General features: G+C 34.1%; 2 protein-coding genes across 2 annotated transcripts; one reads left to right on the forward strand and one right to left on the reverse strand.

Moving 5' to 3' along the window:
• Positions 1 to 15,332: 15,332 nt before the first annotated feature.
• Positions 15,333 to 39,794, reverse strand: LOC133179741 (receptor-type tyrosine-protein phosphatase kappa-like). Its single transcript, XM_061314436.1, has 18 exons — positions 39,704 to 39,794; positions 39,402 to 39,574; positions 36,556 to 36,643; positions 33,781 to 33,857; positions 33,656 to 33,692; positions 22,277 to 22,374; positions 22,062 to 22,190; positions 21,393 to 21,535; positions 20,929 to 21,064; positions 18,411 to 18,560; positions 17,952 to 18,051; positions 17,794 to 17,867; positions 17,513 to 17,638; positions 17,171 to 17,293; positions 16,914 to 17,038; positions 16,017 to 16,152; positions 15,420 to 15,479; positions 15,333 to 15,338 (listed from the first exon to the last, which is right to left on the reverse strand). The coding sequence occupies exons 1-18, from the start codon at positions 39,792 to 39,794 to the stop codon at positions 15,333 to 15,335; spliced, it is 1,872 nt and encodes a 623-aa protein (XP_061170420.1).
• Positions 39,795 to 49,348: 9,554 nt separating this feature from the next.
• On the forward strand, positions 49,349 to 55,137 carry LOC133179742 (uncharacterized). The gene is made up of 2 exons (XM_061314437.1): positions 49,349 to 53,184; positions 53,280 to 55,137. The coding sequence occupies exons 1-2, from the start codon at positions 49,349 to 49,351 to the stop codon at positions 55,135 to 55,137; spliced, it is 5,694 nt and encodes a 1,897-aa protein (XP_061170421.1).
• The last annotated feature ends 16,952 nt before the right edge of the window (positions 55,138 to 72,089 follow it).

Here is a 72,089-nt window from a genome sequence, read left to right on the forward strand (position 1 = left end):
AAAATTCATGTATTATCGTCATTAAATCAAATAAAAGAGAAAGAGGGATAATCAAACTAGGCTTTAGAAAACTTGTAATTAAAAACAATCTTATATACATAAATGTATACTTAAACATTGTTTGAATAATGGCAGTAAGAGATAGTTCTATATCGTCCATTCAATTAATCTCATAAACATACAGTACCAACCAGACCCAACCTGACAAATTGTATAGAAAGAAAAAATAATTATTGAACGAAGAAGACATTCACACCTACTAAAAACATGAATATTTAAACACAATTATGTGGTATTTTAATTTTTCACCAAAATAAATCAATTTTTTTCTGTTATTGATATTGGTTTCCATATTTATTTTTTTTAATAGAAAATTAACCTTGAATTGTTTATTTTCTACCAGAGTTAGCTTTAAATAGCTCTTATAATTATAGAGCAAGGTCGATCCCCATACTTTACTCTGAACGCATATTTCTTAAGTTTTGGAGCCTTCCAAAATTCTTTGTTAAATTTTGCCTAATATTATTTTTCAGTCATGGTTATTTTCACTAACTTCCCAATTTAATTCTCGTTAGATTCTCTATGTAACAGAAAACAATAACACTCAGTTTTAAGTGTTTTATTAAGTCACCTGAGTCACTCAGGTGACCTATTGCTATCAGTTTTTGTCTGTCGTCGTGCATCGTCCGTCGTGCGTTAACTTTTGAACATTTTCAGCTTCTTCTCTAAAACCGCTCAACCAATTTCAACCAAATTTGGCGTATAGCATCTATGGGTGAAGGGGAACAAAAATTGAGAATTTCATGGTCCCTGCCCCCCTGGGGCCTGAGGGGTGGGGCTAAAACCACCAAAATTAATACAATCTTTAAAAATCTTCTTCTTTATTCCTGGACATCAAGCAGTCAAACTGTTGGCATCATTGTAATAAGCATTGAGCCCTCTACCAAAATTGTGAAATTCTTGGCCCCAGGATCAGGGGTTCTGGTGCTAGGGTGGGGCTATATAGATCACATAGTGAAAGTGCATTATTTCTTTGAAAATCTTCTTCTCTACTCCTGGGTATCAAATAAACTAACTAAGTACATAGTTATGAAGAGCAAGAATGCCTCTTCCAAAATTGTGAATTTCATGGCCCCGGGGTCAGGGGTTCTGGTGTTAGGGCGGGGCTCTATTGATTATATAGTGAAAATGCATTAATTCTTTGAAAATCTTCTTCTCTGTTCCTGGGTATTAAAAAAACAAACCAAGTATAAAGTTATGATGAGCAAGAGTGCCTCTTCCAAAATTGTGAATTTCATGGCCCCAGGGTCAGGGGTTCTGATGTTAGGGCGGGGCTCTATTGATTATATAGTGAAAATGCATTAATTCTTTTAAAATCTTCTTCTCTGCTTCTGGGTATTAAATAAAGTAACAAAGTACATAGTTATGATGAGCAAGAGTGCCTCTTCCAAAATTGTGAATTTCATGGCCCCAGGGTCAGGGGTTCTGGTGTTGGGGGGGGGGGGTGTGGCTCTATTGACTATATAGTGAAAATGCATTAATTCTTTGAAAATCTTCTTCTCTGCTCCTTGGTATTAAATAAAGTAACTAAGTACATAGTTATGATGAGCAAGAGTGCCTCTTCCGAAATTGTGAATTTCATGGCCCCAGGGTCAGGGGTTCTGGTGTAAGGGGGGGGGGGGTGTGGCTCTTTTGACTATATAGTGAAAATGCATTAATTCTTCGAAAATCTTCTTCTCTGCTCCTGGATATTAAATAAACTAACTAAGAACATAGATATGATGAGCATGGCTGCCTTTTCAGAAATTGTGAATTTCATGGCCTCTGGGTCAGGGGTTCAGGTGTTGGGGGGGGGGGGGGGCTCTATTGATTATATGCATTAATTTTTTGAAAATCTTCTCTACTCCTGGGTATTATATAAACTAACTAAGAACATAGTTATGATGAGCATTGCTGCCTTTCTTCTCTGCTCCTTGGTATTGTTCAAACAAAGGAAGTGCATGGTTATGATAAGGAAGAATGCCTCTTCCAAAATTGTGCAATTCATGGCCCCTGGGTCAGGGGTTCTTCGGGGGGGGGGGGGCTCTTTTGATTTTATATTGAAAATGCATAATTTCTTTCAAACTATTTTTTCTACTACTGGTAATAAAGCAAAGAAACAAGTGTATAGTTATGATGAGCAAAGTGCTTCTTCCAGAATTATTAGTTCATGGCCCCTGGGTAAGATTTTCTGGTGTAAAGGGGGAGGGGGGCTTTATTTATTTAATAACATAGTGAACATGCATTTCTTTGAAAATCTTGTATTCTTCTGGGCATATTCGAGGCAAACAGAGTAAAAGTTTTAATATGCAAGGGTATTTTTACCAGAATTTTGAACACCTGGATTATTTAGTCAAGTATTCTGGTCCTGGCCAGGGCTCTACGAACTTGTATTCTGCTGAGCAAAGTTATTCCCCTTTGCCATTCACCTTTGATAATTAATTACTGTAAATAATGTATTTGAAAGGTTAATAGAATAAGAGAATTATGCAAGAATATTTATTGTATAATACAAAAAGTACTTTCATAGTTTTAATGATCAGGTAGACTTGGAAATAATAGATGAATAAAAGTGGGGCAAAAATAACTTATTTTTTTAAAGCTTCAAAGGCCAAGAGAGACCAATGTGAGAAGTCATAATATGGGGTTAAAAATAGACATTTTGTTAATAGTCTGCATGGTAAATGGGGGACAGATAGATTCTTTACCAATTATTTTGTTGATGCTCATCATACTATTTTTCTTGCTATTGGGCAACAAAGCTTCATTAATCAGTGTATGGATCCTCTAAATTGTTGTATTGTACTCAGGTGACCGTTAAGGCCCTTGGGCCTCTTGTTATATAAATGTTCAAGTGTACATCTGTAAATCACGAGAAAAGAACCCTCAGATTATGTACAAAATTAATTAATCCCGAAATTTTTTTATACATATTTATTGAAACAAAGATTTTTTGCAGTACATAAATTAATTAGTGTCATTATTGACTAGCATGTTCAGTGTTGTGTAACACTGATACCCAAATAACATGCATTGACTTTCTGCTAATCATGCCCAAAGGCGATTGAAATCTTAGGTGTTGACACCATTTTATACAATTGTATTGCTTTTTGTTAATCGGCCAGATAAACACAGACAAAACAAATAAGAAATAAGTCACAATTCCCGATATTTTCAAATGTTTATTTTTCAAATAAATGTACTCTTTTAATAACTTGTTTATAAATTAAAAACTAATCCATAAATAAATTTCCCAGTAATTATTCACATTGTTTATGTGAGTAAGAATGGTAGAATAAATTTATTTCATGATCATTTAATAAATTACAAGGTTTTGTTTGAGAGCTGTAAAAAATAGCATGGAATACTCTTTTTTCTAACATGGTATTAGCTTTTTCAATTAAGAAAAAAAAATCCTTTACAGTGCATCCCTCTGAATATCTTACTGAAATGACAAATTTGTTTGATTTTTATTTGTTTTTTTGTTTTTTTTTAAATATTGCTAATGCAAACTTTGAGTACATAATTTGACAGCATTAATTAATTATTAGGCCTAGATAATTTTTTTTTTCAAACACTTGTATTAAAGTTTAACCTAAGGGATAAAAATCATCTCCTGACATTTTAGATTAAAATTGTTTAAATAAACAGCCCCTGAAGACATTTAGTAATTACATGTAAAACTATCTCTACTTATTAAAATTCTGTAAGAAATCCTTGTTTGTTTTTTTTAAATTTTTAACTTTAACACCTCTCTGTTGAAAGTAAACAAAACAACAACAGGGACCCTGCAAATTCAGAATACACAAGGGGCGGAGCTATCATGTCACACGGAACCTTTTTCACGCATGAGTGAACAAAGCAGTCCCAGGGAGTGCTGGGACTGCTGGGTCTGCTTTCTAGAGCAGTCCCACAGCAGTCTCATAGCGGTCCCAAAGCAGTCCCAGGGTCTGCTATCTGGAACTGCTTATTTGTCAGGTTGGGTCTGGTTGGTACTGTACTATCCTGTTTATACATGATCATTTTTAGCTCTTCTGAGCCAAAGGCTCAAAGAGCTAATATGGACATTTGTGCAGTTTACATAAACTTTTTAGAATATGGGCCATGACTCAAGACCCCCTTGGCCAATTATTGTCAAATTTGCCACAGGGTATCCTTGGCCCAAGGGCGCCCGTTTATACTAAAACAAGGGTTGTGACCCTTAAACAAGGGGAGATAATTAGGAAAATAGAAACAAAAATACTGGTTGCTAAAAAATCTTCTTCTCAAAAACCACTGCGCAGATTATCACCAAACTTACACAAAAAGATGAGGATATGTTGAAGATTAAAAATTGTTCAAGGCATTACACTGGGGCAAAGGGCGTGGTCTCAAGGTCACTTCAAAGTTGACCAAAATTACATTTTATTAAAATGTCGATATTTTGCTTGCTATAAAAACTAAGATCATCAAATCTCGTCAATTGATGCATCTAAGGACTTCATATCATGTTGACTCAAAAGTAGGTCACGATGACCTACTCTTTTGCATTTTGCGGCAATTCTTTTTCAAAATGATTTAAAGGCATATTTTGAAGAATTTAAGGCATCATCAAACTTTGTCAGTTGATGTATCTTGGGTCCTCGGAGTACGTCGACTAAAAAGTAGGTCGCATTGGCCTACGTTTTAAATTTTATGGCTTATCTTTTCAAAACAATTAAGGTCATTAATTCGTATACTGAGAGATTTAGAATCATTTAATGTTGTAAGATGATGCATCTTGGGGCCATAAAACTTTTTTTTTTTAAAGTAGGTCACCGTGACCTTCTTTTTGAACTTCGATTTCAAAGCCTTTTAGAGACAGAATTTGGACATTTTAAGGCCTATGGTCATAAAACTTAATAAGTTGATGCATCTTAAGTTATCAAAAAACGTCAACTAAAAAGTAGGTCACAGTGACCTACTTTTCAATTTATATGACTGAAATTAAATATTTCGGGTACTAATTGGCATAGAATCATCAAACTTTGTCAGTTGATGCATTTTGGGTCTTCGGAGTAGGCCGACTGAAATGTAGGTCACCGTGACCTACTTTTGAAAATTTATGGCTTTAATTAAATATTTTGGGTACTAATTGGCTTAGAATCATCAAACTTTGTCAGTTGATGCATCTTGGGTCTTCGGAGTACAACAACTGAAAAGTATGTCACCTCGACCTACTTTTGAAAATTTATGGCTTTAATTAACTATTTCAGACACTAATTTGCTTACAATCATCAAACTTTGTCAGTTGATTCATCTTGGGTTCCTCGGAGTAAAACAACTGAAAAGTAGGTCACCCTGACCTACTTTCGAAATTTTATTGCTTTATTTAATATTTTCATGTACTATTTGGCTTAGAATCATCAAATTTTGACAGTTGATACATATTGGGTTCTCGGAGTAGGCCGACTGAAAAGTAGGTCACTGTGACCTACTTTTCAATTTATATGACTATAATTAAATATTTTGGGTACTAATTGGTTTAGACTCATCAAACTTTGTCAGTCGATGCATCTTAGGTCTTCGGAGTAAGTCGACTGAAAAGTAGGTCAGCATGACCTAGTTTTGAAAAATTATGACTTTAATTAAATATTTTGGGTACTAATTGTCTTAGAATCATCATAATTTGTCAGTTTATATATCTTGGGTCCTCGGAGTAGGTCGACTGAAAAGTAGGTCACCGTGACCTACTTTTCAATTTATTTGACTGTAATTGAATATTTCGGTTACTAATTGGCTTAGAATCATCAAACTTTGTCAGTTGATGCATCTTTGGTCCGCAGAGAAATAGTCGACTGATATGGAGGTCACTGTGATCTCTTTTTGAAATTTTATGGCTTTATTTAAATAAATCAGGTACTTATTGGCTTAGAATCATCAAACTTTGTCAGTTGATGCATCTTGGGTCCTCATAGTATGTCATCTGAAAAGTAGGTCACTGTGACCTACTTTGAAATTTTATGGTTATAATTTTAAAAATATTTTAGGTATGAATTGGCTTAAAATCATCAAACTTAGTTAATGCATCTTGGGTCCTAAGAGAATGACAAGTGATAAGTAGGTAAACATGTCCTACTCTTAATTGGCTTAGTGTTTTATCTAAAATGTAGGTCATGATGACCAACGTTTGGAATTTCAAGGCTTTATCTAAATATACAAGATACTAAGAGGCTTCAAATAGAAGTGATAGGTTGTACAGTTTATCAGAAGAGCGATTCAAGGCCCTTGGGTCTCTTGTATCATGCTTGAAGTCAAATTGTATCTCTGCATCTAAAGTTTTTAATTGTGCATGTCGTATTACTCCTGACATTCTAAGCCAAAGTATGAAACAAAACCTGTAAAAATTGCGAGGCGTTTCATTTGCATGAAGTCTTTTAAACCATACCTTTGTTAATTAAAATGAAGAATGATTTAAAGAAAATGAGATTTAACTGCATCAATTTACATTATTTTATCAGATCCGGATAAAAAACTTACAGCAATCTGATGACCTCATAAAGGTATTGTTACACCCATAAATACAGGAACCATTAAATGCGTCACATTGTTGATCATGGCATCTCAGATTGCAAGGAGCACATGTTTGCCCGTAATGTTGCGAGGGACAACCTGAAATCAAACGACACAAACGAAAGAACCATTGAACATCACGCTCACATGAGTAATACCGACCATTCTGATTTTTATCAGAGGTTTCATAAAGACCTGTCTCCTATTTGTCTCCTATTTAGTCTCATCCTATCTGAAAATTGGACACAATATTCTGGCCCAACCATGACTCCAAGAGATCTTAACTTAACCAGCTTGCAGAAACTTGAATAGACACATAATGGGGATTCTACAATATCAATTTGTCAAATAGTGTCGTGTTCTTGAGAATATTTTTTTTGATGCAGGATGTAAAACTTGATCCAAGATTTTAGCCCCACCTCAACCGAAAATACCATTATTTTAAAAAGGATCTGAATCCACATAAATTCGGAGTGTTTTCATATTTATATAATTTAACGAGTTCTTTTTTTTTTCAATTTCATGCGTATTCCCATACAACATATTGAATCCCTATCTGTGCTTCACACCATATTTCAACAAGTTTGAAGCTGCACTACATGGTGTTGTTTAAATGTTAATAGAACTGATCATAGGCTGTTCTTAAGAAAAAAAAATACTTGTAAAAAGATGTTCCTTATAAATATTCTTGTAAAATTTTGATCCTTTATTAAGACTCCTCCATGTCCGAAAAGGGCCATGATTTGAACAAGTTTGAATCTACCCTACCTCAGATTGCTTGCATGGATTCTTATTTATCTAAGCTGATAATTTTAGGAAGAAGATATTTTACTTAATACTCTTTTTAAATCTTTGATTCTCTTTTGTGGCCACACCCTACTTCCGGAGTCAATTTTGAACAGTTTTTTTTATATACATTTAGTTAAGGAAGATTAGTTTTTTTTCAGATACTGTGGTTCTTAAGAAGGGGCATATAGAAAAAAAAACATTATACCACAAAACTTTCATTATTACTAAGTCATTCCCCATTAATTTTAGGAGATGTAATGTCCATTTATTTGAAGAAATAGTGTTTGCCTTTGTTCGTCGAAGCTTTGTGACAAGTTTGATTGAAAACTGGCCCAGTGGTTCTGGAGATAGTTGAAAATGTAAAGATTTACAAAGGGACTGAGTGAGGCTGTGGTTAAAGAGTTTGGTCTAGAGTCGCGGAGTAGGGAGATTACATCATGGGTTCGAAATCACACTGCGTAATGTGGAATCCTTCATATAAGACCGTATAATCCGAGTTCCCGCATTTCACAGTAGGTGCTGGCACGAAAAAGATCTCTCACTGCTCAAAGGCCGTAGGTGCCGAGTACAGGTCTTAAGTTGCAGCCCTCCACCGGCAAGTGGTGGCATTTCAATATAAATGAAAAATTCATGAAGAGATGTTAAAGAAAAAAACAAACAAAACATAGGAACTGACGTATAGTCAAAGGGACGCTAGATAAAGGCTGATAAATAAAATTAATTTAAGTTTTAAGGAAGATATATCAATAATTGACTTTGATACTTCTTGAAGTAACATTTTTTCTTAATTTAGCTATTAAAACAGGATCTAAGTAGACAGAAGGTGACCGTTTTTCTTTATTGATTAGCAACAACTAGTTTTCATTAAAAATAAATGAAATATTCAGTGAATGTAATTCATCATCATTCATGTGTTACGTATAATTTAAAAAGAAAATAAAAAAAACATATTCATCAATACATAAAAGCTTCATACCCATAACCAATACTTCGCATATTTCAATTGTAGCAAATGTTGGTTCATATCCTGTGCAGTTCGTGTCTAGAGGAGGATCCTTTGAATTATACAAAGCTATTCCCTGGGTCAATTTATTGACTTTTATTATCATCTCGTCCATAGGGCAGATAGAAGGGTCGTTAGTGTAGACCGTTTCTCCAGAACTGGACGGCGGGATAAAGGATGAATCATTGAACACAAATACAGAAAATCCTGTATGACGATTAACAGCTGGAATAAAGATATTTGTGTCTCTTTCGTATATACAAATAAAACATTTGGAAGAGTCTAAAGAAGTAGAAAAATATTTTTTACTATGATAAAATTTAGATCTAGATATAAATGCACGTTTTTGCATTATTGATCATGTTCTGCGAACAATCTGAAACATGCGACCACGTTTGCAAATTGAACCTATCTTTGGCTTGAAAATTTACTGAGGTTTTTATTGATATATCATAGCCATTATTTTAATATCTGTGATTTTTTTAATTTTTCGATCATTGCAAATGTGCTGGACACTTAATAACACCTTCGGTGTACCAATTTCTCCATATCTGCTTAGCTCCCTTGATAGTGGCACTTGATAATTGTTCCTTATTTTCACATTTATATTTTTTTTTATCGAAATAACGAAAACTCTTACTTGTATTTCTAAAGAAGATTTTCAAATATGCTACATTGGCCATGCGTTTCAACGGAAATTTCCACCAAGCCGTGTGAATAAGCGGATTAGCAAGGGTAATGCTACACGTGTCTTCACCATGATCTTCCTGAAGATATCCATCAACTGCTTTGTCTGCTAAATATAAGTCTGGATACCTATAAGATTCACTCTGTGTGGGTTGGCCTGAATAATCTGAGAGAAGACTGAGTTTTTCTACAAATGATTAAAAAATTGGTTGATGGTAAGTGTTACATATTCTGCGAATCCTCTTTTCATTCACTAATTTGTCAAAAGGATTAAGATACATTTGCAACTTAATTGTTTTGAATCTCACCGACAGAGAAAAATATGTTTTTGTTAGTACTATTTTGCTCCTAACTGAAAAAGAAAAATTACTACAAATGTATTACATTTGGCTATGTATTTTATTCAGCCCCTTTCGTGAAAAACAGCTTTCGCTAAATCAAGTGCATCGTTAATTGTCTCGCGTATACATATTCATACATTTTTGATCTTTCACTTATCAATTACAACAGAGAAGGTGTTTAAAATGTAAAAGCGAGCAGCGCGAAGCGCCGCTCGACACTGCGAGCTCTTAAAGCAACTCCTGGGCGAAGAGAAAATTCGGACTTTGCACATTGATCCAAAAGAATTTTTTCCGCAGTAGCCTGTGGTCCCATAATGCTTTGCGAATTGCATCTAGCCGCAATCTACGTTCCGCGGTAGCAACAAAAAATATAATCAGATTTTTATGGATATTGCAGACAAAAATAGTAGATTAAACATTCTTCATTAAAACTAGCACTGTTCAGGCTTCGATTTGGTAATGCAACTTACATACGACGTCATGTGACGTCAGAGTCAAGACCTACCAAATGTCACGTGCGGTTTGAAGAGACAATGTAAATTATATAGGATCTGCGCTCGTCCCAACGGTTGCACCGTCTACATATTATTTTAGAAAGAAGTTGGAAACTGTGAAAGGTATGCACGAGAAAGTTCACATGTGTTATTTGAATAATTTCCTATTTTCATTAGAGTTTTAAAAAAAAAGATTACCTAAGCATTCTGTTGGAACAACGAAGAGCACTGCAAGATACACGGACTTGAGAAATTCATCCATCATCTTGTTAAATTGAACTCATCCTTACATACACAGTAGATCTCGTTAAAAGTTGGGTTAAATGGCATAGAAAGATACATATAAACAAAGAAAACTATCTTATATCCGTACCAATATTTTGTGATATAAACACACACACACACAAAACTTAAAATCTACACCGGATGTGAAATCAAAAAAGCTTTGGAAAAAAAAATCTTCCCGGTTTTTTACTTGTTTGCTCGTTTGAAATGTTTTAGTGTTCAACATACAAAACGGAATGTTAACACGTTCATTAATTTGTAAAGAACTGAGATCAAGGGACTCAAGATGATCTCTCACTTAGAGAAATGGTTCCTTGTATCTTATTATAATATATGAAAATTATATTTCGTTTTATTTTTTGTTTTGAAAATCTTGTTGACCTCTTGAGGAAAAAATTACACGTATCTTCTTACTACAATGGAAATTAAAATATTACACAATCGATTAAAAATTATTACGATGATTGTAATAATAAACCCCTTAAACAATTTCCCTGTTTTGCGTTTTTTTGAATGAATTTAATATTTATTTTAGTAGTGGGAAAAAGGCGTTTTTTTTTAATTTGCAAGAAAGGAAATAAAAGTATATTTATACACCGTTTTACTAATACATTTCTTTTACAAGTGTGGTCAATTTTTTAAACGTACTAATCATTAGAAAAATATATTCTTAGTGATGACTAACACGATAAACGCTATAGAGTTAATTAGGCTTTTGGAAATTACTTTTTTTCATGCTGTAAGATTCTACGTATACGATACACCGATAACCTTACATGCTCCAAATCAAATAGTGATTTTTTTTAATAGATGACTCTCATTTTGAAAAGTAAAGGAATGTATGAATTTTAAATTTCTTACACAGGCTTATTTCATGAATTTGTGAAATATATAATTTAAGAAATGACTGTCATGGATTTGAAAAATAGATGAATGTTTCAACTAATAAGTCTGATTTAAGAATCTACTCAAGTGATAGTGTTTTGAAAAATAAGTCTGCAATGAAAATTAAAGTAAATATCCGTCAAATATGTACTTGAAGATGAAAGAAAATACTCTGTACTTATATTTTGAAATATTTTTTTCAAATACATATCAACTGAAAATTTGTCAAACGATATATTTCCCAGCAAAGCTTGGATAAAAAAATCATCTTTTTTATCATGTCGTAAATAACGTCTTAGTTGTTTCTCTGTATGTGTAGAGTAATGTTCGGGTGATTGTGATTTAAAAAATGAGAAACTCTGAAGGGAAATTTAAACACCTGCTTGCTGATTGTACCACGTGAAATTAAATTAACTTTTAAATCATTACAACGAAATGTAAATTTTAGTTTTGCATGCTTGTTTTGAAATGAAAACAGATCGAATTTAATTATTCGGTTTTTTTTTCGAAAGCGAAATAAAATGAAAAAGGCGAAGCTAACAAATAGTGATCGATCTCAAAAAAATATATAAACAATACAAAATTGTGAACAGGACATGAAACAAGATCCCCAAGAAATTCCAGAGATGGGATTGGGTGCCTAGGAGAAGTGATATTCCCCTGCTGACCGGCCACATCCGTAATGAATCCTATGTATTGATCAGGTAAATGGAACATTTCGTCGTCAAAATTAGTATGAAAACAAAGGCCTTATAATTGGTATGAAATACTTCAACCAAAATAATCCCCGATGATAGGTTACATTTCTTAACAAGGTCATTATAACGAAAGTAGAATTTACGGAGTGCTGACTTTTAAGGATGATGTTGAAATTTCTGTAACTAATCATTCAGTAGCCTACCTCGGTTTAAAAACTGAGAGCATGTTCTTGGTTATCGAATAAGTTTGGATAAGCATACACCATGTGCAGGTAATAGCGGAATGTTACTACATCAAAAAAGAAAAGTTGACGAAGGAAAAACTGAAGTCATCTCGTTCGTTTTAAAAATTTTTTTATTAGTTGGTCCTTATTGTGTAAAGTTAGTAAACATCCATATATTAAACAGATGTGGCAAACTCTTGGTGCCATTATTTCAAGTTCCCTAAGACATATGAATGGAATTACATCTATGTAGTTTTAATTGATAAAACGTCATATATCTGAAGTAGAGTTGAAGGCCGCGGCAATTTTTTCTTCTTCTCATGTAGAAGCTTTTAAATAAAGTCTTCTTTAAAGGAATATAAATGTAGGTCGGCAAATAAAGGTGCACAATTAGTACCCATTCAAATTCAAACAGTTTGTTGGAAGACCTGGTCTCCGAAGAATACGTAAATGTTGTGAATGAGGAACTCCAGTATCTTTTGAATATCAACTTTGGAGTACTTGTTGCGTAGAATCAGAGTGATTTTTAACAAAGTAATTTTATCGATGGCCAATCAGAATTTCCCAGTTCCAGTTTTATTGAAGAAACAGTTGTCTATAATATCAAAAAGCTTAGCTTTTGATTTATCGTGAGAAATGGTTGCAAAAAGTGTAGAAAACTCATACGTTTTGATATTATTAACTTTAGAAATAAAAAATGGTAATTTTAATTTTTCTTTATTTTTTTTTTTTTTTTTTTTTTTTTTTTTTTTTTTTTATGGAGTTTTTGAGAATCCGCATCTGATTTACACCACTTCTAAAATATCCTGTAGCAGAGTGCGTATGAACTTTTAACTTTTTAGCAGTTAATAGTTCTATAAGGAGTAAATATAGGGGCTTGATAAAGCATTTACTGGACCTGGGAATGTATCCTTCAGTTGTTTGTAAGGATTTGTATAAAGTTAAGGAATCCAGAAAAGGTAGGATAGATCCAACTCACCTTGCTTGACTGGAATGATAAAAATATTAAACATTGAAATGTGATTTTGAAGAAAATAAACCTTAAAAAGTAAACTATTAGTATAGGTTGGATTCCTGCCAGACGTAGAATGAAAGTCAAGTTCTTCTACGCGGGTATGTTAAGGAAATATATGGAGAAAACGAACAGTATTCAAGCTCAAAAGTCCATTAAACAATACAAAATAGGAGCAGAGCAAACACGGACCTCTAAACATCAGAGGTGGGATCAGGTGCCATGGAGGAGTGAGCATCCCCTGCCGACCGGTCACACCCGCCGTGTGCTCCTTGTCATGATCGGGAAATAACGGAAAATCCGTCGACAATTCAGTGTGTAAATAATGGCATAAAAGCCGAGGCGTTAGCCGAGGCTCTTATGTTTCAAACATCATTTCGAGACCGAGGAGGTTATACTGCATCATTCATGACAACAAAGACTTTATTTCTATTCTACTAACGGCTCTAAAATACAGTTGATCGATTTCTCTATAGAGAAACGAATTAGGTCACCATGTTGCAATTTCGCTGTTCCATTTAACACCAGAGGGTCAATCGATTGCATAAAATGCAGACGATTTCAGCTTTTGTTGGATTAAAAATATCCTTTAATTATTTATAAATTTGCTTGTAACATATATTGATTAATTTTTATGAATGAAAAATAACAAAACCAGTTGTCTATTTCATTGATTTATCAGTAAAATCACGGGAGTGTAAATGTTGTGGGGAGGTCCGTAGAACAGCCCCACTTGGTTATAAAACGGATATTTATCAGCTGTTTCAGGCAATACACACGTTTAGACTGCGGAAGACGACACATCGATGTGGTCTAAATAAGTATTAGCTTATACAGTGAAATATTAATTTCAACTGTACAGATTTGACATGTGTTTCTGATCTGATAATTTTTTGATGACGTTCGTGATTTATTGGAGAATAATGTCCGCGGCATTTCTTTGATCTCGGCAATAATCGTAGTAGAATTGTATATATTCATACCGTAGACGGTTTTGCTGAAACTACACCCCACCAGAGCAGAGATAAGTTTTGTTATGTGATTTTTTTTGTATTCATAACACATTCTCAAAACAAGAAGAAAACAATAAAAACAATTAAAATAGACACAGAGTAAATGGTTACTGTAGAAAAAAAATCAAATATTTGTGCGTAAAAATTTACAGATAGATTAAAGATAAAGCAGCTCTGTTTATTTTGGAGAGAGTCTCTTCCGTCAATGATACGTACAATGAAGTACACACCAATAATACAATATATTTAAGATACTTCATCTTACTTCAGATGATTATTTGAACACAATCAAATGTCTTTCTCTGGTTGTTAGTACTGGAATTAACGTTAATTAGTGGATTACTTTAAAGCAACCGCGGTGAGTGCAGGTTCCTAGTAGGTGAAAACAGAGAGTACGCAAATTTAATTATGTTTCTTTTTTAGGTGGCTTCATTTGAATATGTATCTTCGCTGGTCAAGGGTGACGGTCTGAGCGGATCGTCGTGCAATCTTGGCCAGCGAAGATGTTGGAAATGTTTCTTGAGCTATGAGGTCAGAGAGGCTTTCGTATTAAGACTTTTCACCAGGAGATTTGTCAACTTTCATAAAAAGCTTATTTACAGATGTTTTAGGATCACATTTTCGAATCATCAATGTGGACAAAAAATGAAATACTAACACGAAAAATGTTAAACCAAGTGAAATATTATTTTTCTTTTCGAAACCATTCAGATATTCTTTGCTAAGCCAAGATTATTGACATTGAAGCCTTGAGAATGTAATTTTTAAGTGATATTTTTCTTTCGTCAATGTCATACCAAGTGCTCCACTGAACAAACAAATTATACACTATGTATAGTTTTTTGGTATTATCTGTGATAAATTCTTATTGGTAACTATACATGTTATATAACAACAACAACAGAAATCATTTGATACTACGAACTATTCTAATGATTTGTCAATTTATTGAAATTTCCATAATATAGAAATGAAAATTAAACAAATAAATTCCATTTAGATAAAAGCCTTGATGTCTTGTTCCAAACGTACCAGACACTCAGGAAACATAAAACAAGTATCTCTCCATTTGTTGCTGTTTGTATCTCTTTGGTTGTTGATCAAATCTTTCTTCATCTTGTGAACATCCTCAATAACACAGATTAAGTGCAGATTCACTTAGGTGCACCATACACATTAAATTCTGAGCATACATACATTTAAAACAATGAATTATGACTATGTAAACATTAATATGATGAATAAAGCCTCACGTAATCCCCCTCCCCCCCCCCCCCCCAAAAAAAAAAAGATGTACATTGTAATCAAAATCCTAACAAAGTCTTTTGAATTTACTCCTATAAAAAAGAAAAACTTCAAACACAAAAATAATTATGTGAGTATATAAATGTGTCTCAGAGATGGTTTCAGAAATTTACATATATTTCTTCTGAGGAAATAGAGCGGGAAACCAAATGGTAACACTTCCAGTATTCTTCCTGAAAAAGACATGAATATCACAGCTTACGGAAAAGAAGAATTTTTGACGAAGTAGAAAAGTAGCTGCAAGTACACATTATATCAATTTCATTTAGAATTTGCAATCTTTATAACTTCATAAATCAAACAAGAGTTTGGATATTAATCGTTGTTAAATTAGTATTAATAATAAGAAATCAATTGATTTGGTTGAATGATTGTTTGTTGTTTAACGTCCCTCTCGAGAATTTTCCTCTCATATGGAGACGCCACCAGTTGCCGGTGGAGGGCTACAAATTTTAACCTATACTCGGCACTTAGGGTCATTGAGCAGTGAGGGATCTTTCTCGTGCCTGCACCTACTGCGACACGGGAACTCGGTTTATACGGTCTCATCCGAATGACCGGTCTCCACGTCCCGCAGTGGGATTCGAACCCGCGACGTAAGGATCAACTCCTTACTCCGAGACTCTAGAGCAGACGCTCTAACTACTGCGCCACGCGGGCGACGAAATCAATTGAAAACATGAACATCTATTTCCTCTTTCTACACTCACAAGCGTTGTGATGACTTCTGGTCTCCTAGTCTGCATCTGGCGGACTCTTGTAAATATATCCACCTCTTTATCAATACGGAGCTGTTGAATGGCGTTATGTAAAACACAGAATATACCGGCTGGACCAGCCCCGTTCCTTTGTAAAAATAAAATAATTATTTGGGAAAGAAACATCATATTTCTCAAATCATGGCATTAAAAAAAACACAATAAAAACAACAACAAAAAATTGCTCTGCAATGTATGTTAGGGCATCATTAAAAGTATGCCCCCCCCCCCGAACTTTTGCTATTCATGTCAAATGATATATTAATAATTTTGTATTGGAAACAAGAGCCATATTTTGCGAATGAAGATCTACTTCGATTAAGACAAAATTATTTCTAGCAGGTCCAATCTTATACGTATACCAAAGTCCTAGTCTTGTTAGTATGCATTCGTTAGCCTTATTTAAATTTGCCAGACACTTTTTGTACGTATCTCTGACCTTGTATCGAAACGTTTTTAATTGAAGAAATGGATGTTGCACATTCATTTCTTACGTAATACCCATAATATTCAGTGTTCCATTTTGTTTCAAATTAATCAAAAGAAAATTAAAAAAGGTCTCACGTTACCGTAAAGACACTTATATGTTGGTTTCCTATTCATGGAAATACTATCTTGTTTAAGTTTTTTTTTAAAATGTGTAACGAGAAAGGAAATAAATTTTCTTATGAAGAACAAAGTTATTTACAAGATACTCCATGTTTTTGATTAGATATGATTTTTTTTTCAAGCGTGCTGTGTGTTTTATATTCCCGACGTTTTAGCACATAACAGAAATAATAGAATTCAACTCAAGAGAAATTTTATGTTTTTTTAAATATGGATTTTTATTGTTGTATATCTTCTTACTTGCTAACGACAAGAGAAGTTGAAGTTGATGCATTTTCTTTCTCAAGTAGCATTTTTGCACATTTTACAAGAGCCTCGTCATTGCCAGATGATGTTTGGTAGATGTCAACATGCGCTTTTTGACCCTTATTAGTTTATGAAAAATAAAAAAAATAAAAATGTATTCTAAATGCAGTGTATGTCAAAGGTTGTATTCATTCGTTTTCATTAGAAACTCGGAAATCTTGCCATTACAAAGATACGAGCTACCGTCTTACGCTGATTGTAATCAGCAATCTATCTTGTAGAACGCCATTGATGTCACTTCCGGTATCTTTTGCCGTTATGGTAAAGGGCTGAGAGTGTCGTGTTTCTCCTCTGTTAGGCAACCAGTTGTTTCCCTTTGAATTAAGGAAATATATAATAATAGACTTTAGGAACAGGATTGGAAAAAAGAGTTCAGTAAAGATTACTATATTAGAATTATTTCATTAATATTTGTAAAACTAAATAAAAACATATACTAAGGATGTAAACTGAGGTAGGACTTTCTATAAAAAAAGAAAATGTTCAATGATAAAAATGGTAATGACATCCCAAATAAGGCGAAATTAACATACTTCGTCAGTGTCATTTAGAACAACTATTGCTGTTACTCCGTGGTCCATACACAATCGCCACAGATCGACCTCTGTATCCAGTAAAGGTTTTTGTGTCATAATAAATCCATTTTGGTTTGTAAATGTCTGAAATATATTTAAAAAATTACAGAATAAACCTCTCTCCTTTACTGTTCTTTTTACTTAACATGTTTACGGGAATAGACGAACACCACAGCCCCGCTCACGAAACAGACACACAAACCCTGCTTTTGAACAAAAAAATTATAAAGGGTACATACCGGAGCTATGACTGCATTTATATAGTCATTTCTTCCCTTAACATATGTTGTAAGGTAGGGTCGGTATTTTGTTACTGAAGAAAAGAATATGCATGGATCATTACATAGAGACATATTACAAAACAAACAAATACACTAAACAAAGAAACAGTGGGTACCTGGTAAAATGTCCATATCCACATTTTTAGCCATATTCTCAAGTTTCTTTGCATCTTCCTTAGATCCATTATCGTCAACGGTTTTGAAAACAGATACAAACTAGAAAAAAATGCATTCTTTAATAAATATGGCTTTCTTTACAAAAAAAGTTACACGAAAGCCATTATTCATGACTTCATGACTTTAATCAGGATATTTTCTGTGTGTAATGTCTTGATGCATTTTTAAACTATTGCAATTGTAGGTAAGGACTAATTAATGCAGTCATAGATTTGCTTTGTTGATGCTTTCATTCATAACATACAGGTAAATTAATTTTGTACTATTTTGAATAAGTGCAGGAAAAGTACCGCGGAATCAGATAAGGCAAGCCATATTAAACACTGAAATATGTACTTGTATACATGTATATACTCGTACAGAGTACTTGTTCTGCTGGTCGGTATATTTTCACTTACCTGAAACTCATTTGCTAAAGTTTGTTGATTAAAAGGTGAAGTATCATTCAGCAAAGTGAGTACTTTTGTTTGAAAGTCACGTTCAGACAGTTTGACTCCTTTTTCTTGAAATCCACAGAGTAGCGCCTTATGTAGGAACACGTACTGCTCCTGAAATTTATGAAGATTAACCAAAAAAAAAAAAAAAAGAAAGAAAGAAAATAGAACTTTCTTATTGTTTTAAGGTGATAAGGTTGGGATATGTTTAAAGACAAATATATATTACTGATTTTTAGGTCACCTGAGTCACTCAGGTGACCTATTGCTATTTGTTTTCGTCCGTCGTCGTCCGTCGTGTGTTAACATTTGAATATTTTCGGCTTCTCTGAAACCACTGAACCAATTTCAGCCAATTTTAGCATATGGCATCTATGTGTGAAGGGGAACAAAATTTGTGAATTTCATGGTCCCTGCCCCCCTGGGGGCTGAGAGGTGGGGCTAAAACCACCAAAATTAATGCAATCTTTAAAATTCTTCTTCTTTACTCCTAGACATCAAGCAGTCAAACTGTTGGCATGATTGTAATAAGCATTGAGCCCTCTACTAAAATCGTGAAATTCATGGCCTCAGGGTCAGTGGTTCTGGTGCTAGGGCGGGGCTATATAGATCATATAGTGAAAGTGCATTATTTCTTTGAAAATCTTCTTCTCTACTCCTGAGTATTATTGAAACAAATTGAATACATAGTTATGATAAGCAAGGGTGAATGTACCAAAATTGTGAAATTCATGGCCCCAGGGTCAGGGGTTCTGGTGCTAGGGCGGGGGTATATAGATCATATAGTGAAAGTGCATTTTTTCTTTGAAAGTCTTCTTCTCTACTCCTGGGTATTATTGGAACAGATTGAATACATAGTTATGATAAGCAAGGGTGACTCTACCAAAATTGTGAATTTCATGGCCCCAGGGTCAAGGGTTCTGGTGAAAAGGGGGGGGGGGCTCTATAGATCATATAGTGAAAGTGCATTATTTCTTTGAAAATCTTCTTCTCTACTCCTGGGTATTATTAAAACAAATTAAATACATAGTTATGATGAGCAAGGATGCCTCTTCCGAAATTGCAAATTTCATGGCCCCTGGATCAGGGGTTCTGATATTAGGGCCGGGCTTTATTTTATTATATAGTGAAAATGCATTAAAGCTTTAAAAGTCTTCTTCTCTGCTCCTGGGTATAATTTAAACAAACTAAGTACATTGTTATGATAAGCAAGGATGCCTCTTTCAAAATTGTGAAATTCATGGCCCCAGGGACAGGGGTTCTGGTGCTAGGATGGGGCTATATAGATCCTATAGTGAAGGTGAATTATTTCTTTGAAAATCTTCTTCACTGCCCCTGGGTATTATTTAAACAAACTAAGTACATTGTTATGATACGCATGGATGCCTCTTCCAAATTTGTGAATTTCATGGCCCTAGGGTCAAGGGTTCTGGTGAAAAGGGGGGGGGGGGCTCTATTGATTATATAGTGAAAAAGCTAAATTTCTTTGAAAATATTCTGGTTAAAAAGCAAAGAAGCTAAGTGTATAGTTATTATGAGCAAGAGTGCTTCTTTCAGAGTAGTGAATTGCATGACCCCTGGGTCAGATGTCCTGGTGTATGGGTGGGGCTCTTGATAATATAGTGAAAATGCATTAATTCTCTTAAATAATACTGTATGCTTCTTAGTGTTAAGCAGATAAACAAAGTAATTACTTATGATGAGCAAGCTTCTGGTCCCAGGGTGAGAGGGTCTGGTTTTTCTTGGTGGGGAGGGGGGGGGGGAGCTCTATTAATAATATAGTAAATATAGTGAATCTGTAGTATTAAAATGCAAATCGTCTCTGCACCTGGGCATATCAGAGGCAAAAAGAGTAAAAGTTTTAATAAGGAAGGGTATTTTTTACCAGATCTTTGAACATCTGGACCATTTGGTAAAGTGTTCTGGTCCTTGTCAGGGCTCTATTAATTTGTATTCTACTGAAAGGAGTTATTCCCCTTTGCCATTTACTTTTGATAATTAATCACTGTAAATAATGTACTTGAAAGGTTAATAGCATAGGAGAATTCTGCAAGAATTTTTATTGTTTAATACAGAAAGTACTTTCATAGTTTTAATGATCAGGTAGACTTGTAAGTAAAAGATAAATAAAAATGAGACAAAAATAACTTGTCTTATTAAATGTTCATCAAAGACCAAGACAGGCCAATGTAAGAGATATCAACAAGGAATTAAAATAGTACAAAAGCACTGATAGTTTGTTAATATACTGTATGGTGAGAGTGATAAATGGGGAAGAGAAAAGAACCTAATTTATGAACTGTTAATGAATACTTCACTAATTATTTTGTTATCTTTCTTTTGGGCAACAAAGGTTCACATTTCAGTTCATTTTATACTCTGTGGATTCTCTAAATTGTTGTATTATACTCAGGTGAGCGTTAAGGCCCTTGGGCCTCTCGTTTTAATATAATATACTCATAAGAAAATCAGATAATCTTACAACTGTTTGAACCATGGTCATACGATCCTCTCTCATTTGCTTCACAAACTCAAAAACGTTGATCCACCCCGTTTCTCTACCTTGTTGAAGTAATACATTCAGACCAATATATGTCCCCGTTCTCCCCACTCCGGCACTGCGAAATTTTCAAAAAGAATCAAAATTTGTCAAAAATTGTCAAAACGTGAAATTAAAAGTATATTTTAAAAATACCGCACTATCTGGAACTTACTTAAGAGACTAATAACATTAATTTTGACAATTTCCATATTAGAAAGCAATTCAAAAGCTTTTGGAATTATAGTATTATTCAGTTTTTACATATTTTACAAAAGGGATGTTGTGTGAAATTTTTTTTCCACTTACCTACTATATCCATTAACTTACCCACATCAATTAATAACTGAGGATCCTGGTTGATATCATTTGGTCACAGATCTGTGGAACAGACCAAATTCACTTACCTACAGTGAACTAATAACGGTGGACCTGGTTGATATCTCTTTGTCACAGTTCTGTGGAATTGGTTCAGTTCAATTTCACCAGGAGTGCCATGGTCTGGCCAAACTGTGTAATGAAACTGATTGATTGTTCTTACTTCCTCCGACTATAAATACAACAGAGACAAATAATTATCAACTCGCAACAAAGTTAAATAGGATAAAGTAAGATAGTAACGAGTGTGTGGGGAGTGAGTGTGTGTGTTGGTTACGAAATTAATCATTTACATCAAGGTGTACGTGCTATTTTGCGAAAGGATATTCCGCTTTGAGGTAACCTTGTTTTAAATAATTGAATGATCTAAAAGCAATAAAAAAGTTTTCATTGCTATAGGCAAAATATCTAAATACACACAGTCCGGATTAGACACGTTTAACTGTACATTAAAAATACATGAAAAAAAATAGGGAAAATACGTTTAACTGTATATTGAAATTACATGAAAAACTAGAAAAATTACGAAGAACAGATTTGATTTGTGTGATGTTCAATATCATATAAGTATAAATTTATTCAGATCCTGTTTTAATGAATATTTACCAAATTATTATTAACCAAATGTATTTTTGTTTACTTAAAGCAATTCATTGTCAAATTTGTAGAAATGATGTAGCTTTTATGTAAAGACTTACTTTTTTTCTCTGGATTGAGAATTGTCGAATCGTATAGAAAGCATACGTAGTTTCTTCCAAAAGACACACTTTACATGGACCAGACACCATTGGTTGATTTCTATCTGGCCAATATTTCGCGCACTTATTCTGAAACATAACATATTTAAGGCAAATGCTAAGTGTTTGACAAAGAAGAAAGTGATTGCAAAAATAGCAAAATAATCACAGTATACCTTTCCATTCTCAACAAGATTTGTCAACATGATAATGCAACCAATATTCTCTTGCCAAATCATTCTCCAAAAATCTTTCAATGTATTTTTTTGTGGACCTGCATGAAAAACAAACTAGAATAATTTCACAACATTCAATAAATTTCATAGAATATTTCTTTTATTAGAAAAATTGAACTCAAGCATTTTACGACAAAAGTGCAGTTTAAAACAGTTTATGTCCTAACAAAGAATTACTATAGTTAACTATAGTAAACTAAAGTTCACTATAGTTAGCAATAGTAAAACAAAGTATAAAAATTTCCCCATAATTAATCAAAGTTTCAAACTGTTTACTATAGAAAATAAAGTTTCCAAGTTAATACTACAAATAATTGTAAATCAAAGTATCAAAATTTCCAATATAGTGAATCAGAATTTCAAACTCTGCATTATATTTTATCAAGTTTTCACTATAATTTTTTTTATCATAGTATCAAAGTTTACACGACAGTGAATCTAAGAATCAAAGTTTGCACTTGATTAAAGCAAAGTTTCAAATTTTTCACTTGTTTATATATATATATATATATATATATATATATATATATATATATATATATATATATATATATATATATATATATATATATATATATCATCATCATTTTAAAAGTAGTTAGTTCCATAGACTGGGGCATCACAACAAAGCAGTGTATATTCTTTTTTTATGGGGGGAGTGTATCTCCAAATTTTAATTTACAACATTTTTTTACTGCAAATGCAATATTGTTATTTCTGATTTACTTGAAGAAAATTCTTATGAAAAATAAGAAAAATGTGAGGGAAAAAATCCGAAAAATGTTAAGTGAAGTTGATGGAGCAGGTAGTTTGCTAAATCACACGAGTTTTATTCTATATTTTCTTTCTCCATGAAAATAAAACTTTAATTGAATCGGAATTATATTTAATTATTTTTTAATTAATGTTGCTAATAGTCAGTCTTTCGAATGGCAAGATAATGTCATATTAAACCTCATATTAAAAATAATAGCATCTATTTGTGTATACAGAATAGATGCCTTTATTTTACGAGAAAAGTATATTTGCAGGGACCTATATACTAGTATATAGGTCTCTTGTACGTTGGCTTTTAAGAGTCGGGCTTGGATGATACAGCAAGTGGTGTCTTTATAAAGGGTGGGGTTTGTTCTTCACAATCCTTTCTGCTGAACCTTTCAAAGGTAAGGACACATAACAAATGCTGGCAAAGAATACATCTAATTTTTGCTTTGTAATTTTAAAAAATCGTATAATTGTTCCATTTATGAATTGTTTTTCAACCATTTTAAAGCTTTTATTACTGTTGATGTTAATTAAATAAGGCGGATGATGTTGGATTCAAAATGTTTACGAAGCAGACGCGGTTATGCCAAAAAATAATTAATTTACCCTTGTATTGTTATTAAATAATCAAATATTGATTATCAACATTAATTATTGTCCCGTTTCATACTGCGTCGAAATCGGAAAATGCAAACCCAGAATAGGGGAACAATAATATGGAAACTCGGTCGGACCTTTTTTGTGGACACAGTGAGGATTGGCCTAAATATAATTCAAAGAAAAGAATAGCAAATAATCTGTGAACCAGTTGGAAAACCAGGCATTAAATATATGTATCATCACAATCCAATATATCAGGTACATCCACAACCTTTGAAATACATAAATCAGTTGAATGTGTTAAATAGATTAATCTTTGCCATTGTAGAATGAGACCAAAATATAAGCAATAGTCTGCTAATACAGTGTATAGATATTGCTTCTAAAAATCATTGCTTAAAGTGGTTCTTTTCAAACTTAGAGTGTAGAATTTATTTATTTATTTATTTTCTAAAGAAAAGGAGGGGTTTACTAAGGAAAAAACTATTAAGTTTCAAACAAAAGTACCAAAAAGTCAAGCTGAGAACAAAATATATTTAAATATAACTACCAGTAAATCCTACAAAATTATGTTACAATAAATAATCTTTCAAAAAATACATTCAAATCATCTTATAATTTTACCATAGAATTCTCTCAAAATAAGGACAAAAGACTTGCATTTGCCTGGAATTGTTCAAAACTAGGGTCAAAATAATTCAATAGATTGTGCATAGATGCTATTGTTAGGTCACATTGTACAGCAGCCTTAACTTTGCCATATGTCCGGTTATATTAGTAGAATGTTCTGGACCTATTATACATTTATATTAGGTTTCTATTTGTGAGAGGATTAAATTTAGTTTTTGCATAAATTCAGGTACTATGTAATATAACAGATACAATGTTCTGTGTAATTGTAAAAGTAGAACTTGGTGAATATTTCGAATCCAACTATTAGGCACTACTTACAACAGGGCTCAGACTAAACAATGATTTGTTTGGAGAAACAATTAATTTATGAAAGCATCAGAACCAAAGAAAGCCCTTAAATTCTTGTTTCATGAAAGAATTTGTAATTAAAGTTAGAGCACTAGATTATAAAAAAAATCTCTAGTATGTGATGAATTTAAATAAAAGGGGAAAATGAAACCACCTATCTTGCCCAGAGAAGAGTATTGTTATATTTATTTAAATGCTCCAGAGCTTTCCTAGCGTTCAGTGCTTTGTATTCATGACATTTTAGACTAATGTTGTGAAAAGGAGGCTCTGATATATAGGTAAGTCATAAGATCAGTTGCATATCATAAGTTATTACAGATCTACACAGCTTCCAACTCAATATATATATGACTTGAAACAGGGGGATCATAATTGTGTAGGGTGTGGGAGCAGTAAACCTCTAGAAAGGGCCTTTCTCAAGTCTCGTATCTTTAGGTGCTCTCATTTAGGATTCTATTTGCTAGCTATTAAAATTGGAAATGAAATGATCTTATAATACAAAAAGGGGGGATTTATCATTGGTTAACCACGTAATTTATCAATCTCATATTAATTAAGTCTGAATAAAAAGGAAAATGCAAAATATTTTTATATAAACATCCAATTTCTATTACTGGAATTAGGATATCTATGTTATGATCCTGTAAACTCCAAATCAAAGGTTGGAAATTGCAACATCTTGTACAAGAATGTTTTTGTGATCACTTATTAATGAATACTTGTATATCTTAATGACCAATTATTAAATCAAAAAAGTCAACACAGTCAAATCTCATTGTCTTGAACTTATGGGACAAGAAATAACTTTCAATGAGATGTCGGATATTTGAGATGTTAAGGGTAGAATGCTTGAGGAGTAGTTGTCAAGCTGAAGTAACCATGTAATTTAAGATATCAGTATTCCAAATACCAAAGTTAAAATTACAATTACTACTGTAAAGCAATTAAAACTTGTAGAACATTCATCAGATTGTATGTTGCAAAATGAATATATGGTCTTATTTTAACTATATTTAGTTGTCTTTAGACATCAGAAGTGACCAAAAGAAAGACCTTGTCAAGTACATGTAACTTATATTCTTAATAATGTAGCAATTGTTTCTCAGAAGAGCCCTAGAAGGATGCTTAAATTTTGTAATTTTACACAGATAATGCTGATTGTTTGACTTCGGGCATTGGGCTTACATTTTAAGGTGTTTGGATCTGAAAACTCCTAGTAGGGTGCTTATATTTAGTAATTTTGTACATGTATATAATGCTGATTCTAAGACTTCAGGATGTGCATTTGGTTTACATTTTAATGAGTTTGGTTTTGTTTTTAATCAGAAGCCCAGAAAAGTATAATTTCTTTTTGGATCAAGTCCATATTGATAGCAGTACTAGTTATATTCAGGCTCATTGCATATGAAAATATATCTCCAATTGGTGTCATTAATAATCAAATATCTATACCTAAAAGAATTTCATACTTAGGTATGCATTTTGTACTACACTGGAACAATATGGTCATGCAGAGCTGTATAGAGTTCTGATCGACGCACATACATGTGTCACAGGCATTAATAATGTTAATGAAAGACTCTTTATCAGAGATAAAGGAATTAGAACATAAATAAGATTAGTTAAGTATACTAGTATTGCAAACATTTGTAATAAAATTGCAGCCAAAAATCACAGGTTCAAATAGGCACCGTCAAAGTGCCAGATATCTTCATTGCAGCTAAACTGGTTATTGGTAAGTATAAATTTGAATAAACTTGTTACATGTATCAGGTAATGTATCTTTTTCTAGGAATATCATTATAAGACCAGTATATGTTTTCAAAATATCATTATAATTGACAGTTCTACAACAATTGGTAACCATCACTAAGTTGTGTGATATATTCTTATAATTGCACGTGTAATCCACATTCGGGTTGGGAATCTCCCAAGAAACTAAATATTTGAGTATATATAGGAATATAGTAAGATTCAACCTTGAAACTGGAGTTTTTGAAATGTGATTAAGGATTTCAAATAGCTCTGATTAAATTTGCTAATTAGAGAGTGAATGTGTCACCTTCGGTGACATGAAACTTGGTTCAACAAATAGCAGCATATGCATTGGCTTTCCTAGCAATTTTCATGGATTGAGAATTATGCTATATGTAATGATAATTAATGAAACTCCCCCTATTTGGTTATAAATCTCCAGATATTTGTTTTGATGAATTACAACCATGTATATAAAACTTGCCTTGGCTAATAGACAATTCAAAACAAAATTAACAAGCAATGGTAAACTTTATGTAAATGCATTGCGAGGTGGCATATATATTTGTAAATCAGGATAGTAGGGAAGTTTCTTTCTACAAGACCAAAGCTTTATTAGGCATTGATATATATATATATATATATATATATATATATATATATATATATATATATATATTATATTATATTATATCACAATATCAAGTCTCGTTTAAAGTCATCATTTCGTAAGTTCCAAGCTCGATACAAAGACCTTGTCAGCAAATAAAATCTGTCACTAAGTCAAATGCTGACTGATGTTTTTCATACTTCCTGGTAGTTGTTAGAGCATTATTTACACACTGAATTATCGATGGATTTTTCCGTTATTTCCCAGTTATGACAAGAAGCACACGGCGGGTGTGACCGGTCGGCAGAGGATGCTCACTCCTCCATGGCACCTGATCCCACCTCCATGTTTTAGAGGTCTGTGCACGTTTGCTCTGCTCCACATATTTCATTGGCAAGTTTTTATTACTTTATGTGTTATAGCACCTTTCTTAATAGAGGGAAATAAAAAATTATTCCAAGTCTGCTGAAGGATTAACATATCCATACATCAAGATGTGTGTAAGTACCCAGCGGGGAGTGGGGTCTTGGGCAGTATTGGTCGTGGAACAGTTGACTTGTTTTGCTTCCCCCAATATGTGGAGTGACTGCAATCTGTGCCAGCTTGCAGCCATGTGGCGTCTGCGCACACCAAGTCAACTGATAACTGAATATTTGTGTGAAACCTGTACTGAACTGTCACCTTGTTGATATGCTAATGCTAGTGTAAACTAAGCTAATAAGCTTACTCTTGGTGACAGTGATATATACTTTAGAGCTGTAATATATATTTGATATTTGAAGTTTGAGATATGACTTTGATTTTGAACAGTTTGTGTGTTGCTTTTGAACAGTTTGTATGTGTGCTGACCCTCCGCGGTAAACCCAGGACGGTTAGACTTTGAAACACACATGAAGTTTGAATTTGATGGGATTGCCCAGTTGAAATGGCATTCCACTATGTTTGTATTTCCTTGTGCCACGGCCAATACATTCTATACTGAGTTTTGTGACATTTTCTCTGTATAAATAATAGCATCTATTTGTGTATACAAAATAGATGCCTTTATTTTACGAGAAAGGTATATTTGCAGGGACCTATATACTAGTATATAGGTCCCTTGTACGTTGGCTTTTAAGAGTCGGGCTTGGATGATTCAGCAAGTGTTGTCTATATAAAGGGTCGGGTTTGTTCTTCACATTCCTTTCTGCTGAATCTTTCAAAGGTATAGACGCATAACAAATGCTGGCAAAGAATACATCTAATTTTTGCTTTGTAATTTTAAAAACCCTCCCTCCCACCATCTTTATTAGAATTTTCTGTTTTCTTATAGTAAGTTAGGATTATCTGCTGCTTGGTTTTTGCTTTATTTTGCAGTGAAACAGCTGTGATCTTGACGCCCGAGATGAATACCTTATAGCTATACAGAAAATCATCCTGGTGCTTTCTAAATGAAAAGTTAAAGTGAAGAATTTGCCGCATCAAGATCGTTGCCAGCTAAAACGTTTGTGCGGAACGTGCATTCAACTGTGTCTGTGCAGTATGCTAACATAATAGTGTTGCAAACTCAGACCAAATTTACCATCGTTAATAAACTGAATCAGTAGCAAACAATCGATTAATGGATTAATAGTTTGAACTTTAAAGGAAATTGTCGTGGCACTCCTAAGTCAACTGATAACTGAATATTTGTGTGAAACTTGTACTGAACTGTCACCTTGTTGATATGCTAATGCTAGTGTAAACTAAGCTAATAAGCTTACTCTTGGTGACAGTGATATATACTTTAGAGCTGTAATATATGGTGGCATAGTTATGCCATCCACATAATTTTTTGTCAACATAGCATATAATGTCAAGTCAAGATAACTATCTCGCCAAGTTATGATAACTTTCTGGTTTGTCGACAAATACCAACTTTATATCTTGTCCAGTCAAGATAAGCTATCACATTTGTTGCGATAGCTATCTTGACATGACGAGACAACTTATCTTGCATCATGAATAAAATAGCTATCGCAAAAATACGATAGCTTATCTTGACTGGACAAGATGAAAAGTAGGTATTTGTCGACAAACCAGAAAGTTATCATGACTTGGCGAGATAGTTATCTTGACTTGACATGATATGCTATGTTGACAAAAAATTATGTGGATGGCATAAATATGCCACCATAGTAATATATAGTACAAGTCCGAAATATGAAAAAGTTTGATATTTGAAGTTTGAGATGTTTGATCTATGAAGTTTGAGATATTTGATATATTATGTACAAGATTTGATATATGAAGTTGATATGCTTGATATTTGAAGTTTGAGATATGACTTTGAATTTGAACAGTTTGTGTGTTGCTTTTGAACAGTTTGTATGTGTGCTGACCCTCCGCGGTAAACCGGGAAGGTTAGACTTTGAAACACACATGAAGTTTGAATTTGGTGGGATTGCCCAGTTAAAATGGCATCCCACAATGTTTGTATTTTCTTGTGCCACGGCCAATACTCGCCACAAAAAATAAATATACATTCTATACTGAGTTTTGTGACATGTTCTCTGTATAAATAATTTGAATGTTATTATCTATAATTTCAAAGATTAATTTTATTATTAGCACTCATTTTGTCCAACACCCGAGAGATCTGAGTATCCATCCTACTGTTGAATTAATTGGTGACCAAGAAAAGATGACAGAGAGGGGAATCAAATATGGATGCCATCGTGATCAAGAATATATACACTGACTAGAAAATATGAATATTTATAGATGAACATTCAAGCATTTATAAAAATGAAAGTTATTTAGCGAGAGAGTTTTTGCACAAGTTTAATTATACCCCACGCAACAAGTTGCGGGGGGTATAATGTTTTTGACCCGTCCGTCAGTCAGTCAGTGTGTCAGTCTTGTTTTTTTTTGTCAGCGCAACTCCTCATAAACCGCTGCGCAGAATTTGGTCAAACTTTGCACATATTTAGGACACAATGCGTAGATCTGCATATTCCCAGGAAATTCCTATTCCATTCTTTTTCTGGGAATTTCAGCACTTTTCAACTTAGATTTTTGGCCATATCTTGAATATAGAGATGAACAGATTGTCAGTGCAACTCCTTATAAACCGCTGCACAGAATTTGGTCAAACTTTGCAGATATTTAGGACACAATGTGTAGATGTGCATATTCCCAGGAAATTCCGATTCCATTCTTTTTCTGGGAATTTCAGCACTTTTCAACTTAGATTTTTGGCCATATCTTGAATATAGAGATGAACAGTTTGTCAGCGCAACTCCTCTTAAACACCTGCACAGAATTTGGTCAAACTTTGCAGATATTCAGGACAAATTGTGTAGATGTGCATATTACCAGGAAATTCCGATTCCATCATTTTTCTGGGAATTTCAGCACTTTTCAACGTAGATTTTTGGCCATATCTTGAATATAGAGATGAAAAGTTTGTCAGTGTAACTCCTCTTAAACCGCTGCTCAGAATTAGGTCAAACTTTGCAGATATTTAGGACACAGTGTGTAGATATGCATATTACCAGGAAATTTCCGATTCAATTATTTTTGCCCTAAGAGTTTTGCCTATTATTGAAGAAACTTTCCAGCTAGGTAATAAGAAAATCCACTGGAATCAGCTTTTTTATTGAAATTTTATGTGAAATATTTTATGACCTTAAAAGACACCTATTAATTTTGAGATCAAAATATTAATGATTTAACACACACACACACAATATATATATATATATATATATATAAATATATATATATATATATATATATATATATATATATAAACTTGAATGCAGCATTAAAGGTGAAAGGTTAAATTAAATTACCTTTTCATGTAAGTAAAGGTTACCTTTTCACCTTTACTTTTTGTAAAGTTAATACAAAGATGACTTTGCTTTTTGTAGCACCTTTAATGAGATTTACTTTGCAAGTAAAGTTTTGTAAAGGTGTTGTTTCAAGCAGTATGAGTACTTTGACATTATAGTTAATTAATAGTAAATTATAGTTTACTATAGTAATGTTTGAAAGGGCGAATAAAGCACAATGCATATTTTGTTTTTTTGCAGTAGTACAACCTTTTCTTATAGTAAACATTGAAAGAATAAGAGTCACACAGCTTTCGCCCAGTATATCAAAAAAGGTTAAACAGGTGATAAGTAATGGATATATGCCGAATACACTTCTGCATGGAAAAATATCAGATAGTGTTAGGCCCGTTAGGGCCGAGAACTGTCTGATATTTTTTTTCATACAAAATTGCATTGATTTACCTAAGACAGTACGATATACCAACAAAAGACAAAAGTGTTATTGACCATTGAAGCTATTCTTTCAAGAATACATGCTTGAATGAAAAGTACTTTGTATTTTTTAATCAGCTACACAGTTATGGGTATTTGAAGTAATATAAATGATTGGAATGGAGAGGGCTGAAATATCCGTATGAATATGAATTGGATTATGATACAGACAGTTTAGTGAATGATGTTTTAGGGAACGGAAAGGAAAATGAAGATTTGAAATTCGATTTGAACTGAACAATCACAGAAGATAATGCAGATGCTAAAGGTACATGTATTTCTAAATAACGATATTGAGAATTAATTTATGAGGGATTGCATGTGAATTGGATGTAACCAGAAGTAGAACTCTTCTGTAATTAAAATGACAGATTTACCAGCCAACCCTGCTTTATAAAAAAACAGAATAACAGAATATCTGAATTTTTAACAGTAAATGAAGGCATCCTTTAAAGTATAGCAAGTTTATTTTATGTTATTTAGTATACCAGGGTTGTTCTAAAAGTCCGCAGACAATGTCCATCTTCGTTACATTACTTTCATGAAATTTAAAATAAGCACTTTATTATATGTAAACATATTTATTTTGTTGGTGTGTGAAGTTTTATATCATTCGATTAATAGAAATCAGTATATTTCATTTTAAAATCAACGTGTTTGATAACCACGGAGCACACTTAACAACATTATATAACCCCAAAAACATAGCGTCATGAGGTTCTCAAAATATTCTTCCTATACATTTTACACAGCACAGTCTGTCCAATATCTGCTCATTAAAAACGTGTCTCTATCAATTGAAATTCATTTTTTTTTTAAATTTTCCAGTAGCATAGTTTTGTTTGTCAATGATTTCTTTTTTTACCACTTAACTATGTTTTCACAAGATCGGCAATCGTAAAGCGGCTTTCTCTTTCCAAGACCTTACTAAATGAACGTTATTGGTTAGATTTTTTTTTTTTTACAGAAAATCCATTTTCCCACAGATTGTTCTCGTCTGATACAAAGTCCATGGCATTCAAATACCGCCTGGGGCATTTGCACTAAAACACATATGCATGCCTCATTTTGAGATACTTCATGTTTCCTACATTTTTAGATTTTATTCTGACGTTTTCCTGAGTACAACAGTAAATTGTATCGTAAACTGCTGCTCCGTGATGATTTACGCCGTCATCTTTTTGCTTTTTTCATTGAGAACTACCAATCTTCAAAAATTGATTTCTTTTCCATGAAGGAAACTTATAATTCATAATTTGGAATATGAAACGATGTAACATGCAGTTCTTAATTTGATCGTCTAGAATTTTTTTGGTTTGAGCCATTTTACAGAGGCAATGACTACAGGCATCAATTAGTGTATATTGTTTTTAAATTAATAAATTTTGACTTGCTCAGCGAACCAATTTTCGCAGTTTTTAATTCTTAATAAGTTTGAAATAAATCAAGATATTTAAAAGATTTTAATACAAATCATTTAAATTTATTGTTAAATTATTTCTAACAAATTTGGATATAATATGACGTTAAATAAAAAACAAGATATGACAGAAGTCCACGAACTTTCCGAACAACCCTCGTACAAGAGGCTCGCGTTTGAATTAATTTATCCCATCCTACTTCAGTATATTCTTTTCATTGGAGGTCATTTTTTTAATTTTCTAATTCTGTTTGATCAGTAAATAATAATTCTATTCTAAAATAACTATGTACACATAAGATCAAACATTTAGCTATTTGCTTAAAAATAAGATTTTTTGGTCCGATTTTGAAGGATATCAGTACTGAGACAGTCTGATATTTCACTTAAGGACATACGCAATGAAGTTTGAACTTTATTGTCTTTTTCCCTGGAGTTAAAGAGTTCCAATACTTAAAGGAACTATGTGCTACATTTTAATGTCTATATATGGTGCTGTACACTTCCTCTAAAACACGTTTGGATAGACAAAACGTCTAGAATATATGTTTAGTAATTTTTGTATATTTCTCTCTGAATTATACAAGAATTTTCATCAATGATATCTTGTCAAAACCCCTGGTAATGCCTGCTGATTTTTTGTCTACGAACATTTTATGGCGCTACAATCTTATATTAAGAATATCTTGAAAAATTATCAGTAGGTAAGGTACGTTGCGTATGTCCTTAATATCAACTGCAGACTGCTCTCTAATATCGGACTGCCACAGGTAAACTTTTAGACTGCAATGTTATAAGAATTGCTATCTTTTTTACTGATTATTAATTACTTATATGAACTGGATGGAATGGCAGTGAGAACCGCAAATAATTATCATGATAAGGGTAAAGTTAATCACCTTGTGCTGCTATGAAGCGCCTTTCCCCATCACAATCCTGAAAAGATGAGTGTAAAATATAGTCATTTTCTTACCTGCATTTAAAATACTATATATTTGCCTAAAGAGAAATTAGAAAAACTTACCTTTATATAACTTGCGTTGATGTAATCATTATCATGTCCATCCCATTTCTCTTCAAGAATTACTCTCGAATGATCATCTAAAACATTAAAATAATACTTTTATAGCAAGTTTACAGCATTGGTTAGATTCTTTTACTAATACATTGTATGTGCTCTCGTTATTTAAGAAATAGTTACATTTTAAATTATCTTGATTGGTTGATTGTATATTGTTTTACGTCCCATTCGAGAATTTTTCACTCATACAGAGACGTCACCATATACCGGTGAAGGGCTTCAAATTTTGACCTTTATTCGGCACTCAGGGCCATTGAGCAGTGAGGGATCTTTATCGTGCCAACGCCTGCCGTGACACGGGGCCTCGGTTTTTAAGGTCTCATCCGAAAGACCCGCAACTTTCACTTCAAAGTGCCGAGCGCATGGCGAAGGAACAGTTGCTACCTATTTTTTTTATCGACTTAGGTCTGTCGCGGCCGAGATTCGAACTCACGACCTCCCGATCACGAAGCGAGCGCTCTACCGACTGAGCTACCGTGAACGGTAAAATTATCTTGAAATGATTATCTAAATAAGAAAAGACAGGAAAATACATAGACGAAAATGTAAAAGTAAAGAAAATAAATCATATTCCCGGCATTAGCACAAACTGTTGGATACGCAAGTGAGTTAAGGCTAAGTATAGACGTTTCTATGAAAATGTACTAATTTTAACGCATAAGGGCTCTACTTTTTATACAGAAAAGGTTAAAACTTTGTTTCTAATGTAAGGTTGGTACCTGCGACAAGTGATAGCCAGTGCACATTATGACGTCATATTATGACGTCATTGCTCTCTACTACACAAAGTTATAAAGAACATCAACAAAAAAGCTTCGGCGCAAGGGCATACCCTATTTATTTTTTACAGAAATAGGATCTAATTAGAAGCAGAATATTCCAAGGATTTGTGATATTGCTGCACAATTGTCAACAGAGTAACTGTTTAGTTACTATTTGTAACGTTTCGAGTTGAAATGGGGTAATTTTTATCAAACGAGAAAGTGCATAGGATTTGTGCAGCACTTTTATTAATCTTCAGAACATTCTTCGTAGAATAATACATTATTTCCTTAAAATTAAATAGGGTATGCCCTTGCGCCAAAGCCGTTTGTTGAGATGTTTTATTTCTTTCAGTACTAAAGAGCAATGACGTCATAATATGACGTCATAATGTGCATTAGTGATAACATGCCTTGGGAACTAAGTATGTATAAGAAAATGAATTTAAGCTTTCTCTGTATAATAAATATACCTCTTTTAGCATTTTTATTACCTCATTTGCATAGAAACGCCTATACCTAGCCTTAAATCACTTGCGTATTTTTTTTAAGAACCAGCAGGTCCGTTTGTTCAAAAGAAAAAAATAATATAAAGGAAATTTAAGTATTTATAATTTTGAAAAATTAAGACATTAAACCATGCTATATAAACCACAAATACCGTTTATTTCTTTTCTTCGAAAAAAGGAACTATTGGATATTCAATTTACTTTAATGAAGGAGGAACTTCAGGAGTACTGTACAACAGTATATTCGAAATGTTGTGTAAATCAGATGTGGATACTTAAAACTCCAAAGAACTTTTAGAAACTTGAAATCACAAAATTTTACTAAAATCAATAACATCAAAACCAACGATTTTTCAACACCTTATACAACATTCCCCCACGATAAATTGAAGTCCAGGTTTTTTGACATCATAGACAGTTGATTTTTCAATAAAAAATGGAACTCGTGAATATACTTAACCTTGTCATTGGTCATTTACAAAATTATTTTGTTAAAAAGCATTCTGATTGTACTCACAAGTACTCTGAAGTTGATATTAAAATGATGCTTGAGTTTCTGATTGACAATGTCTATGTAGTTTTTGGAGATCAAGTCTTCCAACAATCTGTTGGAATTCCCATGGGTACCAATTGCGCCCGTTATAAGCAGACCTATTTTCGTATTCATATGAAGCAGAATTAGCAGACCTATTTTTGTATTCATATGAAGCAGAATTTATTCAAAAACTTCATGAGAAAAAAACCCCACTGGCTGTGGCCTTCAACTCGACATTTCGTTCTATCGACGACGTATTATCAATTAACAATAGCTACTTTCCTTCATATTTCTCACAGATTCTGACACATCTGTTTCATATTAAGATATTTAACTAGAAAAAGACGTTAATGGTAACCTAACAGCAAAGCTTTATGAAAAAGGTGATCACTTCAACTTTTCAATCGTCAGCTTCCCTTACTTATTAGCAATATACCCTTATCGCCTGCATATGGGGTTTATGTACCTCAGTTGATTCGATACGCAAGAGCATGCTGACTGGTGTTTTTCATACTTAATGTTAGGCCATTACTTTTACATTGAACTGTCTACGGATTTTTCCCTTTTTTTTCGATCATGACAAGGAGCACACGGCGGGTGTGACCGGTCGTCAGGGATGCTCACTCCTCCATAGCACCTGATCAAACCTCTAAATTCTGAGGTCCATGTTTGCTTTGCTCCAAATCATTGGACTTTCGAGATTGAATACTGTTCATTATCTTTATATTTCACGTAATATTTACTTACGGTTGTTTTATTTTTCTAATTTAGGAAACGTGAACAATGGGGGTGGAGGGTTAAACTTCATTTACAAATCGTCTCTGGGAGCCCTCTTTACTATTCCTATTTAAAAATTCAATGAGGAATCAAATGGAAATGAAAATAAGACATTATAAAGAGGGAGAATTTTTACAGGGGAATGTCGTTTTAAATCTGTTCTTGGTGACATTTTCTTTCTTCTTGGCAGCATTGCATTTGTTTTCGTCTTTAGCAGGTAATCTCTGGAAAACAATAAAACATTTAAATATAAATAAACTACTGATAATCGGTTTTCAACTCATATTAAAACCTTGAAGAAATATTTTCATATTCAAATGGACTTATTTCTTATCCTTAATAAATACATAGTGGGTGACAGTGAATGATTTACAAAGCCCCTTCCTTTACTTTTCACCAAAATGTTAACAGCAGTGAAGGAGATACGATACTTAGAAACTCAAGGAACTTTTAGAAAATTTGCAATCACAAAATTTTACTTAAATTAATAGTACCAAAACGTACGACTTTCCAATACTTGATACAATTATTCCCTAGGATAAACAAAAAATCCGGATTTTTTTTATATCATGGACAGCTGCTTTTTTTCAATAAAAATGGAACTGGAAGATTTCGATGTCTTGTCATCGGTAATATGCAAATTATTTGATTAAAAACACTCTGATCATATTTTGAAGTTGATATTAAAAAGATGCTTGAGTTTCTGACTGACAATATCTATGTAGTTTTTGGAGATCAAGGTTTGTATGCATAAAAATTCTTAAGTTAAGTTAAGCATATACTTAAGTACTTTTTTCCTGCTTAGCAGATTGGAATTTTACTTAGCATCTTGCGTAGAATGTTGCATAAAACTTTTCAACTCTTAAGTATATGCTTGCTCAGTTTATGCTTAAGTTAAGCATGGTCTTTAATATCTTAAGTTCTTAAACATATTGCTTAAGATTTTTCAAAGAGCGTATTCACACAAAAATAAATAAAGGAATTTTACAAAAAATGAAATAAAAGAAAAATGAAGAGTAATTAAATCAATGAAATAGATAATCTGTATGTATCCACTTTATTATGTGGAATTTACATACTTTGTTGGACGCTAGCGATTTATTATCAAACGGTTTTAAATATGACGTCATTTGACTGTTGCGTATTTTTGTCAACGTCCAGCACCTGTGACAATGCAGCCCTTTTCATGTTCCGTGCACCAGTGCGATGTACTTCTAGATATATGTTAAATGATTTTTACATTACTAATGATGTGCGATTTTTCGGTATACCGGTATATCGTAATTCTTAATTGTGTGATAGTTACGTATCATGATACGGAGACTAAAATATCGGTATTTAGATACCTAGTTAAAAGTTCCAGAAATTATTCATTTATTTGTTCAATCTTTCAAATTACATTTACAGAAAGTGTCAAAAATGTTGAAAACAGTAAAAGAACGGCATCCTAGCATCCAAAATGCTTGATATTATGTGAATAAAAAATGAAAAAAAAAGTGAAGTTATGTTTTTCTAGCATACTTTTGCGGCAAAAATATGAATGTTCATTTAAAATCACTGTAAAAATTGCTCGTAAAAATATCACATTATGATGATATTTGTTTGTGTGTATGTGTGTGTGTGTGGGGGGGGGGGGAGGGAATCGTGATATATCGCGATACAAAATTGTTGGCAATACCCATTCCTATACATTACGTCAAAAGAATTTCATTTAAATGTATCCCATATTACATGTACAGGTAATCTATACAATCATTCATTCGTCAATTGCAGATCAATAAAGATGTCAATAATAAAAAAACCTAAAATATAAATAACTTAAAACTACTGATTAATAACGAGAGAGAGGGAGAGAGATTCTAATGACTTTGTATTCAGAAAAAGCACTAAATACTACGCATGTGATTATATAAACCGAAAAGGAATCAAACCTAGTTCATCGTGGAAAAAAGTGTACATTATGTCCTTTTATGCTCTAAAATATAACTTCAATTTCAAAGCTAATAAAGTTTGATTCTTTCTGCCTCTCAATTGTGCCACATTTTCTCTACCAGTTTGCAATTTAGAAGAGGTAGAGTTTGTCTTGTTCGTGATATTAAATTTCTCCATGTCTGTCTTTTCTTCAAAGTAGTATCCTCCGTGGAAGTCCTGCCTTCCACCGAACGACTTTAACAAAGGAATTTATCGGGCGTCCAGTTTTGTTCTGTTTTGAGTGAAATATTTTCGAAGGGACATTAAACAAACAAACAAATACAAAACCCACTGATATGAGCATGATTAATATTATCGGGTTATTTTGACTAATATGTGGTATATTTTTTTCCTGTTCAAAGATTACTATGAAAATAATCATTTAATCATGACACTATATCAATGCTATGACAAATCACACAATAAAAGGATTTTTTTCCAGTATCATGACGATGACATTGCTTTGTAGTTCTAACATACAGTTTCCATATCCTTTGAACAAAAATAAACTTTGTCCAACATCCTTTGAACAAAAATAAATTTTGTCCAAAGTATCAAGTTGATTTTGTTTGTAATGTTAGTGATGTGAAATTACCATAAACTACGTATTGTAATGTAAGATCTCATAAATCAAACCTTCGTCTGAAGTATTGTTTTTACGATTACACAAGGCTCAGATAACTAAACATACATAAACACAATAGGAATGCTACACGCTTCCATGGGTTTAAGACAGGAAACAAAAATGATTATATTCAAAAAATACTTTTTTAAAAAGTTTCCTACGCGCATACAACTTGCTATATGCGCCATAAACCATGCGTTTGTCAACTTCACACGTTTTCATTAGTTTTCATTTGGTATTTAAATAGGTATTAACTATATTCCCTCCAACTTTCATACATCAAACAGATCCACATTCAACAAATCCGACATACTTTATTCATGTATAAGAAATTATCTTAGTATATTACATTGAACCCTAGCTATTTCTAACTGCCTAGAAAATACCTGATATTCCAAGAAAAACAGGATCTCTTTTCCCGCGCTTTTTGATGCAATAACATTCTGTAGTTCATCAATTCTTATATCCGTGCTTATTTGACTTGTGTTGTAGTATTGAGAATCATCGGCGGAGTCCAGACTTGGCAATTGTAATTGAAGAGACGCTTGGGACGAATTGCCTTTTAATATCAATATTCGTCAATTAATGTAAGATTTGTTCTCACATGGAAAACCTTTACCAACATATCTTTGTATTTGTTTTTGTATTTGTTTTAATGTTAGCTTTTAGATTTACTACGATTACTTACTGCTCATATTTGATTGTTTCCTGTATGTGATTTTGCATTCTTTATCGGAATTTACAGATGAGACTCCTCTTTCTTTTGAATCCTTGCTCATATTAAACCTTCGTCTTCAAATAAAATAGGTTAAGAGTGAGACATGAATTCGTTGCAAAAGAAATGTACTTATAATAGATACAAAAACATAAACAAAATTAAAACAAGAGGCCCATGGACCATATCGCTCAACTGAGCACTGTGGCTAGGAAAAAGGCAGAAATTACAATGTAGTTCAGCATTAAAAAGAATAAATGCATAAGGGGGTTGTGATTTGAACAAACTTTAATCTACACTAAGGATGATTAAAAATGTCTGCCGAACTGCGACTTTTTTCCCTATAAGTTTGGACTTTCATTGTGATCCCACCCTATCAATAAGGGTCATGATTTAAACAAATCTGAATCTACACTACTCGAGAATGCTTCCATATAACTAATCATGGCTTTGCTATTCTTGAGAAGATTTGAAAAAAAAATTCCTATGTATTCCTATGTATAATTTTGCTCGTCCCTTATGGCTCCACTCTACCCCCTGAGGGACATGTTTTGAACAAACTGGAATCTACATTATCTGAGGATGCTTCCAAATAGATAATGACCAACCATGGTCTTGCTGTTCATGAGAATAAGATTTTTCCTATACACTCCTATGTAAAACTTGTCCAGTGTGGCCCCATCCTACCCCTAGGGGTAATGATTTGAACAAAACTAAATTTACACTTCCCGAGGATGCTTCCATATAAATATGTATGACCAATCATAGCTTTGTTATTCTCGAGAACAAGATTCTTAAGAGCCATTCTCTGTAATGACTTGAACTTTTATATAGGAGCTGTGGCACGCATAGTCTCAGAATTTCTCCAAACTCTCTATGATAAAAGTCTTTGATACCGTTAACTTAAATCGTGCAAAAATTGGTTGCTACGTGTCACGGTTACCATAGCAACATGTCCTAAAGTTTGAAAAATGGCATTTTTCAACATCTTCAGAGTCCCACAGTTAACGTTTGCAGCAAAGCAAACAAGTGGCAATGACTTTTTTTCTGAAAGTTGAAGGCCTGGTGTCTTAAATGCATGATAAACATGTTTGGTAAATCATCTATAACATACGTTACTATGGAAACAAAGTATTCAAAAGTAATAATTTTGTTCATTTAAATTTATAATGTCATACACTTAAGAATAAAAACTATTATAGGTTGAAATGCAAGCAAATAATTGAGAAGAGATCCTTGTAACATATACCAAGGACAAAATATGATATTTCTTATAGGTTGGCAATGGTTGCCATGGTTTTAATACCACGAAGGGATTTTAAATTTACTTTCCTAGTGTTTTAATCTTATCCTATCTTTTTAAAAAGCATATTTCTATATAACTGATGATCAATTTTTAAAGGCCTTGGTGTGACCTTAATTTTCACATTTCAAAAAATTCAATTTCAATTCTTTAAATAGTGCGTTGCTATGGAAATAAGGCAAAAAAATATGCATAAAAATCTGAAAAATACTCTGTTTCCTTGGATACGTACCGTTGTATGTAGATTCCCAAAACTTTAATGATTGATATATGTGAACAACTAACCTGACTTTAAATTTTGACTATCACCCAATCTCTAACTGGATGCAAAAAGCTGGCACATAGGGTCTAATATTGACAAAAAATTAACAAAATCGAACATTTTCTCTTCTTGGTAACCATAGCAACAGTGTTGTATTTTTCAACAACCTTTATCAATATATGATATTCAACTTTAGTTCTACGAGATAAATACTATTCAGGGTGATTCAAATAATATTTTTCTTGATTAAAAGGTTAGTAAATTCCTAAAGCAGCAAAAAAATATCACTTTAAACAACTAGTACGTTGTTTCCATGGTTACACTGCAAAGCAACAATTAATCTCAATTTTTCTTATGTTGTCGGTGTTGCAAGGTCCTAAGGATGCATATGTGCCAGTCATGAATTTTATTGTTTTTCCTCACGATAGTAGCATTAACCCAATCATAGCAACAGATTTTGCATGGTGACACTGTGTTACCATGGCAACCATGAAAATTATTTTTAGAATAATATTGCCAATACCTAATTACATGAGGTCAAATATTTTTCATTGTTTTTCTTACGTTGTTGATTGAGTTTGATCATGTAACATCTTTCATTTGTGAATATTGAGCGTTTTTCAGCATTTTTCAGCATCTAAAACGTATTCCAAATGTACCCATGGTTACCACTTACTAAGAGATAAATTCTAAATAGTTTCTTTATAGCATAAGTGGAAACAAGGTGTCATGTTTTGGGGAGAATGGTTTGTTTGTTTTTCTTAGTCTTTATTAATTTTTTCAACTTTTCTGGCTGTTACCATGGCAACCAAGACCCATAGCAACGGAATTTTATTTGATATATGTTTCTGGTGTCAAGTTGTAATAATGGGCAAAGTTTCATCAAAATCGGTGACCATGCGTGGCAAAGAAGTTCAAGTGGTTACAGAGAATCGCTATTAAAGACTTATCCTTTATAGTCCTATGTAAAAATTTGATCGTCCATTGTGACCCCACCCTACCCCTGGGTGTCATAATTTGAATAAACTAGAATCTATCCTACCTGAGGATGCTACAATATAAATATGACTGTCATAGCTTTGTTGTTCTTAGGAACAAGATTTTAAAAGATTTTCTTGTATATTCCTATGAATAACTTTGCTAGTCCATTGTGGCTCCACCCTAACCCCGTGGGTTATGATTTGAACAAATCTGAATCCACACTACCCGAGGATGCTTCCATATAACTATAACCAATCATGGGTTTGCTGTTTTCAAAAAAAAAAAATCCCTATTTATTCCTACGTAAAAAAATAATGTTAGTCCATCGTGGCCCCATCCTACCTCTGGGGGTCAGGATTTGAACAAATCTGAATCTACACTACCTGAGGATCCTTCCATATAAATAAGATCAATGATGTCTTTGATGTTCTTTAGAAGAAAATTTTAATAAAAAAAATTCCTATGTATTCCTATGTAAAACTTTGCTTGTCCAATGTGGCCCCATCCTATCTCGGGGGTCATGATTTGAACAAATCTGAATCTACACTACCTGAGGATGCTTCCATATAAATATGACAAATCATGGCTTTGCTGTTCTTGAGAAGACTTTTAAAATTTTTTTCCTATATATTCCCATGTAAAACTTCGCTCGTTCATTGTGGCCCCAACCTACCACCAGGGGTCATGATTTGAACAAACTTGAATCTACACTACCTTAGGATGATTCAATATAAGTTGGCCTAGTGGTTCATGAGAAGATTTTTTTAAAGATGGCATTAATTTTTCACTAATTTGTATTTATCTTCCCTTGGAAGAGGGCGTGGCCCTTCATTTAAAAAAAAAAATTGAATCCTTGTCACCCAAGAATACTTTGTACCAAGTTTGGTTGAAATTGGCCCAGCTGATCTGGTGAAAAAGAATAAATTGAGAAAAGTTTACAATGAAAACGACGACGGCAGACAACGGACAAATTTCGATCAGGAAAGCTCACTTGAGCCTTGGCTCAGTTGAACAAAAAAAAAAAACAACAAAATAGACGGGGGAAAAAGTGAAAACGCAGAATAAAAACAGGAAAAAAACTCCAAAAGCAAAGTACAAGAAGTATTTCTGTCACGAACAAGAAAATTTAACTCAAAAATAAGCTTTAAAATAATACAAACGCAGTGCAGGATCAGTTAAATGATTCTGCGCTCATTTTTGGAACGCTATTTGTCGTATGTAGTTATTCAACACTTATTATCAATTAAAGTTGTTATATGAAATATCTGGAGATAACGAACAGTATTCAAGCTCAAAAGTCCATTAAACAATACAAAATAGGAGCAGAGCAAACACGGACCTCCAAAACATCAGACGTTGGATCAGGTGCCATGGAGGAGTAAGCATCCCCTGCCGACCGGTCACACCCGCCGTGTGCTCCTTGTCATGATCGGGAAATTACGGATATATCCGTCAGTTAAAATCCAGTGTTTAAATAATGGCCTAACAATTAGTATGAAAAACGTCAGTCAGCATTTGACTAAAAGATAAAGTGTAACATTCATCGACTTTAGGAAAAGTGAATTTGGCATTATGTTAATAGATACATGTTATACGATAAGACGAAAACATCTTTTGGACCTGTAATATACGTCTTTAAGCTTAAAAGAATTTGCGTCTATAATTGAGATTTTCTGTTTAGCTTTTTCTGGAAGAATGCTCATATGAAATCATTTTGATTTAAAATGTTACCGCAATGCAACTAGATAACATCCCACATTTATCACAGATACCTTCATTTTTAAGGGTTAAATTAAAATTAAAATCTAAAATCTGTTGCACTTCTGAAAAAAAAGACTAACATACAGGAAGACTTTTATGCAGGTTTCATTTTTTCTAAAAAAAAAACCACATACAGTTTTAGTTTTAAAAATAATCGAAACACATTATAAAACAGTATACCAGGTACCTTACAAATAACTAAGACTATAAGTATGATTAATGTTGTTATGACCCCTCCAATAACTCCACCAGAGCTTCCTTCTAAGGGTAAAGACAAAGCTGAAATGAAGGAAGCATTAGATAAAAGTAGGAAATGAAATGCTTTTCATGTATCAATTTGTTTTTTCTTGAAGGAAGTAATAGTTATTTATTGGAGATAAAGGGCATTTATAATTATTTCAAATAGTGTCATGTTAAAAAAATGAATTCACTCTTTAGACAATAAAATGAAACTTTCGTTTCTTAACTATTAAAATCTAAAGCAGTTTAAATAACAACTATTTATTTAAGAAAAAAATAATTAATTGAGGTACTCGACACTCTTAATACATACAATCACATCTGACACCTTTCCTTTTTCCCTGACATCCAAGCAAACAGTGCCCGTTGGCTTTGTTGCATGTATTTTTATTACAGTATCTACACTCTTGATTGCAACTTGGTCCAAAAAATCCATTTTCACAAACTGCAATAGAATTATTTACATTTTTGTTGAAAAATCTACACCTTAGAATAATTGATTACTATAAAATACAGCATTATCATTAAAATTCTCACAGAATGAAAGAAAATAGCCCTATCAAAATCACTATAGTTATCTATGGTAAACTAGGTTTCAATAGAATTAACTTTTTATTACAAAAATTCAAATGATTTTTATAATGATTGTTAAATTGATTTTATTTCTCTAAGTCTAGCATGCGATTTTTTTAATAATGAAAAGAAATATAATTTTATATTCAATTATAATTTTAAAAAATCGCATCACTGATATGGAACTTAAGATATAATCAGGCTATAAATGTAAAAATAAAAATTTTAGATTAAAGTTTTACAGTAAGTCAAAGTATTGACTATTTTATACAATTCTGGACTTTTTTTGTTGTTGAATGTTGTTTTATATTTTTCTGACGGATATCAAACCATATTTACCACTAAAAGTCCATAATTGTTTTTTTAATATAGTCCGGATTAAAAGACACTGAAGAAATGAAGTGTCGTTTGTGAAATAGCAACTGCCGCTGCATGCATACTGACCCTCCGGTTAATACGATTTCAGATCCAGTGAATATGTTGTGTTATTGATTGTTTCCATTTGAACAGATTATAGAAGAACTATAAACAAACTACATAATAAATAATAATTTTGAGGTAACAAACGACACCCCAAATAACGATGTACGAAATGGTCGCAACGGTTGAAGCCAGTAGGAAAAAAGTAAGGCAAGCCTGTCATCGGATTACGATCCCTGCATTTCGACGTAAAATGATGTTACAAACTATGACAAGAAAACACAGAGGTTATATAATAACTAATAATAAGGGCATTTTAAAAACTTTTTGCGACAGAGGTTCGTTAATGGAAGTGTTGCTGTCATTCAGCACTTGATGTTTTAATTATTCAGACTCGAACTACATAATTAAACTACTAGTATTATGGACTCTTTCGGAGATGAATATTGTTTGATATTCACCAGAAAAATACCAATATTGACCAAGGCGAAGTAATGACTATAGTTAATTATTGTAAGAAGATTGTTAGGAAACATTGAACATTACAAGATTATACTGAAAGAAAGGGAAGTTTTTTAACTAACCGTCACACTTCGTTCCATTCCAATGACCTTGACATCCATCTGTACATATTCCTGTAATGTTATTGCAGGATGTTCCATTTGCACAACTCCCACAGGCGTTTTCACAGCTGGTTCCATAGAATCCTTCCTTGCACACTGTAGGTGATAGAGATTGAGTTAAAAAAATGAGTTGAAAAATGCAGTTATTAGATTTGCAATTCATGACCATATACTAATATAGATAAATGAATGGAAGCACTAATTAATTATAACATTGGCTAGATTATTCTGCATAAGACACATATTGGATTATTTATACCACTGGTGATATAATCAAATAAAAATGATTTTAGTAATGCTATTGAAGATTGTGTTTATTGATTTAAAACTGTTCTAGTAGATCTTAGTAATCTTTTGAAGTGAAAATATTTTTAAAAAATCAAAATAAACATTTCGATGGGACGAACCCTTTATAATGCGTTAAGATAACATTATAATAATAAAGCATTTCGTACCGTCACATTCTGACCCACTCCAGCGATTCCGACAACCCTCAGGACAGATTCCTGTGATGTTGTTACAGTGAGTTCCACTTTTACAGTTACCACATGCTTGTTCACAATTGTGTCCAAAATAACCATCTTTACAAACTATAGTTGAAAAAAATCCTAAAGCTAAGCATGTAAAACCAACAACGGAAATTCAGAGGATTGTAGTCCTCTGCTTTTGGGGTCTTACTGGTTGGGATGCAATGATTTCTCGTATACATGTATTGTAACTGTCTTAACTGTCCATCATACAAAAAAAGTGTTAGATTCTTTTAAAAGTAATACACATGTATGTTACTGTGCAAACGTTACTGTGCAAACGTTACGGCCAAGATTAAAGTTCTTAATTGAAAGCTGTGTCGAATTTCAAGGTGAAGACCATGAGGTCAAAAACCATGCTACACGCAGAAAGGTCTTGTGACAGGTATTTCACATGTGAAATATGAAGGTCCTAAATTTTCTCAATCAAAAGTTATTTCCAAAGTAATGTTTTGAAGCGTAGGTCAGATTTTAAGGTCAAGGTCGTAACAGTGTTTTCAATAAGAGCCGGCAACCGGCAAAATTAACCGCCTGTACGAGAAATTTTGCCGGCTATGAGATATTTGTCATTGGAATTTTGATGGGGTTGGTACGTGAAATCCGTAGATTTTATCGCGACTATCTACATGATCTAGAGTAACTTCCCTTGAGTGCACTCCTTTTCATGGATGTTTTATTTAGTCCAAATCTATGCTACAACGTGCGATATGCCGAGAGTTAAGTTTAAAGAATATATTTTTAATGAATAATTAGAACTTCATAAAAAAAAAATCACAACTCAACAATCGCGATTATTACTTTAGCTTCAAAGATATGACCAAGTTGACACAAGATTATTAAGAATTTTAAGCTTCATAGGCACAAGCGTCAGGTATCTATGGCCTATAATGTCGAATAGGAAAATGTTTTTAACATTCACTGTCACTTCACAAGCTAGGTCAAGATTAAAATATCAATCACAACAGGAAATATTTATATCTAGACCGATATAAGTTTAAGACCTTACGAATGAAAGTCACATATTCGTGACTGAGAGGTAGGAATTCTAACAGAATTTCCTCGAACTGAAAATGTAAAATGTTTTCTTGATTATTTGTGTTAGATCTCTTGAAATACGGTAACAGTATAACTTTGCCCATTGAAGAAGGTTTTATAAAGTAGAAATTTTATTTTTTATTATTTTGCTCTGTACAAAATAGTGAAGCATCTAAAAGTTTATGATAGTTTAGTCTAAGATTCCAGAATATTTCAATTTTTTGGAACTGTACATGTCTATAATAGATACATAGTTTTCAGAACAAAAACCTCAGTCTGTTAAAAATCCATATAACAAATCAGGGAAAGGAAAAAAACAGTTTTTATATGGCTTTATAAGGTTAAATTATATAATTGATTGGACAGAAATGTGACAAAAGATGGAACTTTTGTTGGCCCCCAGACCCCTCGCCGAGATTGGCTTCCTGCTGTTGCAAATATATTTCCTTCTATTAAAAATCTTATTGAAAACACTGCGTAAAGTAAAACATCCTAGTAGATTCAGAAATCCCACATCACTAGTAACGGACACGTGAAATCTAAATGCTCTGTGCCCCTAATTTCTCACATTAAAAAATATAACCAATGTAAATGTATCAAACTTCAACTAAGGTCACACAGTCAAAAAATTATATGGAAGAGTAACAGACAGACGGACAGACAGATGAAGGACGAATGCGATTTAACATCCCCCACTTTTGCAAAAGCGGGAAGGGAGGAGTACATTTATTTTTCAAAAGATAATAAATATTGATTTTTATAAGAATTCCATTTCTAAAAATGAAGTGCTTGCAAATTTCATGCAGTTTTAATTTTTTTTTTTACCGATAGCAAGTATTCTATACACGTAATATATTTTTCCTCCGTGAGTTTATTGCTGTTTCATTTACATGTACATGTATGAGGCCCATGAGCCACAACTCTCACTTGAATCACCGTTGTACTGTATAGTTCTTCGGAGGAAGACTTTTCAAGATTGTTCCAATATGTTTGTTCCGCCACAGCTTCCATACCTGACTTTCCCCATGTGCTAACGGGGTACATGTGCTTCCGGCGAAGCAATATGTGTTCATGTTTTTGTTTCGGGAAGCTGACCACAGTGTAAGTTATGACATTTATTTAGTGACTGTGAAGCAGTTGAGATTTGCCTCATTTCGTTTCTTATTTGTGTATCAATTTGATATCAAACGGAATTGATTTAGATTGTTTACTACTGTTGATCACGTGACTTACTCATTGTGCTATCTAGTCTCTTAAATTGATATAGTTCAGTATTATTATGTATCACTCTTTATGTACATGTAAAGTTTATATTATCAGTATTACTTGAATATGTGTTTGGCTCAGATTATTGTGTTTAAATTCAGGAATTACTAAACTAGGGGCTTGATAAAAATTTTTATGTATGGAAACCAGTTTGTGCCATAAATTGGGATTGTATTCTTTTTACAAGTCATCTTGTGCTCTTTGTTTGTTAATTGATTCTTATACCAAATTTTCTTTTGTTCCAGCTTTTTACCAATCATTTACCAATAAAGTCAGTCAACACTTTAGAGGTCTAGTGGTTTATTCTGGCTGCGGGTTCCGTACCGTGGGGCAGCACAGTAAAAAGACTTAACCAGCGGACTTGCAAAAATGACTACATTCAGGAACCTTACAGAAAAAGGGGCAGAACACTACAAAAAACAACTTGATGATAGAGCTCCACGCTTAACTGGTGCATGGACAAAGGTTGACTCCATTATTAAATCTATTGATTCAAGCAAAAAAGACGCAGAGACATTGACCGAATTGCAGGATAGACTAAAATTCTACAGTGATAAACATGCTGTTCAGACACAAGAGCTTTTGGATTTTCTCAGAAGAACCAATACAGAAGAAAGCTTCCATCAAATGAAAGGTTTCGAGTTCCTACAATCTGGATATCGTCTATTAATTGAAAATGCGAAGTCTAGAATTCAAAGTTTAATTGCTGAGGCACAAGAAGAGGATAGAAACTTACACAAATATGAGAGACAATCTGATCATTCTTTCAATGATATTCCTTCTCTATCCTCACAAAACACTTCAATACTGGCCAGAAAAAGAGCAAAAGCTGAAGCTGCTAAGGTGAGCTTGGAATTCGCTATTCAAGAAGCTGAGCTGAGAAAAGATCAAGCACGCTTAATAGAAAAACACTTATTGGAGGAGGCTACAGCGAAGGCTGCTGCTGCTCGTAAGAAGGCTGAAATTGATGCTGAACTCGAACTCCTGACTCTCAAGCGAAAGGCTGCAGAAACTAAGACAGAAGCTGATTTTCTAGAATCTGAGCACTCTCGTTCATCATCAAAACACTCATCCATTCATTCGCTACCAAAGGATGACCCTATGTTGAGGACAGAGAAATACATTGACCAACTCTCAAAAGACACAGAAGATAAGATTCGTGAATCAGAAATCTCAAAATTGGAAGTCCAGCATGTTAATGCAGTTTGTACGAATCCAAACACTAAAGATCCACCAGACAGACATTGCTATATGCTGAACCCTGAAGCTCCTCCTTATGTTCCTAACCCTTATACCCCTGCATCCGACTTCACAAAATTTCTGCTGAAAAAGGACCTGTTACTTACACGCCTGGTTAACTTTAATGACAGGCCTGAATCCTTTGCTTCTTGGAAAAGCAGCTTTCAGACTGTCATGAGAGAACTTGGGGTTAATCCTAATGAAGAAATAGACCTTTTAGTCAAATGGCTAGGTCCTGATTCACAGAAACATGCCCTGACGCTCAAAATGGCAAACATCTCCAACCCAGAAAGAGGATTGCATCGTATCTGGAACCGTTTGGAGGAACGCTTTGGTGCTGCGGAAATGGTGGAGTCAGCATTAAAAGAGAAACTTAACTCTTTTCCAAGAATAACAAAAAACTACAAAATGTTATACGACTTAGCAGATGTACTTACCGAGATTGAATCTGTTATGGAGGATCCGAAATATCGCAGTGTCTTAGCTTATTATGATTCATCATCTGGTGTTTCACCCATTGTGGGCAAACTCCCACTCAATCTTCAAGAAAAATGGACAAGTACTGCTATCAAATACATTGAAAAGAATGGTGTTCTATACCCACCTTTTACATTTTTCGCAGAATTTGTTCGGAAGTTAAGTAGCACAAAGAACAATCCAAGTTTCAAATATGACCCAGTGACTTCTGGAATGTGTCAGAAAGAGAACAAATTCACAAGAGACAGTGGCAGGGTACCAAGGGTAACCATACTGAAAACTGAGATGAGTCCAGCATCGAAAGGGCTAAATAAGGAAACAAAATCTGGATTGAAGAAGGCTGATGAAAGTAGTCGTTGTCAACTTCACAATGCCAACCATCCTCTTAACAAATGCCGTTCCTTCAGGAACAAAAGTTTAGAAGAGCGTAGAAAGTTTTTAAAGGAGAAGGGGATATGCTTCCGATGTTGTTCTTCAACAACACACATAAGGCGCAACTGCAAGGAGACAGTTTCGTGTGAGGAGTGTTCCAGCGGTAGTCACCCAACGGCACTTCATCCAGACGAGAAGCAAGCTAGCAGTTCTAGTGGAAATCCATATTCCTTGACACATTATGGCGGGGAGAAAACCACTGAAGCTCCAGCTTTGAATGTTAACTCTGCATGCACCCAGATCTGTAAGGATATGTTTCAAGGAAAATCATGTGCGAAAACTGTATTGGTACGAGTCTTCAGGAAAGACCATCCAGAAATAGATTTAAAAACCTATGCGATAATTGACGATCAAAGCAATCGCTCACTCGCTAGTCCCGAGTTCTTTGACTATTTTGGTGTCCATGACGGAGTCACAGAGTACACATTAGCATCATGCATGGGAATTGTCAATACATCTGGAAGAAAGGCCTTTGGATTCATAGTGGAATCACTAGATGGAAGTAAACAGCTCGCTCTGCCGACTGTGATAGAATGCGAACACATCCCTAACGATCGGGAGGAAATACCTACATCAGATGTAGCGGCTAGCTATCCTCACCTGGCTGATATTGCAAGACACTTCACTCCACTGGATGAAGATGCGCAAATTCTTCTACTGATAGGACGAGATCTCCTGGAAGCACACTATGTGCTAGACCAAAGAATAGGACCAGAAAACAGCCCATTGGCCCAAAGGCTCCCTTTGGGATGGACTATGATTGGAGAAACTTGTCTTGGGGGAGCACATGAGCCCAAGACCATTCAAGTAAACAAAACCTATATTCTCTCAAATGGACGAGCATCTTTACTCAAACCATGCCAAAATGAGTTTAATTTGAAGGAGAGATCTTCAGATAACTTTGGCCAGTCAGTGTTTGATAGGACAGATGCAGATGAGAAGCCAGGACTATCGTCGGAGGATAGGAAATTTCTTGAAATTATGGACCAAAACTTCACACGAGATGTAGATGGTTTTTGGACAGCCCCCTTGCCATTTAGACAGGATAGAGAAAGGCTTCCAAACAACATAACACAGGCCCTTAAGCGGGCCAAAAGTCTTCACATCAGCATGGAGAGAGACCCCATAAAGAAAAGACACATGTTTGAGTTTATGAGTAACATCTTAGACAAACATGCGGAATTGGCACCCCCTGTTTCGGACGGAAAAGAATATTGGTACCTCCCAGTCTTTGGGGTCTATCACCCAAGAAAGCCAGATAAGATTAGGGGAGTGTTCGACTCTTCAGCAAAGCATTGTGGAATATCGCTCAACGATGTTCTTATGTCTGGTCCAGACCTCACAAACAGTTTGTTGGGCGTTCTCATGAGATTTAGGCAAGACACAGTTGCTGTCATGACTGATGTGGAGCAAATGTTTTACTGCTTTAGAGTACAGGAGGAACACAGAGACTATCTCCGCTTTCTTTGGTACCGTAATAATAATCCTGAGGAGGACTTGGCAGAATACAAAATGAAAGTCCATGTATTCGGCAACAGCCCTTCTCCGGCAGTAGCCACCTATGGTCTTAGAAAAGTTGCAGAGATCAGTTCCAAAGCCTTCGGAGAAGATGTGAAATTGTTTGTAGAACGAGACTTCTACGTTGATGATGGCTTAACATCTCTTTGTGAAGAGGTATCTGCTGTCGATCTGATCAAAAGGACACAACAAGCACTTCTGAATGAAGGCAATCTGCGCCTTCATAAGATAGTGTCCAACTCTAGAGCTGTAATGAACTCATTTGAATCGAGAGACCTCGCAAAGGGTCTAGAGGATGTCGATATTGGTGCAGAAGAGCTTCCCGTCCAGCGAAGCCTTGGAATATGTTGGAACCTCAACAGTGATTCTTTTTTGTTCCTGGTTTCAGCAGATGAGAAACCATTCACACGCAGAGGAGTACTCAGTACGATTAACAGCATTTTCGACCCACTTGGATTTCTAACGCCAGTGGTTATCGAGGGGAAAATGTTACTAAGGACATTGGTTCAAGAGTCGATTGATTGGGATGAGCCCCTTCCGGATCATCATAAGGATCGATGGCAGAAATGGAAAAACTCGCTTGCTGCTTTAGAACAAGTCAGAATCCCACGAACTTACACCAGTACATCTATCAGAGACTGTCCCGAAAAATCCATCCATGTCTATTCAGATGCCTCAGAAAAGGCAATAGCTGCCGTAGCTTATATAAAAACAGGTAGTACAGATGGAAGAGAAGAAATTGGATTCTTGCTTGGAAAGGCCAAATTAGCCCCTTCGCATGGTCACACAATTCCGAGGTTGGAGTTGTGTGCGGCAGTTCTGGCAACGGAGATTGTTCAGTGTATCAGGGATCATCTTGACATTCCTCTGCATAGTTTCCATATGTATACAGATATAAGGTCACACTGGGATATATACATAACCAAGTTAGAAGGTTTTACACCTACGTGAGCAATAGAGTGGCCCGCATTCACCAAGTAACCTCACCAAAGCAATGGACTTATGTACCTACGGATAGTAACCCAGCTGACCTAGCAACAAGATCTATTGCAGCATCTGAACTTTCAACAAGCACATGGCTACTTGGACCATCTCATCTTCGAGAGAACATCAGAACCCAATTTGAACCCTTTGACCTACAAAACCCAGACTCAGACAAAGAAATCAGACCATTAGCAGTTGTGTCATGTAGAAAGACAGAGATACTAGAATCCAAAACCAAGCTTTTGGGTTCACACCGTTTTAGACAGTTTTCTCAATGGACAAGACTTGTCGAGATTATGTGTAAACTGAAGCACATCGCCCAAAGTTTCACTGCTGCGAGGAAGTGTAAAGGATGGCATCTTTGTGCTGAGACTCAAACTCTCGATTCATACAAAGAAGCTGAAAGCATGATAATCAGATGTGTACAACAGGAGTCTTTTTCCACAGAGCTTCAATGTCTTGAAAGACATGAACCTCTTCCGAGGAATACTCAGCTGCGGAACTTGGATCCTTTCATTGGTGCCGATGGTCTCCTTAGAGTTGGGGGTCGTCTTAACCTAAGCAACATTCAGCAAAGTGAAAAAAATCCAGTTATCATTCCAAGTCGAAATTACATTGCAACTTTGTTGGTCAGATTCTATCATGAAAAGTGCAAACATCAAGGGAGGCATATCACTGCAGGGGCAGTCCGCATGGCAGGATTCTGGATCTTGGGTGGGAAAAGATTGGTCTCAACCATCATCTACCACTGTGTGACATGCCGTAAACTACGAAGACAAGTAGAACACCAAAAGATGGCCGACCTTCCCTCAGACCGTTTGGAGCCTGCACCTCCTTTCACGAATGTTGGCTTGGATGTGTTCGGACCATGGTCCGTTGTTACACGACGCACGAAAGGCGGAGCAGCTAACTCCAAGAGATGGGCGGTTCTATTCACATGCCTTTCTACTCGTGGAGTACACATAGAAGTCATCGAAGAGCTTAGTTCATCATCCTTTATAAATGCATTTAAGCGTTTTATGGCTATCAGGGGACCCGTTAAGATTGTGAGATCTGACCGTGGTACGAATTTCGTTGGTGCTACAGACGATCTCTGCATAGACACAGTTAAGGTAGAGGATCATCCTGTCATGGACTTCCTGTATGACAGTGGAGTAGTTTGGATATTCAACCCTCCTCACGCTTCCCACATGGGTGGTGTGTGGGAGAGGCTGATAGGGGTTACGCGCAGAATTCTGGATGCCATGCTTCTTGGAACGCCTGGAAAAGCATTGACGCATGAAGTCCTTACTACCTTCTTAGCTGAGGTATCTGCGATTATTAACTCTCGCCCGCTTGTTGGTGTGTCATCTGATCCAGAAGATCCTTATCATCTAAGTCCATCTTTGCTTCTCACACAAAAGCCAGACGTCCTTGTTCCAGCCGGGCTTTCGTTTGACGAAAAAGACTCGTATAAGGTTCAATGGAAAAAAGTGCAGTACCTGGCAGATGTCTTTTGGTCCAAGTGGAAGAAACAATACCTCCAGACACTTCAGGAGCGGCGAAAATGGCAGACAAACAACAAAGATCTGCGTGTTGGTGATGTCGTCCTTCTGAAGGATGAGTTACAGAACAGAATTTACTGGCCCATGGGTCTTGTGACGAGAACCTTTCCTGGATCGGATGGAAGAGTACGAAAGATAGAAGTCCGCACCATACGTGATGGGAAACCCACAGAATATGTTCGACCGGTGAACCAAGTTGTTCTCTTGATATCTGAAACCTAGTTGATATCTGCGATATCAGGCGGGGAGTGTTCCGCCACAGCTTCCATACCTGACTTTCCCCATGTGCTAACGGGGTACATGTGCTTCCGGCGAAGCAATATGTGTTCATGTTTTTGTTTCGGAAAGCTGACCACAGTGTAAGTTATGACATTTATTTAGTGACTGTGAAGCAGTTGAGATTTGCCTTATTTCGTTTCTTATTTGTGTATCAATTTGATATCAAACGGAATTGATTTAGATTGTTTACTACTGTTGATCACGTGACTTATTCATTGTGCTATCTAGTCTCTTAAATTCATATAGTTCAGTATTATTATGTATCACTCTTTATGTACATGTAAAGTTTATATTATCAGTATTACTTGAATATGTGTTTGGCTCAGATTATTGTGTTTAAATTCAGGAATTACTAAACTAGGGGCTTGATAAAAATTTTTATGTATGGAAACCAGTTTGTGCCATAAATTGGGATTGTATTCTTTTTACAAGTCATCTTGTGCTCTTTGTTTGTTAATTGATTCTTATACCAAATTTTCTTTTGTTCCAGCTTTTTACCAATCATTTACCAATAAAGTCAGTCAACACTTTAGAGGTCTAGTGGTTTATTCTGGCTGCGGGTTCCGTACCGTGGGGCAGCACAATGTTATCATTTCAAAATTGAATCAATATTGTAACCTCATTCAAAGTTTTTTAAAGACACTTGCATTATGATTGAAAGTAACTCTATAATACCTTCTTTTATATGTAAGATGAGCTCCAAATATTACTGATCTCTGATGAAAGTTAAGAAATAGAAGCAGAATTAAATTTTCTGCAATACAGTGTTTATCAAAATTTAGTGATAGAAATACGTGTTACATACCGTCACATTTTTCTCCATCCCAGTATTCCTGACATCCTTCATAACACGTTCCTGTGATGTTGTTACAGGATGCCCCCGTTTTACATTTACCACAGGCCCCATTGCAATCGGATCCGTAGAATCCTTGTTGACAGACTGTAAATGGAATTGAATGAAATTAAAGCTTTTTTACGTTTTATTTTTCGTCAATTATACTGCAATTATTTGTTATACCACCATGCAATAACCATTATGAGTGCCCTTCTAAACCTACACAGAAAAGTTATAAATTTCTTGCATTTTTTAGAGAGCTTTAAGTTTTCATGTCAGGATCTTTTTCATACAAATTGGAATTGTTATTCAATATTTATTTCTTCAAACAGCTTGTAGCCCCATGATACACTTCATTAAAGTACATGTATTAGAAAGGCATGTTATTTAACACATACTGTCACATTTGTTTCCAGACCAGTGTTCCTGACATCCCCCAGAGCAGACCCCTGTCATGTTGTTACAGAATGTCTCTGTCTTACATTTGCCACAAGTTTTTGTGCAATCAGGACCGTAAAATCCTCGCTTACATACTGTTAAAGAATTGAATTACATGAAAGTAATTTTATGACCTTGGATTTCATTAAAAAAAATGGAAGAATTGTTTTTAATACCACAATGCATTATAACAGATCAACAAGATATAAGCACCAGTCCTCAGACAATTACAAGATAAGGGGATAAACCATAACGTAGTGGCCAATGATTCTCTCTAGAAAAGTAATAGAAATGCGTGTTAGTTAAAACATACCGTCACATTTGTTTCCATGCCAATGTCCCTGACATCCTTGTGAACAGACCCCTGTGATGTTGTGACAGAATGTTCCTGTTTTACATTTACCACAGGTTCCGGTGCAGTCTGGACCGTAAAATCCTCTTTTACAAACTGAAAAGAATGAAATTATATGAAAAAAATTGTAAGGTCTCGATTTCTTATGGTAGAAATGAAGCAATGTTGTTTTTCTATACAGCAATGTTACGTACCGTCACACATTCTGCCATCCCACCGATCCTGGCAATCACCAGGACAGACTCCAGTGATATTGTTACAGTATGTTCCGGTTCTACATTTCCCACAGGTTTTTGTGCAATCACGACTGTAGTACCCTCCCTTACAAACTAATGAAAATTGGAGAAAAATCATCAGTTATATATTCATTTATTTATTCTATTTAGAATTCTTCTCTCTCTATCTTTTTTTTCTGCTCCGTTTTTTGTGTATTAGATTTTTAAGTGTCTGGTTTGCTTTGTCTGTTTTTAATCTTGCTTTGCCTTTTCATTTTTTAAATTTTTTATTCTTTTATACTGCATTATGGTACGAATTTCACTAGATTCTCAAACCGAAAATCATGAAAATTAATGTCTTTTCTTTTATAGATATTAAATGAAGATGTCTCTCTATTGAATAAACTATAGTAATCGTGTAATGCATACTGTTACATTTGTCTCCATTCCAGTGTTCCTGACATCCATTTAAACAGAAACCTGTGGTTTTGTTACAAGTTGTACCTGTACTACATTTACCACAGGTTTGCGTGCGTTTTTGCAAACTGAAGTATAATCCAAAATGAGAATTGGAATCGTAATCAAATATTTCATTGGTAAATGAATAAATATTACAGAATTATGATATTTGCATGGTTCATACTTTCGAGGGACAAACATTTCTAGAGCCACACAGCCATAACGTTATAAAACGTTTATAAATTCCAGTTCATATACCCGAAGGCAATTTCCTAGAGAAGCACTGCAGCGTCATAAAACAGATATAAAATCCCTTTTAATATGATAACTGCGGTAAAACGAGTGATATTTTCCAATTTTCTTCATTATATTTTCCATAACATCGAATCATACATTTACGCATAAATACGATACAGTTGTGCTAGAGTCGATAGATTTTTTTCCTAAATAACTTCGTTTTAGCTGCGGTGTGGATGTGTGAAGTCATGAAAACGTCTCTAACGTAGTCTAAGGTATTAACCACATGTCAATTATTCTTTACATTGCGTTTAAATAGGCTCATAAAACCATATAAAAACAGGTTTAAAGTAGTTATGCGCCATTTTATGGTTGTTGCAAGTAACACGGATAATATTTCTGCGTAATTTTCTTTCTTTATATATATATACATTGTACATATAAATATAAATATGTATATATATATATATATATATATATATATATATATATATATATATATATATATATATATATATATATATATATATATATATTCTCCAATAAAAAGTCTGAGTGGTCGGAATAAAATGCTTAAATTAAAGAAAAAAAAACACGAAAACCTTCAGTAAAGCTTCAGGCCTTTCATTGTATCTTCAGAAGCTTTACTAAATAAAAAAAAAATGAATTACTTTGTAAAGCTTCTGAAGATAGAATGAAAGGCCTAAAGCTTTACTGAGGGTTTTTGTGGTTTTTTTTCAATATATATATATATATATATATATATATATATATATATGCCTTGTTGCAATTACAAATACAATCTATCATTTAGTCGATTGTTGTCAGAAGTCGTTCATGCTTTGTAGACGATTTGTCTACACTGAATTGTCTAACGTATGGATTTTCAAAACACTTAGACGAAAAATTGTAAAGCCTACCATTACAGTCTGGAGATTCCATCCTTGGATTACTACAGCCGAATGTACATGATCCATTAAACACGTCACAATGTCCTCCCAAACACTTATCTTCACAGCTTTCACACTGATTGCCGAAATGACCGACCGGACAACCTTGTAGAAAATTTAAAATAAATAATTAGGTGGTCGGTAAAATTAATATATATATATATATATATATATATATATATATATATATATATATATATATATATATATATATATATATATATATAAGAAATACTAGATAGATGATAGATTGTATTTGTAATATAAAAAACGTCCTGAGTTGATTTCATTAATTTCAACTCAACATTTAGATATATCGACGATGCTTTATCAATTAACAATAGTTATTTCCAATCATTTGTTATCATCAACTTTCCTTTTTATGAAGTAATATTCCGCTTTCACCTGCATGAGGTTTTAATGTCTCCCAAATTCATTGCTACTCAAGAGCATGCTCTGATTGCGATCAATTTTTAAACCGACACAAGCCACTGATGTTACAGAAATTTCAATAACCTTGTTATTATTAGCAAAAAAAACTTGGCTTGTTTTGGCTTGTTTCAAACCAATTGTTAGGTCTTTGTTTTTGTACTAAATTTGACAACAAATATTTTGTCTACTTGAACAATACATAGGGCTTAAACCCTTAAATTGATTTAATTTTTATTAACCATAATTGAATGTGTTGATCTTTTCTACCACTTACACCGTCACTGTGAAATTCAATCGATGATGAAGGAGCAATGAATTAAGAAGACACTTGACGAACCTGTTTGTTTACACAGCATTAAATACGCCTTGCTTAGATAGTGTTATATAAGGGGAAACATTTGCTAATGTAAATATTTTTGAATATTTATGAACAATTTTTTCTGCCTAAAATAAAATCCTATAAAATTACGATTACGTAACTTTGACAAATTGATATCAATGTTAACTTTGAATATGCAACCCTCTTTTTTATTTACAAAACTGTTTCTTATATGAAGGAAAATGTATTTTCCCATTGTTTCTCATTTAATTTGAGATATAAAACGTTATGATAATTTCAGCAAAAAAGTTTAATGACACCTTTTTTTTTCTTTCAATATGATGTTATAAAATGAATCATTTTCATTGAAAATAAATAAATGAGGTAAAACTTAAAATACCTAAAATTTGGCGCCATTTTACCAAAAAAAAGCGGAACAGGAAATATCTTCGAAAATCATATGAAGGGGAAGAAAGACTTCAAAAAAAAAAAAATTCCATTCAATTTGTTTGTTAATATTTTGTATATTACTAATTTAGTATGTCCCAAATATCTCAAAGCGGAGTTTCGATTCTTTCTTGTTTACGGACCCATTATTCTGTCCACTATGGCATGTTTTTTTTTTGTTTTGCACAGATAAAAATATGTGAGAAGCCAAATATTTTTTCAAATATTACATAATAATAGTAGAGTTTGAAAAAAGTTTTTTTTCTTTAACCACACTGCATATGCTGACAAAGACAATAATTGCGTATTTTCAAAACAAATTTACCCCCCCCCCCAAAAAAAAATTCCTAAATTTAGGGGGGAAAAATAAAAAAATAAACATTTGAAGATTTACTTTAAAATCTAACCCCTTCAGTTTATTGCTTTTCTGTAAAAAATATCCTCACTTTTTTCTCAATGTTGCACAGTATATCGTTAAAGAAGACTTTAGAGCAATAAAAACGCTTCATGTTTACCTTTCTCTAGAAAGGGTAAACCGCTTGGCAAAATAAGATATAAATAATTCAATTTCTATTTTCAACCACGCAAAAATAATATTTGTGTAAAAATCGTATTGTTTTTTTTCTTTCCTTACACCTAATGTTGGAATAATGCTTTACGTAACGTGAGTCGCCTTTGTGGAGCAGTGGTAAGAGTGTCTGCTGTATAGAATGGCGGAGTGAGGAGTTGATTCTTACGTCTCGGGTTCGAATCCTAATGTGGGACTTGGAGACCGATCCTTCGGATGGACTCATAAACCGAAGTCCCATTTCGAAGTAGGTGCCGGCACGAAAAGAACCCTCACTGCTCAATGGCCCTAGGCGCAGAGTATAGGTCTACATTTGCAGCCCTCAGCCGACAAGATATGAATGAAAACTTCGCTAGAGGGATGTTAATCAACAAACATAACATAATGATAAGCATGATAACCAGCGACACATTTTCATTCATGTTAAAAGTAGAAAGATTTATATATAATAAGTTAAAAATCAAATATATGTTATGTGTCTAAAGATTTCTTGATTAGTTTTAAAATAATAATAACTTCATTGATATTTGATACTGTAAGGCACAAACCTTTTATTCACTTGCGAGAAATATCCCCGAGTTTTGTGATTCTCCTTTACTTGCCCATACTATTCATTTCATTCTGTATCCATGTAGTATATTATCTTAGTCGCAAAATTTTGCTATTATGGATAAATTTGAAACTGACTTATTCACAGAATGAAACTCCGCCATTCAGTTAACTAAAAGGTGACTGAAAGATTACTGAACGGTGACTGAATGGTAGAGCTCAGTTGACTGAAAGGTTTAGTTCATCTTGTGATTGCAAATAAAAAATGTCGCGGAAAATAGTTGGTTAACAGTAACTTTAGTTTGGGCATCTAAAGAGTTTAGGGTAATACTTTAAAGGTAAACACAATGAAAATACGTGTTTCAAATTGTCACTTTCAACATTTTTTTTTTAATTTTTAAAAATATGTTAGTTTCTTTCCCTATAACAGACAAATAAAATATATCTAGATTGCCTACAACCTCTTGAAAAACTGTAATTTATATTTTTTTGATCTTTTATAACATTAAATAAGATTACGTATTAAATTAAATATGGGCATTGCTTTTCCCAATATTTTATATTGAATATAAATAGAAATATTAAATATATATAGAAATATACAAAATAGAAATGCCCAATTTTCAACATAATTCAGTTGTAGCCGAAAAGTACCAAAAAGCAAGATTTTAGCAATTATGTCTTAATAATGAAGGATAATTATGATATAATTCTTCAATAATTACAAACCCATCACTTCGACCTCACAGATCTCAATCGAAGCAAAACCAGTCTCATATCCTTCACAAGTTGTAGTCAGTGGTGGATCCTTTGAATTAAATAAGGCCACTCCCATCGCTTCTTTGTTAACGGGTACCCTCATGCGCTGAGAGGGACATGTGAGCGAGTTTTGGGTAAATATTTTGAATCCAGACCCATTTGATGGCGGAATAAATGAGGTATCATTAAACACATAAACTGAAAAGCCGGTATGTCTGTTCACAGCTGTTAAAAAATATTAGCTTAAATTATATGATTGAATTAATCCTTTTTCACGGTTGTTTGAGATCAAAATTGTAGAAAAAAAGATAAATCCTTATATTCACCTGCATGTGGCCTTCCAGGTGAATATAAGGATTTATTTTTCTATATTTGACTAAAAGTAGATTAGGAAATTCCAAATTGATATGAAAAGTTCTGGAAGGTTATTTCACTTGCTTCCGTATTTCACTCAGATGACCATAACATTCATGCCCACAAAATTTGGGGTAATTGGGAGTGGGAGTAAAAGGGTGCGGGGGCCTCTCCCACCCTACACTTCTTTGTAAACATAAATAAATTTTTTACTTTTGATTAAATATAAATTGGTCATTAAAAGCCCCCCCCCTTTATAGGACATTATCCCCCGGATATTACTGGAGTAAGAAGAATTCTCCTACTTTTTGGGGACTAGTTGAAGATTTCTTTTCAAGTAAATTGTCCTTTTTCCTTAAAATGCCCTCTTTTTCTTTTTAAATCGATCCTTTCAATGTGTCTGACATATATCAGGTTTATGTTTTCCTACATTTCATCTAAAATATCTTTAAATAAAATCGTAATAGGTTTATTTTTTTTTAAAGATTTTAACTCCATTTCTCTCAATATGTTTGTCTAGAACTTCAGCAAATGTTGGGCTAGGTGCAAATTTTACTCCTCAGGTGTCTAAATCATCGTAGTGACCTCAAAACAGTAATAATTGTATGAAATTCAATATTGTGCTGTCACCCTTTCACAAATATTAATATTTCTACCCAGATCGGACTAGTTTTATAAGTCCAGGACTCAGCATGGCCGAAGCTGGCGCCAATGCGGGTTATGTTTACCTGTGTTGCCTTTTAGCCCTATGAGGTGCCACAGCGTTGTGAGTGTTTATCTAGTTATATGTCTCAATGGATTAAACAAGTTTTTCATATTTTGCAATGATATTCTCAACATGTTTAATAGTCTACTGTCAGTATAAGCAGAGAAAATTCGAGCTGGTTAAATGTATTTGTGTTGTTTACATATTTTTTTGTCATAATAAACAGTGCGTAATGAAAGAATTCATAAGTGATTAAAAATATAATTCAGGACCGGCATGAAACACTTCAATGCACAAAATCACTCAGTTTGGAGCCTGCATGGAAAAATAGAAATCCAAACTTAACAGTACTGTAAAAACTTCCTAAAAGAAAAATTATCATTTTTTTCTTAAAAACTTTTGTCACAAAATATAGCTCCTCATCAAATGCTTTTTGCGTGGAACTTAATCGTGGGTTTTGTCATTGAATATAGTTTAATTTTCATTGTAGAATCCAAATGTAATGTAGGAACTAAAATATGATACAGAATTCAAGAAATAAAGTTCCAGCTAAAATCCTGCTCGAAAACTCAGGATCGAACTCTTCAAGTTTTGTTAAACAACATACATTCTTCAAATAAGTCTCAACTTAAATGTATGGGAAGACTAGATTGTATTTAAAGCTTATTTTATTCTAGGATAGTCACCAAAGATCATATCTATTGAAGGCCCATTACATTAAACCAAAAAGCTTTATATTGAATCCAAAATCATTACTGTTTAATAACAGAGAGTATGAAATCACAAGGTCAGAATCCCTGATGTTTTATAGATACTAGTAAGTCCTTATATGGAATAAGTAAAGGTAAAATATCATATTCTCTTAAAGTAAAATAAAGGCTGGGATGGATAGCTCAACTGACAGTCTAATAGTTGAGAAGCTACATGTAAGACAGATACACAGTTTGACAAGACGACGACCACACAGACATTAAGGAAAGTCAGGCAAATTTACTTTGCGAGATTTATAAAATTAATGATGAAATTGCTCTTACTTGAACTTCTAAAATAAATTTGTAGGTAAGCTAGATTTGACATTAGCTTCAGTGGAAATTTCCACCAAGCTTTTTTGCCGCCTCCACTGTTGGTAAAACTACAGCTTTGTTCACCTGCCCCTGGATTTACTTGACCATCTACAGCTCTATCGGGAGGCCATCTATCATTGTAGTTTGAACTCATTGAAGGAGATCCCTTATATTCAAATCGTTGAGCAAGGTTTTCTATAAAAAAAAAAGATGAAATTAGTTTCGTTGTAGCTCAACTAGTAAGAAAGCAGGTCTAATGCGAAGGTAATTCGCTGGTTTTCATTCCGTCATGCTATACATCTGCTGTCTGAAAACAATTTTCAAAATGCTGAAGTTTTAGGTCGAATTCAATTAAACTTACTACAGGACTAGACAATACTAAGATACATAGTTTAAGTTTTGTCAAACGGTGTTGCCGTTGTCATTTAAAATAGAAATTCCAAAAGGCTGCTCCTTCTACAGCTTTTGTCCGATTTTAAAGAAGTAGGCTACATAGTTCCGTCTCTCGAATTTTGATTTCAATGAACAATGTTGTAATGATTACAATAAATACAAATTTACATTTTTCATCCGATTTCAAATCAGGCCATACAGAAAGATTTAACCAGGGTTCATACGTTTACTTAGCTGCCACACGTATAAGTCTAAGTTCTACTTTTCATATCCTAGGACCGGTCACTGTAGCTTAGTGGTTTAGCCGTTGTCGTTTGAAGTATGGCGTCCAATATAGGACGTCAACATAGGTAGTGACTGTTCCCTTGCCAAGCAACCGGCATAAAAAGTAAAAGTCATGGAAGCCTCTGATGAAACCATAAACAAAGAGGTCCCGTGTCACGGTAATCGTAGGCATGATAAAGAACCCTCATCGCTCAATGGTTCATGAGTGCCGAATATACGTCTTCATTTAACGCCCTTCACCGGTAGATTGTGACGTCTCTATATGAGTGAAAACATCTCGAATTGGACGTTAAATTGATAAATCATTTCTCTTGATATACATGTAAGTACAGACAAGTAGATCTAGAGTCTCTTCAAAGACTCTTCGTAATAATATACATTAGTTTTTTTCCCTAAAATATCATATTAATGCCTTACGTTTTTGTAATCAGACAATAACAAAAATAGTAATAATTTCCAGGGATGAAAACTTAAGTGAGTGTTAGGATGAAATTCATTAGATTTCATTTCAATAGTATCTCTTTTTCGATTTTTTTTCCACTAACCAAAAGCTATTTCTTGCCAAGCTATTGATATTTTTTTTTTAAAAAGTATTTCTCATAAAAGAGAGAAAAAGTTATATAATTCAGTAAAACGAAAGAAGGAAAATCCAGTTAGTATTTTGTTTTTTCAAAAGTCGCACCACGGGCATTATATTCTTGCCTAACAAGTTGATGAGGGACATATCATCAATGATACACCGCTTTTCAAGCTTGTGGGAAATAATGAAATAGAACCTTAATACGTAATATATTAAACTTTGAACAACCCTAGAATGTTTTCAAATTATTGCTCAATTATTTTTCAGGATATAGGGAAAATATATAAAAACTCAATTTAAATGTGCAAATTAACAATTCCGAAGTCGCTCTCGTGGCGCAGTGGCAGAGAATATGCTCGAAAGACGCAAAGAAAGAAGTTGACCCTTACATCGCGGAATCGAATCCGAGAGCGAGACGTGGAGAGTGATGCTTGGGATGTGACCATATAAACCGCGGTAATGTTTCGCAGAGAGTGGTGACACAAAAAAGATTCTTCACTGCTGTGCCGAGTACAGGTCTAAATTTACAGCCCTCCACGTGTCGTCTCGGTTTGATGGAAAAATTCTGCAAGGGGCGTTAAACAAACAAACAATACCGAATAATTAACAAACGTATTTTCCAGATATATTGATTTGTGTATTATCATTGATCTGATTTACCAGTAAGTTTATTTGTGTTATGATGTGCTTGTTATGCGCATGAATATAGAGGACATACAATGTTTGTTTTTCGGTATAGCAATTTATTTTAGGTGTTGGACCGTTTTTAAATACATTTTAAGGAATACAATGTATGAGAGAAAATGTAAAAAAAAAATATTGTCTCAGGTATGAAAAAATCCTATATCCCACTATGAAACATTGATCTCATTTTTTTTAGGTCACCTTAATCACTCAGGTGATCTTTTGCTATCTGCTTCGCCCATCGTCATGCGTTGTGCAAAAGTCGTACATGTCAACGTTAGAACATTTTCAGCTTCTTCTCATGAACAACTCAACCAATTTTAACCCATTCTGGAATAATGTATCAAGGGGAAACGGAGTACGAAAATCGTGAATTTCATGGTTCCTGTCCCCTTGGGTCTTAGGGATGGGGCTAAAACCATCAAAATTTGTGCTTTCTTTAAAAATATTTTTTTACTCCTACATCAAGCAGTCAAACAGTCTTTTAAGCATTAAGCCGTCTTCCAAAATTGTGAAATTCATGCTCATGGGTCCTAGGGTCAGGGTTCTGGAGTTAGGGTGGGGCTCTAATGGTTATATAGTAAAAAAATAGTAATAGTAAGATATAGTAAAAAATGCATAGAATCTTTTAAAAGTTTCTTCCCTTTGCCTGTATTTAAAGCAGATAAACTAGGTACCTGGTTATGGCGTTCAAAGATTTCTGTTTCAAAATTGTAAAATTTGTAATCCCAGGCTCAGGGATCTGCTTGAGGTTAAGGCGTTTTATTATGTAGTGAAAGTGCATTCTTCCTTTAAAAATCTTCTTCTCTGTTCCTGGGCATTAAGCATACGAATCAAATGAATAGTTATAATTAACAAGTTATAAGTAACAAATGTGCTTCTTCCAAAAACATCAATTTTATGGATTATGAGGATCGAGAATACCTCTTAAAAATTGTGGCCCCAGGGTAAGGGGTCTGCAAGAATTGGGGGCGGGGATTCACTTGTATAGATACCAGAAATGAACTTTTCCTGTTAGAATATTCTTCTAAATCTCTTCTCCTGGGCATTAAGCAGACAAACCAAATGCATAATCATGGTGAACAAGGGTTTTTCTTCAAAAATAGTTAATTTCATGGCCCCTGGGTTAGGAGTTCTGCTGTTAAGGCGGGGATGCATTAATCAAACAGTGAAAATAGCATTATTTTTTTGAAATTTATTTTCTTCTCTCTCGGGTATTAAGGATGAGCAAAACGTTGACCTGGAAGAATCCTCTCCATGACTTTTAAAAAAAAATGCATATTATTTAAAATACCTTACATATTTTAAGGCAGTTTTTTCAACATATTTTTTCCTTACTAAGAGATATCGCCTCAAAAATATCACTCCATGCCCTGCCTGTTCGAAGTTTTGAGTCTTGATGTTTACGGGCCCAATACTGAGTTAATAACATGAATTTTTAGTATAAATAAAAAGATATGTATGAGGACATGTATCTTTTCGAATATTTTACATCATAAATTGAGTTGAACAATAATGAATCAAATTTTTTATTCCACACTGCATATGGATTGTATAAGTTACGTACATTTCAAGAAAAGTTTCACGACAAAAACTCAATTGTGAAAACTTCTGTCAATTAATACATGTATTTTTTGATTTACAAATGAAGGAACGTCCTCTATTTTAATCATCATATGTTAAAATATGGAAAGATGAAGCTTCGTCAGATATCGCATACGCCATCATCAAACAAGACGTAAGCGTGATAAAAACGCCGTATGTTTTTCAATATCCAAGTAGGTGAAAACAACTATGACGTCATGCAAAAGCCTTTGCAAGATATTTAATATAAATACAAAAGAATTCTGTTAACATCTAAGCAAAAATTATTATTGTATTTCCTGTTTCACCTAATACTCCAAAAATGGACTATCAGTGACTTGTTTCATAAAATTATAAATAAAGTTAAAATCAATTTGTACTTGATCTCACTGCACTTACAGATTATGTATGTCGTCGCCGACTTGTTAGATGCCCAAAGGACTGAATCAATGAATAACAGCATTTATATAAATATGATAAAGATGCCTTTATCTTATGAGGAAATTTTTTGCTCGAGTTCGGCGTACACAATCGGGTTCGGTATACGCATCCTTTTTTTACAAGCACTTCAAACGGAAAGGTAGCATAAATTTTTAGCTCTTGAAAATTTCAAAATATAATCACAATACTATGCAATTCCATATAGGACAGCCAACTGCTTACTGCCAACTGCCAGCTTTCTACGGCCAACTGCTCACTGCCTACTGCCAACTACCAGCTGCTTATTGCCAAATTAAATATTACTAGTTATAGATGATATCGCGTGTTTTGCTATCTTCAATAAGCATGCTTGAATAAACCCTATGATAGCAAGGATATTAGTATAATCACAAAAATGGCGGATTCATGAATTTTTAAACCGCGAAGGCGAGGAAGGAATAAATAGGAGGAAAGAGTATTTCCCCCTATATACAAACATCTAATTCTCCTTTCCTTGCAAGCAAATAATTCAATAACGTTGAATTATTTGCCTGCAAGGAAATGGGGGAATTAAATTTTTTTTAACTGGAAATATTACTCCTTCCTCGCCTTCACAGTTTAAAACTGTCTAAATCCGCCAGTTTTTGTTATTAATGTAAGAACTACGCACGCTTACTCTCGATTCCAGCCTACATTTTACATCCATTTAAATATCAATGGCAGTTTGGCTATTGATTTTATCAATTGAAATCAGGCTTTAAAACATCATCAGATATTCTAATACTCATGGAAATAGATAAATGACTTAAATCTCTTCGTGTTTAACTTAAGTTAAATTCAACATATCAGATTGATAAAGAACATTTATTTTTATTTGTTATCTCATTTGAAATTGGTAATAAAATGACTATTTTCCTGTTTGTAGTCGGTAAAAATACCCCCTTACCCTGAAGCAACATTGATGATGTTTGTTTACATCGATGGGTCAGTGTAGCGGTATTTAAGGGATGATTTTCCTGGGATTGAGATCTAGAAGAAAATTTGAATAAGCGCGGCTTGTATACTTTGACTTTTTAAAAAAAGATTTTAATGTAATTTTATATAGTGATTTTTGCTATTGATATTTTGTTTGCAATATCACAATTCCACGGGTGAAGTCGAAAAGGGCCAAGGATACGCCATTGCAAAGGCAAGCAACCAAGCCAAGATCTAAAGGACCCAAAGACGCGCCAGCAGAGGTTGAAAAAGTGTCTGAGGTGGTTCCAGTCCTCGATCAACTAAACAAAAATAGCGAGACTGTTGGTTTTCAAAGTCCTATATCGACAGTGTCATGTGTGCAATCTTCTGCGGCATCACACCCCTGTACCTGAGAGTCTGATATTCAGAATGACAAGGGTGAATCACAAGGTACACCTCAAATGCTACAAAGTATTGCAGTGCTCCAAGTCACACTTCCTACCAGGTCGGTCGCCCGCGTGGGGTAGTGGTTAGAGCCTTCGCTCTAGAGTCGCGAAGTAAGGAGTTGATCCTTACGTTGCGGGTTCGAATCCCACTTGGGACGTGGAGGCCGGTCCTTCGGATGAGACCGTATAAACCGAGGTCCCGTGTCGCAGTAGGTGTTGGCACGAAAAAGATTCCTCACTGCTCAATTGCCCTACGTGCCGAGTATAGGTCAAAAATTTGCAGCTCTCCACCGGCAAGTGGTGGCGTCTCCATATGAGTGAAAAATTCTCGAGAGGGACGTTAAACAATAAACAAACAAACAAAACAATCCTACCAGGTCGCTAAAAGGCGACCTAAATTTTTTTTGGTCGCCATTTCAGAATTTCTGGTCACCATCAACAAATATTTCACTCGCCATGGTGAAAAGATTTTGTGAAAACACATTTACATGCAGCATACAGTAAAAGCAAGGAACAACACTCATTTATGTACATATCAGGTGTGTTTTTTTTAAATTTATCAAAGATTACTTATTACTGTGACTAAACAATTTGCTAGGCTGAAGAAACCACTTATGAAATATTAGTTCATAGAACCACCAATATGGTTGTACAATGAAGAACACAAGTGTTTTATCCTAGAATAAAAATTAATTCAAATGAAATTGCAGCAAGTTTGACTGATGCGTGCATAAGTTTGAACGATTGAGATCTGACTTCGTCAGCTATTTGTTATGTTTATTTTATGAACCTAACATATTAAACAGTTTGATAACAACATTTTGATTACATCATTTTGACAGCGGTTCTGTTGACTGTACAACGCAGATAGGTTAAGGCTTCCCGTAGAATATGACAGTGCACTCTGTGCCTTCACATCTCTGAACTACCAAAATATGACGTCATAATGGAAAATGACGTCAGGTCACTGCAAACTTGAGGTGTTATGACGGGGAGAGTGTCATGAACTTTACACTTTATTTCAAACTGCATGTAAAATGCTAGATAGCTATTGCAAAATTCACGGGTCGTTAAAGGTTTTTTTAAGTCTTATATATGTCCGAATATTTTAAAAATGCAGCTCTTACCTACCCTTGATTGAAATTCATCATGTTCAAAATGCTTATGAAAAATATACTTTTGAAATGTACTCTGTTTTATACCCGTGGTTGGAGGTAGAATTTATTTTGTGTGTATAAAAGAGTCTGGCTCAGGTGATTAATGAGGATTAATCTGAGAATTTTTGTGGAGATCTGTAAAAAGAGGTTGTTCTCTATCTGAATCTTGCTTGGGAAAAATGTGTGTTGGCTTTGTTTTAATACAGATTACGATATTGTGTGGAAAATACCCTCAAATTTGTAGGTAAGTTGAATTTCTCAGGAAATATTTTGTACCCAAGTAATACTATAACTTTTCCCAAGCACATTTCGGATACACAAGGATACGATGAGTTTATTTATATAACAAAATGTTGATAATTATTGTGTTAATCACCTGCGCCGAAGCGATTTATATGAAACACTTCAAACAATTATAAATGACTGTCACGTGATCAACAAAGTCATGTGATATCATAACAAATATGCTAATATATAGCCGAGGAAACCCTTTATATAAATTGGAAGTACTAAAGTTCAATACTTATAAATTAAAACCAAAACCGACCTCGCAATGACATATTATGTTTTGAGCGCATTTTAAAGCTTCGGGAAGCCTTAACATAGCTGCAAACGTTCTGGCATATCATTATGTAAACTCAGTCTTAGCGACGCTTAACAAAGTTTAAGGAATGTCTTCAAACATTTTCTTGATTGAGAATCTTGGGGAAAAAGTAATCTTGATCCCGATATTCATAATTGACAATAGCCAGCCCAAATTTTCTTAGTCGCAAACATGCGAATTAGTTTTAATTTCCAGTCGAAAAATTAATTTTTGGTCGCGAATGTGACCATATAAGTCGCAACTTGGAGCACTGTCATGGAATTGTTGGATTAAGGCTACGACGAAGACGAAATTGCCCGTCATATTTTTTTGTAATCAAGACCCCCAACCTTTGATGCTCCCAACCTAACATCATGCATGTATCTGAATAACCCTTGAACTGAATCAAGGTGAACTGCTGAGGAGATGCTGCTATATATGATAAAGGCATCTGTCCATTTTTCAATGCTATCAATTTTGACAGATGATTTAGTAGTTTCCCTTGTGACGAGTTCCCCCTTTCAATAATGTATATGGATTTTTCTGAGGAAACAGCATTAGTATTGTGAAGCAGCAAAGCAAGGACTACATAAGCTGAACTTATTAGTCCCCTACCGGTGAAACCGGAGGGGACTATAGGTTTCCTCTGAGTCTGTCCGTCCGTCTGTCTGTCCGTCTGTCTGTCCCTCTGTCTGTCTGTCAGTCTGTCCCACTTGGTTTTCCGCACTTTTTTCTTAAACGCTTGCAGATATTGAGCTGATTTTTGGTATGTGAGTGTATCTTGATGAGTTACAGATCAGGTTTGCATTTCGTTCCGCTTCATTGATTTTTGACGGAATTACGGCCTTTTCAATTTTTAAGGGTTTTCCGCAATTTTCTTCTAAACGCTTGTAGATATTGAGCTGATTTTTGGTATGTGGCTTCACCTTGATTAGTTATAGTTTGCATTTCGTCCCACTTCATTAATTTTTGATGGAATTATGGCATTTTCAATTCTTAACGGGAACCAGATTACACTTGCCGGTAGGGGACTAGTATTGCTAATGCAATACTCTCAGAATGCTTGTTATTTCTGTGATACATTAACTGCGAACCGTTGTGCAATGTGGCTTATTTATATGT

The sequence above is a fragment of the Saccostrea echinata genome, unplaced genomic scaffold (genome assembly GCF_033153115.1).
Source record: "Saccostrea echinata isolate AGI-Se365-2 ecotype Australia unplaced genomic scaffold, CSIRO_AGI_Sech_v1 ptg000005l, whole genome shotgun sequence".
NCBI classification, from domain to species: Eukaryota; Metazoa; Mollusca; class Bivalvia; order Ostreida; family Ostreidae; genus Saccostrea; species Saccostrea echinata.

What these genes read in the sequence shown, in the direction of transcription:
- LOC133179741 (XM_061314436.1), bottom strand. Translation starts at nt 39,794, where the DNA reads ATGAGCAAGGATTCAAAAGAAAGAGGAGTCTCATCTGTAAATTCCGAT. An exon ending in TCAACGCAAGTTATATAAAG is followed by an intron (nt 33,693 to 33,780) that starts GTAAGTTTTTCT and finishes TCATCTTTTCAG; the next exon opens with GATTGTGATGGGGAAAGGCG. An exon ending in GCGCTTCATAGCAGCACAAG is followed by an intron (nt 22,375 to 33,655) that starts GTGATTAACTTT and finishes TTTTTCATGCAG; the next exon opens with GTCCACAAAAAAATACATTG.
- LOC133179742 (XM_061314437.1), top strand. Translation starts at nt 49,349, where the DNA reads ATGAAAGGTTTCGAGTTCCTACAATCTGGATATCGTCTATTAATTGAA. An exon ending in CATGGTCACACAATTCCGAG is followed by an intron (nt 53,185 to 53,279) that starts GTTGGAGTTGTG and finishes ATATGTATACAG; the next exon opens with ATATAAGGTCACACTGGGAT.